Source organism: Panthera uncia, assembly GCF_023721935.1.
Source record: "Panthera uncia isolate 11264 chromosome C1 unlocalized genomic scaffold, Puncia_PCG_1.0 HiC_scaffold_3, whole genome shotgun sequence".
Taxonomy (NCBI): Eukaryota; Metazoa; Chordata; class Mammalia; order Carnivora; family Felidae; genus Panthera; species Panthera uncia.
This window is the reverse complement of record NW_026057584.1, coordinates 102,650,502-102,720,900: the sequence shown is the minus strand read 5'-3', so window position 1 is coordinate 102,720,900 and position 70,399 is coordinate 102,650,502. Positions and strand designations below refer to the sequence as shown.

The following is a 70,399-nucleotide window of genomic DNA, read 5'->3' as shown; positions in this document are numbered from 1 at the left end:
CTCTCTTTGAGGGACCCTGGGAAATGGAGTTGTTAGCCGGGCACAAGTTGCCAAGAGCCAACAAAATCTGGGTTTTGTTAACAAATAAGGAAAGAAAAGATATTTCAGGTGGGCAATCCTAACAAGCTGGGACCAAAAGGAATCTATTTCCTGCAGAATTGTTAGAAGGGATGGAGAAGGAAATGGAGGCAATGCTCTCAGAAGCAATGTGGCTTATTTGGTCCGATCAGTCTCAGAAAATTAACTTTTTCTGTCGCCACCCATTCCAGGAAAATGGATGACCTCTGCCCAGCCTGTCACTCCTTGTCCAACTTTCTTGTCAAGTCCAGATCAGAGCCTTTGATGGGTGTATCTCATGGGTGGGAACTAGGTCACAGTCTGCAAGGGAGGCTGGGAAATGTCGTTTTTTTTGACATCAGGCCTTAACATGGTAGGATTCACCGCTGTGTAAAGCCAGCACATTTCATTGATTCAAGACACATAACTTTTTCATGTTTCCATGTCTCTAAAATTAGGATGCTTCTGGGGGTGCCTGGTTGGCTCAGACGATTGAATGTCACACTTGAGCTCAAGGTTTGGGGGTTTGAACCCCGCGTCTGGCTCTGTGCTGACAGCTCAGAGTCTGAAACCTGCTTCCGATTCTGTCTCCCTCTCTCTCTGCTCCTCCCCTGCTCCCGCTCTGTCTCTCTCTCTGTCTCAAAAATAAATAAACGTCAAAAATTTAAAAAAAAAATTAGGATGCTTCTGACCATCAGTACTGGCTCTTGGCCATCGGCAATTTTGTAACGACATTGGCATTGTTGCATGTTCATGGGACTTCCTTACAAAGTCAAGAAAGCATCTCTATTAGAAGGGTCGGATGGCCTCAACCATCTGCTTTCCAGATCCCAAACCCTTGTGGCAGCCATCTCTTCCCACTCTATTTGTCTTTATGCACTTATGACCTAAAAAAAGAAGTCTTCTCTCCCAGTGTGGAGGGTTTCTGGAAGATACAGTGACAGACACAATGGTAGGTCCATCCTCTCTGGGGCACGGTGGGGATGTATGCGTAGGAGGGAGAGAGCCCCTCAGGCAGAAGACTCTGGGGTGTAAATGCACAGAGGCAGTAGGGACAGCCTGTCTAAGGAGAGCAGGGGGATAAGAAAGTTCTCGGAGCCTGAGTCCTGCTTCTTTCTCTCAAGAGCTAAGGCTCCACAACCTGTCGGACATCTCCAGCCTCCCTGGGGAGCCAACCTGACTCAGGTCCCAGCCGGGCACTCTCCTTCTAGCCCAGTGCTTTCTGTCCAGAAACCCCGGGCCCCATCCTGGCTCCAGCTGTACAAGTTTAAGCAAGTGGCTGAAGCTCTGAGCCTTGGTTTTCTCATCAGTGAAGTGGGTGTGATGCCATCCACCTCCCTAAGACATTGCGAGAGTTCAAGGCCATCATGAGCAGGGATGGGGAGTGGGGTGTCAACACCTCGGCTGTGCCTGTGGGAGGGGCTCTCTGAGTGCCACTCCTTGCTTTCCCCATTTCTCTGGACTAACAGCCCCCTGGCAAAGAGGCACCAGATCCGGCCTCCCTGCAGAGGCTGGCACTAGGAACCGGGGAGGTTTGCAGAAGGGGGCATAGAGCAGATGACAGGACTCTTGTCCGGTCCCTGGACACAAGGCACTGTGCCAAAAGTGTGTACAGCTGACCCTGCCCAGGGCAACTCGCTGAACGGGGAGTAGGGGATTTCTCATCAGAATGAGGAGACTTGATGGCCCAAAGGACTGGTGGGAGAATCTAGATAGAAAGAGGAGAGTCGGTAGAAGGCAGCGGGTCTCTGGAGTGGGAGGGACTGGGGCTCACATCCAAGCTCCTCTGGTTGTTAGCCATGAGCTCCTGTGCAGGTCACCCGATGTCTCAGACCTCTACGGTCTCATCTGTAAAATGGGCATAAGGGTGTTTACAGGACCATTTGTGAGAACCAGGCAAGCTCGGAAGCATTATGTTCCCATCCACCTCTTGGAACACCCTAAGGGCTGAAGTACACTAGTTATGTGTTAGAACATATCCGCCCGTCTGGGCTGTTTGGTGAATGATAAATGTTAGTGGTGGAGACGAGCTTTGCTTTAAGAAAACCAAAACACTCCTGCCCAAATGTATCAATTTGACTATTTCAATTCCGAAGAGGGACTTACTATTTTTTTTTTATTTTGAAAGGTGTATTTTTACTTATTTTGAGAGAGAGAGAGAGAGAGAGAGAGGGAAAAGAGAGAACCCCAAGCAGTCTCTGTGCTCTCAGCGTGGAGCCCGATGTGAGACTCGACCCACGTGCTGTGAGATCACGACCTGAGCTAAAATGAAGAGTCAGACAGATGCTTCACCGACTGAGCCACCCAGGCGCCCCGGAAGAATTTGTTTTTAAGGCTCTTTTTATTGTGGAATAATTTTAGACTTACAGAAAAGTTGCCAGTCTAACACAGAGAATTCCCATATCCTGCTTGCCCAGTTTCCACCGTTAACATCCTAGATTTCTGTGCACATTTGTCAAAGCTAAGAAACTGAGATTGGTACAGCGCTATTAAGTAAGCTCCAGACTTTGTCTGAATCTGAAGGAGCATCTCTGAGAAGTCACTCTCTTCCTTGAGAGAGCGAGTGAGGCTCTTGACAGAGAAACTGGCACTATGGGCACGCGGGTGACAATGTGCACAATCGGCCAATGGGATTCAAAGGACAAAATGAGGGGCACCTGGGTGGCTCAGTGGGCTGAGCGTCCGACTTCAGCTCAGGTCGTGATCTCATGCTTTGTGAGTTCGAGCCCCGTGTCGGGCTCTGGGCTGACGGCTCGGAGCCTAGAGCCTGCTTTGGGTTCTGTGTCTCCCTCTCTCTCTCTCTGCCCCTCCTCTGCTCATGCTCTGTCTCTCTCTCTCTCTCTCCCTCAAAAATAAATAAACATTAAGAAAAAAAAAAGGGACCAAACTGTGATTTTGCCAAGCATGCAAGGTAGCAGGGTGTGAGGAAGAGACAACTTGAAGTCAGGAGGCCTCAGTGCATGCTTTAGTCTGCCATTTAATCTGTATCTGCACAGCTCCCCTTACCCAGGTGCCTCTGTTCCTTCATCTGTAAAATGGGAATAATATTCCTTGCCTGGGGCCCCTGGCAAGGCATGGCAAATACAGGTCTCCCCCTCACACCCATTCTCCCATCTTCCTCAGTAAGAAACTCCTGATTTTAAGCTGGGCACGTGTCCCTCTACCAAGGACTGCATTTCTCAGCTTCCCACACAGCAAGATGAGGCCAGGTGACTAGGTTCCAGTCAATGAGGAGTAAGCAGAAGGGGTATGTACGTCTTCCTTGAAGACAGAAAGTATGCCCTTATTCTGCCCTCCCTCTTTGTGGCTGGGTAGAATGCTGTCATAATGGCTGGAGCTCCGGCAGCCCTTTTGGACCGTGCCACAACCTTGCCAGTGGAAGGCATGAGTGGCAAAGAAGGTGTAAGAAGGCCAGGTTCCTGAAACTGTAGAACTCCATGGGCTAATTACCTCTAGACCAGGGTTTTCTCAGCCTGAGCCCTACTGATATTTTATGCTGGGTAATTCTTTGGGGGGTGGGGGGGCTGTCCTATGCATTGTCGATGTTTAGCAGCTTCCCTGGCCTCCACCCACTAGATGCCAGTAGCACCCCACTTCCTAAGGTGTGACAACTGAAAATGCCTCTAGAGATTGCCATCTGCCAAGGTCACTTTTGGTTAAGAACCACTCTTCTAGGGGCGCCTAGGTGGCTCAGTCAGTAAAGCATCTGACTCTTGACTTCGGCTCATGTCATGATCTCAGGGTCATGACATAGTGCCCGTGTTTGGCTCTGTGCTGACAGCGTGGAGCCTGCTTGGGATTCTCTCTCCCCCCCCCCCCCCTTTCTAAAATAAAAAAAAAAATTAAAAAAAAAAAAAGAGCCTCTGATCTAGAGCAGTTCTATCCAATAGGAATAGTCACAAATGCAAACCACGTATTTAAATTTAAATTTTCTAGTAGTCACATCAGAAAAAGTAAAAATAAACAGGTGAAATCGGTTTTAATAATGTAGTGTATTTGACTCAATATATTAAAAATACTGCCAGGGGCTCCTGGGTGGCTCAGTCGGTTAGGCATCCAACTTCGGCTCAGGTCATGATCTCATGGTTCGTGGGTTCGAGCCCCACGTTAGGCTCTGTGCTAACAGCTCAGAGCCTGGAGGCTGCTTCGGATTCTGTGTCTCCCTCTCTCTGTCCTTCCCCTGCTTGCACTCTGTCTCTCTCTTCCTCTCAAAAGTGAATAAATGTTTAAAAATATTTTTTAAAAATTACTGTCAGGGTGCCTGGATGGCTTAGTCAGTTAAGCATCTAACTCTTGATTTTGGCTCAGGTCATGATCTCAAGGTTTTAGAGTTCAAGCCTGCATTGGGCTCATGCTGACAGCGGAGTCTGCTTGGGATTCTCTCTCTGCCCCTCCCCGGTTCGCTCTTTCTCTCTCTCTCTCTCAAAATAAATATTTATAAACTTGGGGCACCTGGGTGGCTCAGTCGGTTGAGCATCCAACTTCAGCTCAGGTCATGATCTTGCAGTCATGAGTTTGAGCCCCACGTAGGTCTTGCGGCTGTCAGGGCAAAGCCTGCTTCAGATCCTCTGTCTCTTTCTCTCTCTGCCCCTCCCCTCCTTGGGCTCTCTCAAAAATAAATAAACATCCAAAAATGAATAACTAAACTTAAAAAAATTATGGTCTGGGAATGCAAGCTGGTGCAGCTACTCTGGAAAACAGTATGGAGGTTCCTCAAAACACTAAAAGCAGAACTAACCTACGACCCAGCGATTGCACTACGAGGCATTTATCCACAGGATACAGGTGTGCTGTTTCGAAGGGAAGCATGCACCCGCATATTTATAGCAGCCCTATCAACAATAGCCAAAGTACTGAAAGAGCCCAAATGTCCATCAATGGATGAATGGATAAAGAAGATGTGGTATATATATACAATGGCGTATTACTCGGCAATTGAAAAGAATGAAATCTTGCCATTTGCAACGACATGGATGGAACTGGAGGGTATTATGCTAAGTGAAAATAGTCAGCCAGAGAAAGACAAAAATCATATGATTTCACTCATATGAGGACTTTAAGAGACCAAATAGATGAACATAAGGGAAGGGAAGCAAAAGTAATATAAAAACAGGGAGGGGGACAAAACAGAAGAGACTCATAAACATGGAGAACAAACCGAGGGTTAAAGGAGGGGTTGTGGGAGGGGGGATGGGCTAAATGGTTAAGGGAATGCCTCAAGGAATCTACTCCTGAAATCATTGTTGCACTATATGCTAATTTGGATGTAAATTTTAAAAAATAAAAAATAAAATTAAAAGAAAAAAATTATTGTCACTTATTACAGGATTGGTATAAGAATTGTTGACAGGCTAGGGCACCTGGGTGGCTCAGTTGGTTAAGAATTGTTGACAGGCTATATTGTATTCTTTTATTCATACAAAACCTTTAACACCGGGGTGTTACAATAGTAACATTCAAGTAATTAAAAGCGAGATTGGTGATGTGCAGTTGAGACTCAGGTCAGAGGGCATGGTGGGTGCTGTGCCCCGCCGAGGTCCCCTCCCTGCCAAGGCACTCAGGCCCCTGATGACAGTTCATGCCACCTACTGGGTCCCTCTCCAGGACTCCTCTCCAGCTGAGTCACTTTGCTCAAGGGCATGTCCTTTCCCCAGGGGCAACCTGTGTCTGACTGGCACTGGTGAGTGGGGATGTATCCCTTGCCCAAATTCTGGACAATTCTGAGGGCCATCCCAGCCCCAGAGCTCCCACAGGATCCACGAAGACCTCACAGCTTAACTCACTCCTCTGCCCACTCTGACCCTCACTCACTCCCAGACAGCTTGCTGATCCCAAGAGCACTCCTCAGTAAATGTCCATCGTGCAATCGGCAACAGAGAGGTTAAGTGACTTGCCCAAGGTGACACAACCCGTCCACTCCCCAGAAGTCAGAGTTCACCGGGGCTTACTGTCCCTTGGCCCCTTCTTACTCCAGGGGTCTGCCCTATGGCTCCCCGTTGTTGTATCCCTGGAGAATCACACTGTTTCCTCCCTCTGCACCTTTGCACACATTGTTGCTTATGCCTGGGGAATCACTTCTGTTCCTTCACCATAGAAATCCTACCTCCCTTGGGAGGGTGGGGAGTGGGGGGGGGAGCTCAAATTACCCATCCTCTCCTCCCCCAGGAAGCCTGCCTGGGTTAGCCAGCTCTAAAATCTCTAGATGGTTCTAAATCCCTAGTGTGCTTCCTGTAATCTGTGGACACACATGTGCAGTAAGAGCCCATGGGAATTGTTAAGCCTGAGGAGTTGGATGAGGACAGAAGTGGAAGGGGCCAGGAGAATATCCTTTCTGGGCACCACCTTGTGAAATTTGTGTGCATTTCCATGTTACTCCTAGAAGATTAGTTAATTGCGGACTAGACTGTACCAGGGAGTTTCCATTTGAAGCATCCACCACGGTGTTTCATGGCAGCTTATGTCAATCTGGTTAATCTGGCAGCCCATGAGTAGCCTCTCTATGATGTCCCCATGTCAGGTGTAGGACATGGGAGGAATATCCTGCCTGGGAGATTCCAGATGCCGGTCTAGGCTGGGGGTCGAGAGGCTGTGCCAAACAGGACACAGTACCGAGGTCCAGAGTCAGACGGCTTGGGTTCAATCTTGAATCTCAGGCACCTTGCCTTGGGTAAGTCACTGCAGCATTTGGAGCCCGTGTCCCCTCCTGGGGTAATCTCACTGTAACTTGCACGGGTGCGGTGGGGATTGAATGCATTACATCAATACCTATGCAGAGCCAGCGCTCAGCAGGTGGGAGCTTCCTCCGGGTCCCCTGCGCAGGGCGCTGCGCCTCAGCGGGCCTCCAGGGCTGAGGTGCTATAAGGAGAGGCTGGAAGGCCAGAGACCGGGGCTACGAGGGCTCCCTCCTGCCAGTCCGATTCTATTTTCTGTCTGGGCCGTGGGAACAGCAGTGAGGGCTGGCCGGGCCTCACCCTGACGGGGCTGTACACCCTGTGTTTGGGCAACCCCCTGTCCGCCAAGCCTATTGGCGTAACAGTGCCCCTTCTCTCCCCGGAGAGGCTCTCCCCCCAGGAGGAAATCCCTGCCTCTGAGCTCTGCAGAGGCGTCTTACCTAGGCGAACCTGCCAGAGAAATTGCCAAGGGGCAGACCGCGCGTTTTTCTAGTGAGGGGTGGATAGGCAGACACCTGGTCTGCACCTCTTCTTGGCCCTTTGGCCTTTTCCTTCTATCTCGTGGTCTTGCAAACTGTGGCTGCCCCCTTACTCTGTTGAAGCCCCTCCTTCCCCATCTGCCAAAGGGCCCGCAGCCCCTTCTTCCCAGGGCTACTGTGGGAAGTGTCCAGCCCAGAGCAGGTATTCCCAAAATAACAGGGAGGATCTCAGTCCTTCTCCCCTTCAGGGAGTCCAAGTCAGGAAAATCAACAGCTTTTTGGTATCAGACATCACTGAGGTCCACTAGCCCTGTCCTCCCAGTATGTGGACAGCTGGGGTGGGCACCTCCTTTCTACCTACCCCCAAAACGAGCAGTCCCTCCTGTGTGTGTGGGCCCTGAGTGGCTGACATCAGGGCATGGGGCACGGCCTGTGCAAGGAAAGGTCATGGGGTCTGGGCAGATGCGAGCTGCTTGCTACCTGCAAATACCTGGGGGCATCCGTACCTGCCTTTTCCAATTATTTTAGAAGGGGCTCTGTCCTCTCCAGGCAAAGCCTGTGAAACTTGAATTCTGGAGCCGGGCAAACGTGATCCTTTTCTTTTCTCTCCTGTGCCACACAGGCTGCTGAGGCTTCTGGCTTTTACATATACTTAGAAATAAATCTATTTCTAAATGAAATATTTCAGATTGCCAAAATACATAAAGTGTTCTTTTTTTTTTTAATGTTTATTTACTTATTTTGAGACAATGACAGAGAGAGCCTGTGGGAGGGTCAGGGAGAGAGGGAGAAAGAGAATCCCAAGCAGGCTCTGTGCTGCCAGCATAGAGCCCAACGCTGGGCTCGATGTCACTAACTGTGAGATGGTGACCTGAGCCGAAATCAAGTCAGACACTTAATCGACTGAGCCACCCAGGCGCCCCCATAAAGAGTGTTCTAATGGCCATTCATGTTCCCACTATCCAGCCTAAGGGAGAAATGATTCCATAAATAATGGTAATGGCCTTCGGTTAGTTGAAGGCCCCTATGTGAGCCTGCCTTCCCAGAGGTAAGTCCTCCTCTGAGAATGCTGTTTATTACTTCCTGGCCACATAGGTAAAGACTCCTGTGCAGTATCTAGTGTTATTCTGCATGTTTCTAAACCTGAGAAAGCATATTATACAATGTGTAACTTATACTTGGCTTCTCTCTGCCCTGCCCTTAGGTTTCCGGGCTTCATCTACGGAGTTCTAGTTCATTTGCAGGCTTCCGGAGTCCTTCATCACGTGAACAGGCCACAGATGGCATAGCTAGCCTCCCATTAATGGACATTTAGTTTGTCTCCAATTTTTGCTATTACAAACAATACTGGGATACATATAATTATACAGACTTTTCCCTCTGGCTAGCATACCTCCTTTCCCCAACCTTGGTCGCCCAGAAACTCCTATGCATTTGTCAAAACCATCCTCGCAGGCATCAGGACCCGGACTCTTCAGGGTGACCTCCTCCCAGAGCAGCTGGAATCCCGGGTGGAGCTGCCAAGAGGTGTTGCCCCTTGAGGACTCTGTGGGGCCCCGGGCTGCTACTCCTCAGGAACAGACACGCATCTGGGCCCTGGTACACTGGCCAGTCTTGTTCCAAGAAAGGAATGCAGGGCTTTAGGATAGGAATTGATGGTAGCCAAAGAGCACTGGTTCTCGAATCTGCATTTTGGGCAAGGCTCGGTGGCAGGGCTCATGTTCCTTTTGCAGCATCTGCTCGTGGCTGGAATGGTGGGGGGCTGGCTGGGCTTTGATCTCCAATGGGGCGGTTGGACGCTCTACACGGTGGTCCAGGATTCCAGAAAACCAGAGGCAGAAGCTGCCTGGCCTCCTAGGGGCCAGCCTGGAACAGGGCCAGGATTATTTCCACTGCATTTTGCTTTTGCCCATGCTGTGTGCTCAGTTGGAGACACTCCTCCAACCCCCACTTCACGGATTGGCCTAACTTCCATTTACCCATCCATCAGGAGACATCACTTTCCCCGGGGACTCAAAGCCCTCCCTCATATTCCCAGAGCAGCCTGTACTGCCTTGATCACACTGCACTGGAATTGTTGCTTTCCCAAAGGCCTCTCCAGGTAGAATGCAAACTTGCATCCCGCGCCATGCCTGGCACATGGCAGGTGCTCTGGGCATATTTGTCCAGTGAAAGGATCCAGTAAAGGGTATGCTCTTTGCACACTACCCCAGAGAGCCTCCCATTTAGATGCTGCACTTGTCACGGACCCTGAGACAGAGCTTAGCGTTCAGGATGTTTATTAGGAAGTTTCCTTGAGATTAATACCTGTGTAAGGGATGGGAAGGAAGCAGGAGTGGACTGAGGGAGATCCCTTGGGAGGAACCCAGGACAGGTTTGCCTGCCCCTAGGCGTGTCCTGGGGCTAAATTAGCCCATCAGCAGAAGATGGCCAGACTTTCATTCTCCTGTCTCAGTAGTCATTGGGATGTAGACCACCCCTACCTGGGTGTGACCTTGGGGGAGGAGGCTGTCTGCAGTGGAGACTATCCCAGAAGGGGCTGATGGTTGGGGGGCTATCTGCTTACGGCCCTCTCTGTGGCTCACACAGTAAGTCCTTCTTTGGAGGGGGATTGGAATGACACGCTTTTGTTTTCCTCTTGGGATAGAAGAACATCTTGGGGGGGGGCAGGTAGTAGTCCCTGAGAGCTAAGAGGAAGTGCCTTGCCAGCTGTGACTTGTGGCTGGAGGAAGAGTTGCTGTGAGAGCAGAGTACTGACATCCATGCCTGGGGGAGCTGGAGTTTCACTTCCAGGTCTTCATGGGGCTTCATTCCATCAACACTCAGAACGTCCACCTCTTCTGTGCCAGGCACTGTGACTTGTAGTGGGGGGGGGGGGTCTGGGTATCACTTGGGTGTGAATCATGTCTCTATGACCTCCACTCCCTCCTTTCTGACCACTCCCCCATTACCCACTGTCTACACTTCTTCCAGACTGATCTTTCCAAAAAGCAAATCACGTATTCAACTCTCCTCCTTCAACCGTACTTAGAAATCCCAGCTCCGCGCGGGCCAGGGCATGCCAGGCCCTCTGTCATCTGCTCCTTCCAACTCTCTCACCTTATTTCCTTATCCCCTAGGTCACCCGGCCCCAGACATGCTAAAATGGATCTGCCTTGGCAATTACTGCTGCCCTTGCCTTGGGCCACTTTCCCTCCAGATGTTCAGAGAAGTTTCTTCCAAGTCTGTAAGATCCAGGTTCAATGTCACCTCCTCCAGGAAGCCTTCTCTGATTACACACTCGATGCATTTTTTTTTCCATATGTATTCAACAAATATTTATTGAGCACTCACTATGTCCCAAGCACTTTCCAGGCAGAGGGGATATTCGAGGAGTTGGACTCCGGGCCTTGCCCTCTTGCAGCTTATATGCTAGTGGGAAAGACAATCAATCAATCAACAAAGATAAAAGGTGCCACGATTTCAGAGTGTAAAGTGCTATTAAACACACACACACACACACACACACACACACACACACACACAAAACAAGAGCAAGGTAAGGGGGGCGAAGAGTGTCCGGTCGGGGTCCGTCACATCCAAGCAGCCTCCCCCACCAACCACGGTGCAGCTGTGCGGACCCGCCCTGGGCGCGGAGTCAGGAGCGGCGCGCGGAGGAAGCCCGGGAGGTCGTCGGGGCGGCGGCGAGGGTCACCTGGGCCCCACCCTCGGCTCCAGGCCGCCGCCGCGCCGCCGCGCGCTCGCTCCCGGGAAGGGCGCGCCGGAGCGGGTCACCCAGGTGCGCGGCCTCCGGGAGCCACCGCCCCGCCGCGCGGCCTGGGGGGGCGGGTCCGGCCGTGGCCCCGCCCCCGGGCCGTCCATAAATGCGCCGGGCCGGCCGGCACCCGGGGTTCCGAGCGCGGTTTCCAGCAGGCGGCCGGACGTCGGCGCGGCCCGCGGCCGGTTTGCTGCCACGCCTGGGTCGCGGCGGGCGCGGAGCCGCAGCCATGCTGTTCTGGCACACGCAGCCCGAGCACTACAACCAGCACAGCTCCGGCAGCTACCTGCGGTAAGGGCCGCGCCGCCCCGGCTTTACGGGCGCAGCCCGCGGGGCGCGGCCGGGGTCGGCGGGCGAGGCGCCGTCGGACGTCCCGGGGCGGGGCGGGAGCCGCAGGGCCCCGGGTCCCGAGCGCCCTCGCCGCGCCCCGGCCTTCCCGCTGTCCGCCCTTTGGGGACTGGGAGGGACGTCGCCAAGGTCCCGCCTAGGGACGGACGGACCCCGGCGGGGCCCGTCCTCCCTCGACGACCCTGGCGGACGCGGAGCGCACACCTGCTGGCCGCAGCCGCCCAGTCCGGCCGCCTCCCCCGTCTCTCCTCTCCACGCTCGCGCGGGAAGAGAGAGGAAACTTCCTGCCGTCAGTCTGGTGCCCGTCGCGGGGAAGTCTGGTCCCCTGCTCTTTGCCCCTCTCTGCCCGGGTCCTTCTCCGAGCCTCGCGCCCTCTCCAGTCACCTTGGGCCGCGGGGCGAGTGAGCGGCGAGGGCGCGCTTCAGCCTCGCGCGCCGGCGGGCGGGGGCTCCGAGGAACAGGTGGCCCCCTCCTTCCAGGTGGTCTTGCGTTATCGGCCTGGGGCCCGCACGTTTATTACCCTTGATGGAAATCTTTCTTCTTCTGCAGGGACTTGACTAGTGCTCTTCAAAGGGAAAAGTAAGTCGTGCTTGTTTTTTTCAAAGTTCTCTCCCATCCCCTTTGAGGAAGTACGAGCCCCGTTAGCTTCGGTTCCTGGAGGATTGTTTTTCCCTGTTCTGCAGCTGGCTGGGCACTAATGGGCAGTCATTTCATTTTCTGAACTCGCCTGAACCAGCTTTAGCCTGTCTTTATTTCCATCCTAGTCACGGTTTATGAAATGTGCCTAATTTAACCCAAAGGGCATTTGGTATGGGCTCAGAGAAAGTGAGTCGTGAGACCCAGGGAGAGGGAGTCGCTGGCACTGGTAGCCCTGAAGTGAGAGCCATTCTGAGTGCCCCCCTACCTCCCCCCTCGACTTTTTTTGCCCCAAGAAGTTCTCACTCAGATGTAGCAGTCCACGTTATTTGGAAATCCTGGCTTCTGATAAGTATGCGTCCAGTAGTCCTCTCTGAAGCCATCACCCTTCTGGAAGCAAGGAAATGATTGGGTTTAACTGATGTGTCTTCTGTTCCTTATTCCTGGGTCTGAGTAGTAGAAGGTGGCAGAGTGTAGCCTCTTAATTGAGGAATGATGGCTTCCCTGCAGACCCCGGTGATGTCATCCGAGGGAAGCTGCTGGGGGAGGGTGTGGGGGATGTCGGGAGTCCACTGGGGGTTGTTAGACCCTGCAAAATTGTATCCATTCACCTATATGAACCGCCACACTGGAGTCCCTTTTTATGGTACTGTGCCATGTGGTTACAGTTGTGGTGTTTTGGCCAAATTTTAGTTTGTGGCCATTAAATATGTTGCCGTATCTTAAAAACAAGTTTGAAGGTGACCTTGAGTGGAATATGAGTGTATTTAAAACTTCCTGGATACTTAAAATGTCATCCCATTAGGGAATAATGCCCCACTGTGTAGGAGGCTCTTCTACTGAGATGGAAATTTGTCTGTGGAGTTCCTTAGATACCTTTTTAGGATTTTGGTGTTGTATTGGGGGTCAGGTGGTGGGGTGGGAGTTGGGGTGCAAGGTGCCCCAAAGCCATATTGGTTTCTGGGTCATTTTGGGGGCACGGATAAAGAAACATTTGGTCCATGGTATTTATTTTATTTTTTATATTTTTACTTCGCTCTTTGGAAGCTAGGGTTTTCACCCTTATAGAGGCTGACCTCGGTGAAGGCCAAGGTGAGGGTCAGTGACTATTGCCACTGGTTCCCGCAACTCCAGAGTGAGCGTCTTGTCCTTTTCCTTGGTTTTTATATTTTATTTTTGGTCTCCTCATGCTGCACCACTTGTGCAAATCGTCTGACCTTACCAGTAGTGGCCTTTACTCTTTTCTTCCTTTTTCTGTTTGATGTTCTCGTGACTTTTATTCCTTGGCAAATAAGGATGCCAGGCTTGAAACAAGTTACTGTTGAGTGATGGTTCTTACCACCCCTGCCTTTTCTTCTTCCTTTTTTTTTTTAATTTAAAGGCAGCAGGCGCATGGATTATTAACTTAACATGGTCTGGGCAAACATGACCTTATGCAATCCCCAGGTGAGCAGGCCTGCCTGCTTCTCCCATGTTCCTAGATAACCACTTGGGCTGGGAGTGAGCGCCAGTCTGGCAGAAGGAAAGTGTGGTGTTCGGAGGGCCAGGACAGCACTGCGCTCCTGTCTTTGGGCTGCACATGGTGGCCCAGGAGGCCCCCCCTGCTCAGGAGAGTTTCCAGGTGTGCTCTGAGCCAGACTTTAATTCCCGCGAATGGTTTGGCATTGCTCGGGTGTGTGCCGGGTTTGTGTTTTAGAGACTACTGGTTTATTGTGTCGAACGAGGAACAGATTGTACCAGTGACTCTGTGGTTTATATAGTGAAGCGGGGTCAGTGGATCTGATTCATAACCCGGGACACTCAGAGGGAGGAGGGTGATCAAGATAAGGGCCCCAGGGCTTTTTTGGCACTGGTTTCCTAGCTGCTTGTAATTTAGAGGTCTTAAAGCCACTCCTGCTCACAGGTCATTCGCGTTCTCAAGAATTTCTTTTTCCCTTGTGAGGACGCTTCAACAGTACGTCTAGATACAAGTCCTAGGCTGATGTGAGACTGATTTTTTTTTTTTTTTCTTTTGGATAATGTCAGGGGGAGTTGTTCAGAGGTGGAGGAAAAGAATCTGAGCATCTTGATGTTTTCCAGTTGGATAAAGAAAACTGAATTAAAGCCAAGGTCTTTCCTCCTTGTTTTGCATTTAGGAGATACTGTATGACCCTTAAAATTATGAGTCGACTGTCCTTTTTTTTTTTTTTTTTTTTTTTTTTTTTTGAAGAGTGGTGGTGGTAGGGTGTCACCTGAGCGAGTGAAATGCAATTCCTACGTGTTTGCATAGTTTACAGAGCCCTAAGGACAGGGGTGAATTGGCCCGAGAAGCCACCAGTGAATAGAATGGCTGACTTAAAAAGTTACAGGTTTTGTTCAGATTCTTATGCTAAAAGCCAGCCTTCCTAAGGAGCAGTCTCCTGTGGATGGAAACCATGTGGCATTTACAGTTTACCCCACTGCCGCTGGTCCCTGTGACACAGAGAAGACTTCTGTAATTTGTAGATAGTAGATAAGTTTGCATTTTTGCCTCCTTGATTCGATTCTGTAAATCCCTGCAGGGCCACTGGGGACAGGTGTATTCTGTTGGAAACCTGTCTCTCTGAGCGTTGGTGACTCGGGGTTCAGAAAGCTGAGCCAGCACGCTGCCCTGCATTTCGCTGCGCTGCCCTTGGTGCCCCTGGTCAGGATCCGCTTGTCCATCGAGGCTGTGTCTTGGCCCTGGGGCTCCCGGGGGGGGGCCCCATGCCTGACTGCCCCCTCCGTGTGTTGCAGCGATGTGCTCGCCCTGCCCATCTTCAAGCAAGAGGAGCCGCAGCTGTCCCCCGAGAGTGAGACCCGCCTGCCGCCCCTGCAGTATGTGCTGTGTGCTGCCACGTCCCCGGCCGTGAAGCTGCACGAAGAGACCCTGACCTATCTCAACCAAGGTAGTGGCTGGAACGCGGGGGCCGGGGCAGAGCCTGGGGGCCGGCGCGACCTCCCGGGAGGGATGGGGAGTCGACCTGAATGACCCCCTTCCGGCTTCCTTACCTTGTCACAGTGGGGTTAGTCGGGAGGGAGGCTGTCGCGTCAGACACATTGCATTTCCCAGCCCTGGGACCTCCCTGAGCCTCTATGTCTTCATCTGCAGAGTGGACGCAGCAGCTGTGTTGTTATTCAGGCGAGCCGCGGGGTACGCGCGGTTTCTTGTGCACGCCCTCCGTGGGGCAGGTGCTCAGCGATCCGTGGCCACTGGTGTGATTACTGTTGACTGTGACCACGACCGATGTCCTTGCCTGGACGTAGATGGAGCACGTGAGGTATAGCGGACCTGCTGTCCTTTCTGGAGCCGCAGCAGGCCGTGGCGGGAAGACTGGCCCCGTCCTAATGCTCCACGGGGGCTGGACCCCGCACATGCCAGACGGAAGCCCTGTGTGGTGCTGGTGACAGGGCCGTGCACGCGTCCTGGGAGAAGTGGCGTGGGCTTTGCAGTCTGAATCTCAGGTCCGTGACTTTGAGCTGCCTTCTCTGTGCCTCCGCGTTTTCACATGGAAACCGAGAAGTGTAATTTTGGGACATTCGAAAGGAATGAAGTTGTTCTAAGTGTCTGCGATGATAACGGCTGTTGGGCTGCTGATTGCCTTTATCAGGACACGTGGATCAGCGTCCCAACAGATGGCGTTTTTGCGGTTTCTGTGTGAGCCTGTGTGTGTGTTTATTGAACTTCCTTCCTGGGTCACCTCCTAGACACCCCGGCATCAGGTGGGTTCGCTGACCCTGTGTTTCTCCGTGGGGAGAGCAGAGGGGCAGGGAGCACAGCCGTTTCGGTGGGCCTGCACTGTCCTGCAGGGTGCCACGGCACTTTTGTCTTACGTGGGCTGCCTCCTTTCTGGAAAACTTGGGAGTCCTGAATTTGGAGAGCCAGCCAGGTGGGTGGAAATGCAGCCGGATCTTTGGGCTGTCCTCTGCTGGCTGGCCAGCTTCTGGCGGGGGGGGGGGGACCAGCTGAGTGCTAGCAGGTGGCTCTGCGTCTTCTCCGGAAGGAAGCAAGCCCCCTCCCATGGTTGACATGACCCAGTGGAAGGGCATGCCTGTTCCCCTGGGTGACTCCCTGGCCTCAGCTGGTTGCCAAGCCCAAACTCGGTTGCAGTAGGGGGCCTGACTCAGTCTCTGACAGTATGAGGTGGCCATGGTGAAGAATGCCTCTGGGCTGGTCTGTGGAGGGGCTTCCGCCATTTTCCTTTCTCTTTCAGAGAATGTCAAATGCTACAAACTTGTGTACCTTTGCTTTCTTGTCTGGGCCTCTGCTCTTTTGTCTCAAGGTAGCCTGGAGAAATTGGCTCCTGTTTGCTGAGCTTTGAGTCCCGGGGCTGGTGTTGTTCTGGTCTTGTCCTGCGGTGCTGAGGAGTAAGTGGTTGGGGGCCACGAGTCTGGCCCGGGACACTGAGTGTGCACCCGCCTCCCTGCCCCGACTGCAAGGCCTTTGCCTGCCTTGCCTGCCTTCCCTGCACCCCTCCCCCCTTTAATCAGCCAACTTTGGACCATGTTTGGCAGTCCGCATACCGGGCCTTTTTTAAGAGTTTCTCCTTTGTTCAGTGCAGAAAAGTTAAGAGGGGAAAAGAGTTGCCTCATGGTCTTACTATCCTGTGTCAGTTTGGTGTATTTACTTTAGATACATTTTAAGTTGCATTTTCCTGATAATTAAAATAACACGTGCTCATGATAAACAATTTGGATGATTTAGACAAGTATAGGAAGAAAATGGGAAGAGAAAAAATGTGAAATCTCCTAATTACACCTGAGAACCCCTGCTAACCTGATTTCCATGTGTATTTGTGAATGCATCTTTTAGAACTGTGACCCTACTCCAGAAGTATGTCTGCCTTTCATTTTTTTTTTTTTAATGTTTGTTTATTTTTGAAAGAGAGAGAGAGAGAGAAAGCGTGCACGCACGTGGGCGGGGAGGGGGGGGGGGGGCGGAGACAGAATCCGAAGCAGGCTCCAGGCTCTGAACTGTCAGCACAGAGCCCGACGGACGTGGGGCTCGAACCCACAGACTGTGAGATCATGACCTGAGCCAAAGTCGGACGCTTAACCAACCAAGCCACCCACGTGCCCCTGAACTTCTCTCATTTCATTCGAAATGCTTTGAGAACCTAAATTTTTGTAATGGTTGCAAGATATCACATGTTCTAGGTCTGTTGCTTCGAGCAGTGTCATGGATGGACACTCAGCTTTCAGTTGCTATCTTTGTGTGAAATGTTGATTAAAAAAAAATTAATAAATTACCTTCGAAGTAGGATTACTGGATCGAAGCCTTCTCAGCAGAATGTCCCAGCAGGGCACATTTTACTGTCTTTCCCAATATTGGATGTTGTGGCTTTTCATCTGAATAGTGAAACACGGAACTTAACGCAGAATTTCTGTCATTGTGGTTATCGTAAGCTAGTATTCGTCAGTCGGTGTGGTCAAATATTTATTGTAAAATAGGTTTCTGGATCTTTTACATTTCTCCATCAATAATGTTCATGTTCCTTGTCCATTTTTCTATTGGGAGGTTTATGTCTCACTGATTGTAAGAGCACATCATATTTGAAAGGTATCAACTTTTAGTTGCTATATGTTGCAAACATTTTCCCTTGTTGGCTGCCAGCCGTTTATATTTATTGGGTGACAATTATATTTATGCTGTGGGATCTGTGTCATAATTTTTTTTCTGTGTAAAAATTTATTTGAAATGTCTATTGTAAAATCTTTCAGTCTCTTAAAACAGTTTTTCTTCTATGCTAAGAATGCCCACCCACCCGAAAATCACTTAGTAGTTTCCTAAATTTCATTTCATGGTTTCCAAGTTGTAACACTGAAAAGCACTTGCAATATTTTTTGAAACTTAGTAATTAGGCGTTTAATGATATTTTGGATTATTATTACTTAACATATATATATATATTTTTTTTTCAGCCTTACCAGTGAGATTTATACTGTCACATTACATTTGGAATTTATGATGTGATATAAAGGTCTAACTTTGTTTATTTTTCTAGATAGTTAAGCTACTAGTTATTGCCTAGTTTATCCTTTTCTCACTGGCTTAAAATGCCGCTTTGGAAACATTTAAAAAAGCTATATTCTAGGGTATTGGTCCAGAAACAACGCCTCGCCCCTTGTATAGGTATTTGTCCTGTAGCTCAGATATTCATTGATTCTTGCCCCATTTCACACTGACCTGTTTATTGTGGCTTGGAAATTGTTTCCCTATTTGAGTGTAGAAGTCCCTTTAATCATTTTTCTTAGTTCCTCTTGATCATATTCTTACAGATGGATTTTACAACCACCGAATCTCCTTGGTATACCTTTTTTCTTTTTTTCACAGCGATGAGATGATACACTTTATGAAATTGTTTCTTGATTTTATTAAACACTCTTCTTGTAATAACATTTTTTGTCACTAAAGCCTCTTTAACCTCATTTAAAATGTTTGCATATTATTTCACTATTTTTTCTTGTTATTTAGGATAGTATAGTGGCATCACTGCTTGAAGAAAATATACAGTGTAGTGTTTTGCTTTGTTTTTTTTTTTTTTTTTTTTTTTTACCATGTTTCCCATAATAGAGTGGAAACTCTGAGGACAGAGCCACGTTTTATCTTTTTAAGTGCTGTATCCCTGCCATTAAGCTTGGTGCCTGTGATACCGAAGTAGGTGTTCTATCGATATTTAGAAAATTAAACAGTAGGCATGATTTACTTTCCATTCTATTTTTCTCTCCTCTCTTTAAAAAAAAAAAAAATTAAATGTTTATTTATTTTTGAGAGAGAGACAGTGAGAGCCAGGGAAAAGCAGAGAGAGAGAGGGAGACACAATCCGAAACAGGCTCCAGGCTCCGAGTTGTCAGCGCACAGCCCAGTGTGGGTCTCGACCTCACGAACAGGGAGGTCGTGACCAGAGCCGACATCGGACGCTTAACCAACTGAGCCACCCAGGCGCCCCTCTTCTCTCTTTGTTGCTGTTACTAATAATGCTGAACTGATTATCTCTTTCAGTGTCTTTTATTTAAGGTAGTCTATACTTCTATGTCATAGGACACATTGTCACTGATTCAGTTAAAAACAATGGTTTTGATACGTCATTTAAAACCTTTTTGGTTAATTGAAAAGTTAGATATTAATGGTATTTTTTTTTAATTTTTAAAAATTTTTTTATTTTTTTCAGTAATCTCTACACCCAACATGGGGCTCAAACTCACAGTCCTGAGATCAAGAGTCACCTGCTCTTCTGACTGAGCCAACCAGGCGCCCTGCTATTAACAGGATTTAATGTTTATTGCGTTGGCTCTGTGATGTCTGTTGTACTATTTCTGAGGCCACGCCATAACTTCTTCCTTAAAATGGTATTTTTAAAGCTCTGAAAACATGAAGGGATGCTCTGTCTGGAAGACATTTAAACCATCAGATGCTCATTTCTCGGCGTAGTGTCAGGACAGTGTGTTCCATATGGATGTCTTCTCACCAAGCCTAATGGCTGATTTTATATATGGTAGAAATGATTTGTAAACAATGTAGGTCTTCTTCCTCTGACATGGAGTCCTAAGAAGTGGGTGGACAGCTGTTGCATGGAGGTCTGCAAAGTCCCAGATCAACCTTTTTGTCAGTGGCCAGATCTTTCCTGAAGGCTGGAGCCAGAAGGCTGGGGTAGTGGGAGGAGTCAGGGAGAACCGAGGAAAGAGAGCCCCAGGCAATTTGTGTAGGGATTTCTGGCATGGAGATAAGGAACAGCTTTGCAAGACTGACTTGTTTTGGAGAAGACTTTTGGTGTTTCCTTATGAAGAACTCTTGAATCTTAAATATAGTAATAGATTCTTACGGGAGTCATGAATGAACTTCCTGTCCTTCGGAATGAGAGGTGGTTTAGTGCAAAGAAAGAAAAGCCACAAGCAAAGGCAAGAATGAAGTGTGTGTGTGCGTGCAGGGGTGGGGTGGAGGTGCAGTTAAGCACACTGTCTATCTTGAAGAACCCTAAGTGGTTTAGGTTAACTAAGGTTGGGGGAACATGAAGAGTTTGAATGATACGGCTGGAGGGGTAGACCAGATGGCCGAGTTCTCCAGCTGCCTTGTGAAGGCTGAGCCATTGGGCAGCCACCTGGGCAAGTTACTTAACCTCTCAGTGCCTTCAATTCCCCATTTATAAAATGAAGGAAATAAAGTCCCTACAAAGAAAATGCTACTATGTGGACAAAATGGGTTAATACCTGTAGAGCCTTGAAAGGGGTGTCTGGCACATAGTAAGCACACAAAATTGGCCATTATTAATAAATAGAAACCTGTTTACCCTAATTCTCTTTTTGAGAGAGAGAAGGTGCAAGTGAGTGAGGGACAGAGAGAGAGAAAGAGAGACTCCTACAAAGGTAGATAGAGAAGTGGGGCTCACCTGAAGCAGGGCTTGATCTCCCCCGATGTGGGACTCAAACTCACAAACCATGAGATCATGACCTGAGTGGAGGTCAGATGCTTAATGACTGAGCCACCCCAGCGCCCTTTATCCTTTTTGTAATTCAAAGATGAACACAGGTGGGTTCTAGAGCTAAGAATTGCAAGGTGGGAGCTTTGGGACAGATTAAAGGCAGGAAGGCCTGCTGAACTTTTCTTTTCTACATTCACTGTACAACCAGATGATAGACATAACCTGGAGGAGACATTTCCTACACAGGCTGTTAAAATACCGTCTTTAATTTTGTGATTCCAAAAGGTATTGGACCCCTCCCTAGCTGATGTCAGCTGTTGTGTCGACGATTGCTTTGCTTGGATCCTCAACCACGTAAAGCTTTGTGGAGGACCTCCGCCTTTAGTGTGATACTTTGTTCAGCCCTGTAGAATTTACAAACTCTTTCTGATGTTCTCTTTTGAATAATTCTCCCAAAATGTATGATCCCCATATTACAGGTAGGCTGAGAGAGGCTAAATCTGCTTCCCTCTCCTGTGTTAGGCAGTTAGGCAAGTCTGGGGAGTGGTTGAGCAGGGGTGTGATAATGAATGGAGTTCTGGAAGGTGAGAGGTGTTTTTTTGTTTTTTTTTTTTTCCTGGCCTGGAACTTCCTACAAGGCAGGATTCTCTGCTGGGCACTTCCGGGAGCGATACCTGCCACCTGGTACTCCTTATGCAGTTCTCAGGATGAGTGTGTGAAACTTGGAGGGGAGACAACTTGTGGAGGAATGGAAGGGGGTAGAAAATGCCTCCTTGAGCAGAAAGCATAATCAGTTGCTCTTCCCCTCCCCTCCCCCCCTTTCAGGCTCTCCACCCACCCACAGTGACCTGACGGAATGGCCAGGGAGATAAGAACTCTGGGCGGGGAAGTCTTGTCTTCCAGCTCCAAGACCAAGAATGAATGGCTGCAGTCTTTTGACCAGCTTCTGCTCTAGGGGAAGTCACTTAATCTCTAGAAGCCTCAGTTTCCTCACCTGTGGGATGGAGATGGTTTCATTTTTGTGTTGCTCTTGAGAATTAAGTGAGCAACAAGAATCTGGCAAGTGGTAAGCAGAGTTATGTGTCCCCTGTCCCCAGTTTTTTTATTAAAAACATTTTTTTATTAATGTTTATTTTTGAGAGAGAGAGAGGGAGACCCAGAATCTGAAGCAGGCTCCAGGCTCTGAACTGTCAGCAAGGAGCCTGATGCGGGGCGTGAACTCACAAACCGTGAGATCATGATCTGAGCCGAAAACAAGAGTTGGACGCTTCACCGACTGAGCCGCCCAGGCGCCCCTACTTCCGTTTTTTTAAATAATTCTACCCAGCACGTCAGTGAGCCTTCATGTTCACATATCTTTGTGCTTAAGCAGGGGTGAGACTATCTGCAGGATAAATATCCAGAAATGGAATTGCCGGCACAAAATTTCAATAGATATTGCCATACTGCCCTGCAGTGAAGGTGCACTTATTTTTACTTGTGTGAACAATAAGTACTAAATAATTGTTTAGTTCTCCCTGCCGTATCATCTGTCCCTTGATTCGACCACACCTGGAATATAAAGTCCTCAAAGGCAGAGCCCTGGTTCACTGCTGCTCCTAGTTCAGTGCCTGGAATACATGACTTCTTTGAGTGAATGAAGAACCTCCATTCTTCTGTACCTTTGCCAAAACATTTTCACCTCAAAAACCTTAAAGTAGGGGCACCTGGGTGGCTCAGTCAGTTGAGCGTCCGGCTCTTGATTTTGGCTCAGGTCACGATCCCCAGGTCGTGGGATCGAGCCCTGCTTTGGGTTCCATGCTTAGCATGGAGCCTGCTTAAGATTCTCTGTCTCTCTCCCTCTGTCCATCTCCCCTGCTTGTGAGTGCACGTACACATACATACTCTCTCTCCCCCACCCCCCAAACCCACTGAAAAACCCACTTAAAGTAATGGGGAAAGCATAAGGTATTTGTGCTGTAATATTTGTGTCCTTAATGATACTGAATACGTATTTTATTTTTGAATGTTGTTTTTAAGTAATCTCTATACCCAATGTGGGCTCCAACTCGCAATCGTGAGATCAGAAGTCATATGCTCCACTGGCCGAGCCAGTCACATGCCCCTGAATCTGTATATATGTTTTTTGTTATTTGGTTTTTACTATTCTGTTTGCTTTTCATGTGCTATATACCTATTTGTCAAGTGGGCTTTTTATCCTTATTTATTTGTATAGGCTCTTTGCATATTTGGGATAACGCGTTAGAAATATTTTTCCACGTTTTTGTTGATTCATTCTTCATTCATTTGTTTGCTTGTTCTTTCTTTTACATAATATAGGTTTTTACAAATTTTCATGGGATCAGGGGGTGCCTGGGTGGCTCATTTGGTTGAGCATCTGGGCTCAGGTCATGATCTCGCAGTTCTGGGGTTCAAGCCCTGCATCACATTGGGCTCCGCACTAACACGGAGCCTGTCTGTCTCCCTCTCCCTCTGCCCCTCCCCAGCTCATGTGCTCTGTCTCAAAAACAAATCAACATTAAATTTTTTTTTTTTTTTGTGGGACCAGGTTGTTGGATTTTGCCTTGATTCGTTTTGTCCCATTCTTCATATCCCATTTAGGAAATATCTTCTCTACCTCAAGATTTTGATTTATTCACCTGTTTTTAAAAAATGTTTTTCCCAAGTCTTTGACACTGTGGCATTTGTGCAGGTGTGTAAAGAATGAAGTAGGAATCCACCTCCATTACTTCCCAGGTAGACATCACGTTGTCCCTCCGTAACTTATAAATATGGAGCCTTCACGTAGTAGAGCTCTGTGCAACCCTAAAAAGCATTAGGCAGATCCGTGCATTCATCCATGAAAGATAGCCAGCATGTGGTGTCAAGGTTAATAAAGTCTTTCCCTTTCTTGGTAACATCAGTTTGGATGACTCTATTCGTTATCCTTTCTTAGTATCTGGGTGGCAGATGAAAAGCTGGGATGTGCCCGGGTTCTGGTTCTGGCTCTCTATTCTTTCCCAGCTTACTGAACCTATTTTCAGCCTGTGCTTTCTACAAAAAACAGAACACCCCCTTCGGGTGTTGTTTGGAGAATTAAATGAGATATTTGTTGCTGTTTTTTGTTCTTGCCATGCATGGGTACTTTACTTTGGGTACATAAAATTTAGAAACCGCGTAACATAGGTTAAAAAGAAAAAAAAAACCTCACGGAACAAATGCTTTCCCAATAGTCAATTCTCCATGATTAATCAATGAATGGGTATGGTTGTTGTCGATTGGTTCTTTGTTTCTTCATTGTTTTTAAAATCATGGGCGTTTATTGACATGAATACAAGGTTAGTTGGACAGATTGTTCATCTCAGCTCAAAGCATATAGAAATGATTTTTAATGTTTCAGAGGTCTCCTGGTCATGTCAAACTTTAGTGGACCAATTAAGTTAAAATATAACACTGTACAGTCTACTTCCAGAGCGTCCGATGAACTAGGAATGATATAGTCATAAGAATTCTCTTAATACCGTCTATATTCTGGAAACACTATATTAGAAATGAGAACAATTCTACACCAGTTCAGTAACCTGGTAAATGAAACAGGCCTCCATCAGAGTTAATTAATTACTTTTTAAAGTTTATTTATTTTGAGAGAGAGAAAATGAGTGACGGAGGGGCAAAGAGAGGGGGAGAGGAAATCCCAACCCATCTGCACTGCCCGCATGCCGCCCGATGTAGAGCTCACAAACCCAACCGTGGGATCATGGCTTGAGCAGAAACCAAGAGTCAGCTGCTTAACTGAGCCATCCAGGGCCTCTAGAGCTAATTTAAAGAGAGAAGACACCTCAGGTGACCTGCTGTGCTTGTAGATGTTTAGAGATTGGCTTCTGTGAATCTGAATCCAATCTGCCCATCCCCCTGTGTTCCTCCCTCACAGCTAACCCCTCCTGCTCCGATGGGGGCCTGATGACTAAGGGGATGTCCTGATCTATTTAAAATGTAGGTGTTCTTGTTTTTCAAGCGTTGGGAGGCCAACAGATAAGGAGACAATTACCATTGAAAGATAGCTCCTACTCCTCAAGAGAAGGGGGCACACCCCACCATGCAGGGGGGTACCAGAGTCCCTCAGGAGGCAGAGAGATTGAGGGGAAAAATCTGGATGGGAGCCTTTACTGTGGTTTCTAGGAGAAGGAATGGGCGAGGCAGAATAAATATGTGTAGGAGTAGTTCTGGGGCGTAGGGGCTCTCCCAGCTCTGGTACCCAGCTGGAGTGGCCTAGGCAGGAGAATAGTGGCCTGGAGGGAAAGCTCTGGGAGGAGGTGGTTGGGGTGTGGTCTGTGGCTTGCTCGGTTTGCATATGAAAGCCACACACAAAGGCTAGTTATTTATAATCTGAGAACTGTCTAGCCCTAGGAGGGTTTGCGTCAGCAAGGCCCCAGATACCAAAGCATCCGGAAGCATGATTAACTAATTAATTGAGTTTTAAAATGTTTATTTATGTTTTGGGGGGGGAGGGGCAGAGAGAGAGAGAGAGAGAGAGAGAAAGAAAGAAAGAGAGAGAAAGGAAGAGGGAGGGAGAATCCCAGGCAGGCTCTGCGCCCTGGGCAGACCCAGGGCTTAGTCTCCCTACCCTTGACATTAGGACCTGAGCTGAAATCAAGAGTCTGCCGCTTAAATGATTGAGCCACTCAGGGGCCCCAGAAACATGGTAAATTTAATACGTGACCTTGGGCGCTGCCCTGGGCTGCAAGTGGAATGGTGGGCACAAAGGAGCTATGTGAGAAAAGCTACATTTCAGACTTAGAGTCAGCCAGTTTTTTCTTAGTTGTCTGAGCTTCCTCTCAGTCTGCACAACCACCGCAAACTTTCTTGAGCCGTATTCTCACGGGAGCTGGTCTCCCTTTGCTCTCTCGGGGCCTTTGACCGTCTCCCGGTAGGAGCCACAGTCTGGATGTGCAAGCCTGATGTTTCCATGCACCTGGGGAAACCTCCCTGTTTCTCAGCAGTAAGTTTCCTCCTCCATGGTTTTCTGCAGGGTTGCATGTCCTGATCTACATGCACTCGGGCAGTGTAGACTTTGAGCAGCGGCTCTTTGAATCTCCCTTGCTACCTGTGCATTTCCGCACTGGAGAGCTGCCTGCTCTGGTCGCAGACCTTTGATTTGAACCTCAGGCGCTTTGTGCGCTTAATTTTTGTTACGTCACTTATGAAATCCTCTGTTTCTCTCTCTAGACTTTGTAGGGAAACGCGAAGAGCATCTCTGAGTTTCTTCAAAATGACCTCTCATCGTCTTGGTATCTGTCCTGTGACTCTTTGTCTGATGTCAAGGTGCTGTCATTCGGGTAATCTCTAGGCAGAACCGGGAGTGTGTCATCTCAGAGATTTTGGCTGGTTTCCTTTGTCTTCACTGTCCTGTTCCCTTTGTGTGTTGTTCTGCACTTTATTCTTTTTTTAAAATTTATATCCAAGTTAGTTGGCATATAGTGCAACCATGGTTTCAGGAGTAGATTCCTTAGTGCCCCTTACCCATTTAGCCCATGCCCCCTCCACACGCCCTCCAGCAACCCTCTGTTCTCCATATTTAAGAGTCTCTTATGTTTTGTCCCCTCCCTGTTTTTTATATTATTTTTGCTTCCCTCCCCTTATATTCATCTGTTTTATATCAAAGTCCTCATGTGAGCGAAGTCATATGATACCTGTCTTTCTTTAATTTTGCTTAGCATAATACCCTCTAGTTCCATCCACGTCGTTGCAAATGGCAAGATTTCATTCTTTTTGATTGCCAAGTAATACTCCGTTGTATATATATATATATATATATATATATATATATATATATACACACACACACACACACACACACACACACACACCACATCTTCCTTATCCATTGATCCATCGATGGACATTTGGGCTTTTTCCATACTTTGGCTATTGTTGAAAGTGCTGCTAGAAACATTGGGGTGCATGTGCCCCTGCGAAACAGCATACCTGTATCCCTTGGATAAATTACCAAGTAGTGCAATTGCTGGGTCGTTGGGTAGTTCTATTTTAATTTTTTGAGGAACCTCCATACCGTTTTCCAGAGTGGCTGCACCAGTTTGCATTCCCACCAGCAATGCAAAAGAGGTCCTCTTTCTCTGCGTCCTCGCCAACATCTGTTATTGCCCGAGTTGTTACTGTTAGCCATTCTGACAGGTGTGAGTGAGGTGGTATCTCACTGTGGTTTTGATGTGTATTTCCCTGATGACGAGTGATGTTGAGCATTTTTTCATGTGTCGGTTGGCCATCTGGATGTCTTCTTTGGAGAAGCGTCTATTTATGTCTTTTGCCCACTTCTTCACTGGATTATTTGTTTTTTGGGTGTTGAGTTTGATAAGCTCTTTGTAGATTTTGGATATTAACCCTTTACCTGATATGTCGTTTGCAAATATCTTCTCCCATTCTGTCGGTTGCCTTTTAGTTTTGCTGATTGTTTCCTTCTCTGTGCAGAAGCTTTTTATTTTTGATAAGGTCCCAATAGTTCATTTTTGCTTTTGTTTCTCTTGCCTCCAGAGATGTGTTGAGTAAGAAGTTGCTGCGGCCAACATCAAAGAAGTTTTGCCTGCTTTCTCCTAGGGATTTTGATGGCTTCCTGTCTTACATTTGGGTCTTTCATCCCCCCTTTTTTTTTTTTTTTAATTTTTTTTAATGTTTATTTTTTGAGAGAGAGATAGAGCACAAGCAGGGGAGGGGCAGAGAGAGAGGGAGACACAGAATCTGAAGCAGGCTCCAGGCTCTGAGCTGTCAGCACAGAGCCTGACGTGGGGCTCGAACCCACAAACTGTGAGATCATGACCTGAGCCGAAGTCTGGCGCTTAACCACTGAGTCACCCAGGCGCCCCGGTCTTTCATCCGTTTTGAGTTTATTTTTGTGTATGGTGTAAGAAAGTGGTTCGGGTTCATTCTTCTGCATGTCTCTGTCCAGTTTTCCCAGCACCACTTGCTGAAGAGACTGTCTTTATTCCATCGGATATCCTTTCCTGCTTTGTCAAAGATTAGTTGGCCATACGTTTGTGGGTGCAGTCAGTCACTTTATTCTTTTACCTGCCCTCTTGAGCATCTTTGTGGGCAAGAAGCTTTTTAGGCTCTCCCGAAGCTGACCATTTTTTTCAAAACCAATCACTATTTCTGTCAGTATTCAGCATTCTTCTGGGATATTTTTAAGGTGTCTTTGGCCTCAGTCACTTGGGACCAGAAGGGTTTTGATGCCTCTGCCAGCGACCATACCATGTCTGTCCTCGCAGACGAGCCATCGTTACTCCATAGAATGAAATTTTAGGGGACTCGCTTTTCTGTTCTCTCTCGAGGAGGTCTCCCATACCCCCGGTGAAAAGGTGGACTCGTTCGTATCTTTGTTGTGTGCTGCCGAGCACAGAGTTTGCAATGCCAGAGGACTGGCACCCCGTTGCAGGAGGCTCTGGGGGCTTCTGTAATGCATCCAGTCCACTCACTGCCTTGACGTATTCTTTAACTTGGGCAGAAAGTCTTTTGTTTTCCTGCAAAATACCTTGGCTTTTTACTGTAAAAGCAATCAAACCAGCATGTACCCAAATTCCCGGGGAAACCTCAAACAGACTTGATCCTAGTGCCCATAATTCAGACAGCCTCAGCAGAGCACTGTGCAGCTGTCACATGGTCAGCAGCAGTGACATTTATGTGGTCATCAGCAGGCTCTCCCTGGCACCAAAGGGCACTGCTGCCGGCCAGGGCCCTGAATGTCTTACCCCTAAACCATACAAGCAGTAGGCAACCGGGACAGACCATCAGGCTGAGGGGACAGGGTACCCAGAATGAATAAACTCTGGTCACTGCACAGGTGGACAAAAGTTTATAATTTGTATGGTACGTCATACTTAAGTGCTGGGTGTATCACTGGGTCTCAATAAACGTTAATTCCCTTCTGTTAAGTTTGGCTGTTTTCCACAGCTGTTTGGAAGGGAGGAGAGCAGGAAGGGAGGTCAGGGTAGGACCAGCTTAATCTGGTCTCTGGATTGATTGATTGATTGATTTATATTTATATTTTGTTTTTTTAGATGTTTATTTTTGAGACAGAGTGTGTGTGTGTGTGTGTGTGTGTGTGTGTGTGTGTGTGTGGGAGGGGCAGAGAGAGAGAGAGAGAGAGAGAGAGAGAGAGAAGGAGACAGGGACAGAGGATCCGAAGTGGGTTCTGAGCTGTCAGCACAGAGCCTGACGCAGGGCTCAAAATCACGAGCCTTGAGGTTATGCCCTGAGCCAAAGTCAAGACGCTCAACCAGCTAAGCCACCCAGGTGCCCCTGCTCTCTGTTTTTAAATGGTTTTATTGGGATGCAGTTCACATACCATATAATCCACCTACTTAAAGTACACAATCCATGTTTCTTAATATATTCAACTAAATGGATCATACCACCACCACTATTAATCTTAGAATGCTTTTGTCCCTCTTAAACTCTGCACCTGTTAGCAAGCAGACCGTCTCCATTTTCTCCTTCCTCCCCACCTCCAGCCATAGGCAGCCACTATCTACTTTCTATCTAAAAATTTGCCTGTTCTGCATACTTTCTGTTTAAAGCATTATACAAATGGTGGTCTTCTGTGACTGACTTCCTTCTCTTAGCATAATGTTTTGTTTTGTTTTGTTTTGTAAAGATTTTATTTTTGAGTCCTCTCTCCACCCAATGTGGGGCTGCAATTCACAACCCCAAGATCAGGGCTCGCATGTTCATACCAGGCGCCCCTGGTATGTTTTCACGGGCCATCCGTGTTGTAGCATGGATCGGAACTTCATTCTTTTTCATTGCCATGTAACACTGGTGTGTGGGTGGGCCTTATTTTATTTGTCCATTCTTTCGTTAATAGACGTTTGGGTTGTTTCCACTTCTTGGCATATTATGAATATGCTGCTATGAATATTCATGTACAAGTGTTCGCGTGGACCTGTATTTTCATTTCTCTTATGAATGTATCTAGGGGCAGAATATCTGGGTCATATGGGGACTCCATTTAAATATTTGAGGAACTGCTAGACTGTTTTCCAAAGCAGCTGCCCCATGTGCTAGCAGCATACAGGAGGATTCTAGTTTCTTCACCTCCAGCACTGGTTATTGTCCGTCTCTGTGATGGTGTAAGGATAGGATGGCTCTTCTGGTGGCCACGGTGGCTGTCTGCTGCCATGTCCCCTGGCATGGAGCAGGGGACCTCAAGGCATGGCCACAGCCTGGCCGCAGAAGCAAACTGAAGCCAGAGGCTCGAACGCCATGAGAATTCTCCGCCTTTCTTGTCTGTTCCTCTCTGGGGATCTGCTTTATACTCTTTCTGCCTACCAGCTTCCCGGCTTCTGTGGCCAGAGGGCAGACAGTAAGGCCCACCAAAAGCTCCTGAGAACATAGGCCCTCAGCCCAGCCACCCAGAGGGGCTGGTGTTCTCATTCCCTGCCTGTGGTTTGGCATTCCCAGGGCAGGAACCATTGGCCAGGCCAGGTCGCATGCTCACCTGCCAGGATGTGGCCAAGAGCCGGGCCCTCTGTAAGCATGGCTGCTCCCACCCTCTCCCTTTCTCCACCCTCAAGCAGTTCCTTGACATGGTCCCTAGGTGCTTGCTCTTCTGGAAGGCCTGACGGTGAGGGGAAAGCACAGACGGGGACTACAAAGTCCTTCAGCTTGCCAGAGGCTGAGAGAGAAAGTGGGGCTGCCCCAGGGCCAGAATGTTGGGGGTTGGGATAGGAGTGACCAGGAACTCTGGCTCCTACCTCCAAAATCTTGGCCAGTAAAGGGCATGTGGACACGTCAGCCCAGGATATGGTGCAGGGCAGGTCTCGGAGGGGAGGGGACCGAGTGAGTCACAGCTCTGACCTGATCTTTGAGATTTGGTTTTCTACTCTTTACTGTTCTTTGTCCTAGTAGTTTACCATTCGTACCCCTGCCACCTGAGCAGGAGGGGACCTATCTCTCCACACCCATATCTGGACTCTATGTTTTCAGCCTTTTAAGCCTTTCTAAAATGCATATAGAAAATAAGCTCCTTATTTTAATTGGCATTCACCTAATTTCTCATAACTGTTACGAGTGTAATTGAACATCTTTTTATATGCTTACGTTTCTTTTACAAAAGACTGGCGGTTTATATCCCTTGCTCATTTTTCTGTTGCCATTTTGCTTGTTGCTCTGCAAGAACCGTCGTGTTAAGTTGAACCATAAGCAGTTACCACTTACTTTAGCTTACCATTAAATTCACCAGTTAAATTGAAATGGGTTGACAATCTGTAGTTACTTATTGTTCATTTTAATAAAGATTCAGTGTAGCACTGTGGCTGGACGCTAGTTCAACATACAAAAATCAGTGAATTTCCTATGAACCAGCAATAAACACACAGGAGACAAAATAGGAAGAAGATAGGCCAATTCCTAGCTTATGAGCATGACCATTCCTGGGTCCCCTCGAGGTCTGCTGTCCACAGTTGTAGGTGGAACTTGGGAATCCAGAGCATTTTGGGAGGGAGAAGAGAATAATTTTAGATTTAAGGAAAAGCGTCCGAGGGGATGAAGAGATACAAAGTGTCAAAAATTGTACCGATATTCTATACAGCTTCCCATAATGTTAACATCACATGTACACATGGTACAGTGGGGCACCTAGCTGGCTCAGTCAGTGAAGCATGCGACTTTTGCTCTCGGGGTCGTGAGTTTGAGCCCCACAGCGGGTGTAGAAATTATAAATAAATAAACTTTAAAAAAATAAAGAACTTCATAAGCTTTCTATAGTTTTCAGTGGAAAAAAAAAAATAAAGAACCACGGCACAGTGATTGAAACCAGGTACTTCCTTTGGTGCGATGCTCTACATCTCTACTCATCTTGCATTTTACCACTGCCTCTGTTGCTGACCTTTTCTGCTCCAGGATCCAATCCAGGATCCCACATGGCATTTTGTTGTCTGGTTTTCTTAGTCCCCTGCAACTGGTGATAGTCCCTCAGTCTTCTCTTGTCTTCCATGACCTTCAGACTTAAAGAGTGCTTACTGGTTAGTTATTTGGTAGAATGCGCTCAATTTTGGTTTGTCTGATGTTTTTATTTTTTTTATTTTTTTTTTAATGTTTATTTTTGAGAGAGAGAGTGTGAGTAGGGGAGAGTGAAGGCAGAGAGGCAGAGTGGGGGGGGTGGGAGTGGGGCACAGAATCTGAAGCAGGTTCCAGGCTCTGAGCTGTCAGCACAGAGCCCGATGTGGGCCTTGAACCCACGAACTGCGAGATCATGACCTGAGCCGAAGTCAGATGCTTAACTGACTGAGCCCCCCAGGCGCCCCTTGTTTGATGTTTTTAAATAATGAGATTGAGGTTTTGTTTTTTGGCAAGAATGCCACAGAAGTGACATTGTGCCCAGGCTAGCGTATCCTGTTAGGGGTTCATGATGCTGATTTGTCTCATTGCTGGTAGTGCTGGCCTTGATAAGTTAGTACGTCGGCCAGGTTCCTCAGCTGTGAAGTTGGTATTTTCCCCTTTGTAATTAATAGATACCTTGGGGTGGAGGAGATGGTTGGAGACTATGCTGATACCTTGATTGTCCTCAAACTTACGCCCACTCTTAGTTGATCCTTTGGTTGATCGTTTTTGCACCAATTTCTACTGCAGCATTTGCTTCGTGGTGATTTTCTTTATTTCTGTTTCTACATTTAGTAATTGGAATGCTACTGTCAGAAGGAGCTTTTTCTTCTCGACCGTTAATTTATGCACTCACTGATCTATTGCATGAGTACGGACCTGTGGATGTTTATTTTACTCTCTGGGTTAAAATTCAGCATTATTGTTTCTGAGCTCTTGCCCAATTTGTGCCGGTTGTGGCTAGTGGGGGCTCCTTCCGATGGGCCTCCGTGACACTTGGACACGCCTCTCTCCTTTTTCTGAGCCTGCTCTCACTTTTGGTGCTACAAGATGAGCCTCTTGCATTTTGCCTGCTCTGGCCCTGGAAACAGCCCCTTCTCTAAAGAGTTTCTAGGACACGGACACCTTTACTCTGTACGTACGCACACATACTTCCTGTGTGTGTGTTCGGGATCCATTGTGTGCCGGGCATGATGCCTAGTCCCTGACACGAGTGGCTGTGAGGAGGTTAAGTGCCCTGTCCAAGGTCACACAGGTGACAGGCCATCACGATCAGGACCTGGGTGTGTTGATGGCAAAGCCTTTTCGCAGAAGCCTGCCTCGTGTCGACACATTGGCATGGTAGTGCCCACGTGCAGGTGACGAGACAAACTCCTGTGCGGGACACGGTGTGTGCGGTGTTAATGCTTCCTCCACCTGCTCTTGCTACCCGACGGCTGGCGGTCAGCCCTCCCTTCTCAGAGGTAATGACGGCCTCCATTATGTTTTATATGCTATTAATTACCCAAAGCAGTAACTGTTGGAAAGTAAACAACCTTTAAATCTTGGCCGGCCTGGGCAATTGCCTCCTGTTCTTGGGAACACTGTGATCTGGGCAGGAGGCCCTGCACCGGGTTCCGCTCACTGGGCACAGCCGCTCCTGAGGGAGCGCCTGGTGGGCACGGCCTGGGGGAGGCCAGCAGGGCTGGGTCTGCTCTGGGCAGCAGGGGTGTCCCCCACCGGCCCCCCCCCCCCCGACGGTGGCAGAGACACTCAGGTAGCCCTGGTGGGGTCGCCCCAGGGCGTGTCCCAGTGTGGCTGCCTCCTGGCTGTGTGACCTTGGGTGGCCGGGTCACGCGGTGCGCAGAGCTCTTGTGAGGGCTGCAGGAGTCCGTCTGTGCAGCACTGAGTGCAGTGGTCAGTGCATGAGTCGGGCTCAGTACCTGAGCGCATTTCACGCCCTTTCGCAAATGCTAATCGTGACTGGTACTGGTTGAACACTTACTGCATGCCAGGCTGCAAGTACGTTATCTCATTCAGTCTCCCAACCACTCTGCAAAGGACATTTTGCAGATGAGGAGGGGAAGATTCAGAGAAAGTCATGAACTTGCCAGGATATGGGAAGGTCTAGGCTCAACGCCAGTGCATCTGACCTGACCCCGGCTGCCCTCCCCGTTCTTGTCTTGGGCCAGGCCACAGGCTGCTGAGACTTTGCCATTCACTTGCAACGTCACCTTGGGTACATCAGTATCTCTCTGGGCCTTGGTATCCTCCCCTCTAAAATGGGCACAGTCATAATGCACTGTGGGTTGTCAGGGTGGGCTCTCAGAGAGACGCTGGGCACTCCCTGTGTCTGCCCTTGTGTGCACGTGTTTGGTGTTCTGTTTATTGGATGAAGTCTGTTTTCCCCAAATGCCCATCTGTCTGGTTGGGTTTTGGGTACTGGCCTGGCACTGGGAAAAAGAATACCAATCATTGTTGGGCATCTGTTACATGCCTGGGACAGTATGAGACACTCCCTACTGTTTGTTTCATGTTTTTCAAATTCACATGTAATATATTTCTAGTTTTCAACAGCGTTAATGCTGAAGATGTATATAATTTAAGAGGGAAAGGTCCTTTTCTGTCAACTGTTAGATACGTATATTAGACTCAGAAATATAAGGGGGCATGTATAACAGTTAAAAATAAAAGTGCAGTTACATCGTGAACATGTTATTCAGCAACTTTTTTGATGGGGTATTTGCATCATAGACTGTGTATCCACAGTATTGATGGGTATTGTCAAAATACCCAATAGGCTGTGATATTATCTGTCCCACCTCTAGTGTGTTTGAGAGTCCACGCCCATATTTTGTCCTTTGGGGATGCTAGCAGTCGGTTAAATTTTTGCCAGTCTGATAGATGAAACTCGCATTGCATCATTGCCATTTGGCATTTCTTTGACCATCAGGGAGGCTGGGCATCTGTTCATGTTCTTCTTGGTGTGACTGACTAGTTCCAGCTCTGTTAATTGCTTTAAGGAATTAAAAAAAAAATTTTTTTTTAATCTTTATTTTTGAGAGAGAGAGAGACAGAGACAGAGTGTGAGCAGGGGAGGGGCAGAGAGAGAGGGAGGCACAGAATACGAAGCAGGCTCCAGGCTCTGAGCTGTCAGCACAGAGCCCGATGTGGGGCTCGAACTCAGACACCATGAGATCATGACCTGAGCCAAAGTCATAGGCTTAGCCGAATGAGCCACCCAGGCACCCCTGCTTTAGTAAGGGAACTTAATATCAAATTCTGCCACCATTAATTCTGAGCCTGTCACATGCCACTACTGTACAAGAGGGTGGAATGTGAATGTGTGTGTGTGTGTGCGCGTGCACGCGCAACTCTGGTTCAGGTAAACCAGTAGCTGGCCTGTCCTCAAGAGCTTCCGGTCTAGCTGAGGACCTCCAACTTAGGCATTGTGCAAGAAAGCCACGGGGCAAAGCTGCGAAGCATCAAAAGAAGTTGGGAGGGAGGGAGAGGGAGAGGTCAGCAGAAAGAGTGAACATTATATAAAAACTCGAATGTCAATGTCTATAAATAAAGTTTTATTGGACCACAGCCACACCCATTCACTCATGTGTTGTGTATGGCTGCTTCCTTGTTCCAGTGGCAGAGTCGAGTAGTTGTGACAGATAACCTTATGGGCCACAAGGCTGAACATAGTTACTATCTGGCCCTTTAGGGAGAAAGTTGGCTGATGCCTGGGCTAGAAGGTGTTAGATATTACGGGCTGTGAGGGACGAGGGAATGAAGGTCTGTTGAGCACTTGTCTGGAGTGGGTGCAGTGTAAAGTGCCCGATGTATATTTTCCTTGGAAGAGAGGTTGCTTTTGTATCCCATGTAGTCCTTGCCCTCCTTCTTCCATTTCTGGTAGTGCTCCTGCAGGGTGGAGGTGAGCAAGGGCAAAGGGGCAGGGCGGAGGGTGGACATAGTCTTAAGGGTGGGGGATAAGGAGGGTTCTACACCCCTTGGAATGGCGTCTGGGCCCACTGGGCAGGGTCCTAACCATTCTTGGGGAGGGTGGCCCAGTTCCCTACTGAGCCTCAGCTGGGGGCCCCCCCGCTGCTTCCTGGGAGCTAAAGCTGGAGTGCCAAGGTGCTAGGGGTCACCAGGGCTCTGCTGGTTAAGGTGGGGAGGTGGATGTGAAGACTGTGACCGCCCCTCCTCCAGCTCAGGCCATTCCTGGCCTGGTGGCCACCTGCTGACGGCTAGTTTACATCACCAAGTGCCAACCCTGGGGCTCCTTCCCTTTTAGCCTTTAAAAGACCTTTAACTGCTCCAAAGTAGAGGGTGGGGGCTGGGGATGGTAGAGGGTATTGCCCTGAAGACTTTGGGGGAGGAAGGACCACCATCCCCTGGTAGGGCCCTGATACATCTGCCTGTGTTCTCACTACAGGGGGGGCGGGGGGTTGAGATCCAGCCAGAGACCTATGTGCCGCTCTCCATTAGGGGCGCCTTCAATCCGCCAACAGCCTTCTGCCCCTTAAATACCGGTGTCGTCCACATTTTCGAGACCTGGAAACTGAGACTCACAAACGGAGTGATTTACCCATTAGTGAGTGGTGGGTCCGCCTATGACCCCAGGCTCCAGACACGTTCCCAAAGTAGTTTTGGGAGCTTGCAGAAGAACACTGGCAGATGCTTATCTCTGTAATTTTTCAGTTACTGTTTGTTTCCGGTATGTGATTATGATTGTTCTGTATGCAGCTCTGACACACTTTTCGAAACTAAGTTTAAAAAGTGAGTTGATTAAATAAATAGCATCCTCACTTACAGGCAGTTTATTTCAGTGGCAGAATTGTGGGGTAAATGAGGGTGGTGAATGCTGTCCCCGCTAGCATCTTGGTACGCCCTGCATCCAGCGTGTCACTGGGCACGGAGCGGGTGGCCGTGGGGGATGCAAGGGTGACTGCTGAGTAACGGAGCCCAAGGGACCCTCCCTGTGAGGTGGGGGTGGGGAGTCAGAACACACATGACCAAAATGCAGTGCAGATGACAGCTGGCTCCCAAGTGTCCTGCCTCCACCCCGTTGTTGTGTGTGTGTTTTAATTTCAGATCGATTGAGGACTACAGAGAAGAAGAGAACACATACTCGTGTGCCCAACACAGTTTGCAACCTTGCCAAATTTGCTCCTGATTGTCCCTCTTTCTAATGCTGTTGCCTTTCTTCCCTCCTCAGAAGCAAAACCACTTGTGAAATTGGCGTTGGTTTGAAATGTTGGTGTTGGTTTGAATGTCCACGCAGATTCTTAATTTTTTTACTGCCTTGCGTAGTTAGCTATCAAATTAATGGCATCATTTTTTGTGTCTTTTTTTTGTTAAAATTTTTTTTTAATGTTTATTTTTGAGAGGGAGGGAGACAGAACATGAACATGAACAGAGAACATGAACATGAGAGGGGCAGAGAGAGGGGGAGACACAGAATCCAAAGCAGGCTCCAGCCTCTGAGCTGTCAGCACAGAGCCTGACGCAGGGCTCGAACTTACAAACTGGGAGATCAGACCTGAGCTGAAGTCGGACCCCTAAGCAACTGAGCCACCCAGGTGCCCCATCACTTTCTGTGTCTTTAAACTTAATATTAAGTAGTTTCTTGTGTGTCACCAGATACCTTTTTTAAAAAACTTGTTTATTTTTAAGTAATCTCTACACCCAACGTGGGGCTTGAATTTACAACCCCGAGAGTAAGAGTTGCATGCTCTACCCGCTAAACCAGCCAGGTGCCCTTACCATATACCTTTTTTGCTTACTATTATGACTCTGAGATTTCTCCATGTTGGTGTGTGTCACTAGAGTGCTCATTTTAAGTGCTGTGTGCACTTCCGTTCTAAGTCAAATAATAGAATCAACGTATCTCTTTTCGTGGTGCTGGATAGATAGGTTGTTGACAGTTTCTCCCCGTAATGAGCGATGCCACAGTGAGCAAGTTTTGTCTGCCTCCTGATGTACATGAAGAGCTTCCTTAGGATATGCTTTTAGAATTGGATTTGCCTGACTGAAGGGTTTGTACATCTTTCATGAAACCTTGTTGCCAGACCCTTCTCCAAAATGGTTGTATCAGTGTAATGCTTCCATCAGCAATGCCCAAGAGTACCCATTCTCTACCTTGTAATCGGCACTTGATATCATCCGACTGTAATTTTTGCCCCTCCGATGGATGGAAGATGGTATCTTACCTTACTTTGCGTCACCCTGCACACTTGTAGAGACCAGCATCTTTTCATGTGCATGTTGATCATTTTCTCTTGCCGGAGAGTGATCATTATGACCCAGTTTTCCAGGTCAATCCCCACTTGTAGAGACCGTGTAATTATTAACAGCACCCTTGGCGTTTTCAAAAGTGTCTGGGTATAAATGTTATCATGGTTTTCCTATATAATATAAAGGGCATCTTTTTTCCTTTGTGTATTTGTGTCTACTTTAAAAAAGATCCTTTCCTACCTCATGGTCATAAAATAATCTCATATGTTTTTCTAGAAACGTTAGGTTTTGCTCTTATTTTGGTTTTCATTAACTTAGAATTATTATATACGGTATGAGGTAGCCATGTATTTTTTCCATATGCATAACCACACTCTTAAAAAGTCTGTGTCTTTTCTCACTGTCATAGATCACGTTTCCAAGTGTCTACAAGTCTATTTCTGGCTTTTTTATTCTTTTAGTCTGTTTGTTTCCATGCCAAATTACATGATTTTAGTGATTATAACCTTATATCTTCAGAGTATTTTATTTTATTATTATTTTTTATTTTATTTTTTAAATTTTATTTATTAATTTTTTTAACGTTTATTCATTTTTGACAGACAGCGTGAGCAGGGGAGGGACAGAGAGAGAGACACAGAATCCGAAGCAGGCTCCAGGCTCTGAGCTGTCAGCACAGAGCCCGATGCGGGGCTCAAATCCACAAACCGTGAGATCATGACCTGAGCCAAAGTTGGATGCCCAACTGACTGAGCCACCCAGGCACCCCCCCTTTTTTTTTTTTTTTTTTTTTTTTTAGAGAGAGAGAGAGAGAGCAAGCACGAGTGGGGGAGAGGGGCAGAGGGAGAGAGAGAGGATCTTAAGCATGCTCTGCACTCAGAGCAGAGTCTGACACGGGGCTCAATCCCACGACCCTGGGATCATGACCTGAGCTGAAATGGAGTTGGGTGCTCAATCGACTGAGCCACTCAGGTGCCCCCGGAGTTATTTTAAATGGAGCGGTATTTTAAATGGAGTGTTTCAGGGAGACTAGTTTGTCATGAGGAAACAAATATCAGACCTCATGCAACAGTGTGGTCACATGTCCATTAGACTTTGAAGGTGCATCTTGGTTTAGCAGGTGTATAGGATATTAGGGATTTAAGCCTTAAAGGAAGAGGAGGGTTTAGGTGTGTGGGAGAAGGTCATACAATAAGATGAATATAAAGACATTCAGGAGGAAACATAAAGTGGACTCCTTGAATATTAGAACCAGAAGGGACCTTTGAAGCCACTAGAGACTGTATGCGGTAGTTTGGCTAAGTGATCAGTCTTTGGAGTCTGATAAGCCCAGGTTTGATCTTCACCAAGATTCTTAACGTCTCTGGATCTTAATTTTAATTTCCTCATCTATAAAATGGGAGCAGTGATGGGTTTTCCTCATAAGACCGTTGGGGGGACCAAATCCAATAATGCACGTGACAGGCTTGGCCATGTCCTGGCATGTAGCCGTACAGAAACTGAATGATAGTTACTTATTATCCTATTTCCTTGATTCTAGGGCCAACTTCTCTTTCTTTTGCCACATTTTACAATTTTGGAATTAGAACAGGCTTTTACCTTCATTTCCTGTAGTGCTTGTTTTTCTTCCCAGGTTGTTTAGAATGTGGGAAACAGAATATTTTATAGACCAGGAATTGGGGCCAACATGCTGTATGCAGAATCCACCCTCCAAGTTGATTTGGTCATCCTAGGAATCCTCTCTCTTGTTGATCCTAGAGAGAAGAAGGAAGGGGAAAAAAACCCCATCTTAACTTGGGATGGGGATATATACCGTGACATGCTGTAGCAAACTGGTACCTCCCAGGAAAGAGAGAATCATGTAGAACTATAGATGTCCCCCGCCCAGTGAATGACACCCACCGGGTAGGATGCGGTAGGATCTGGAAACATTTAGTGTCTGCTCCTGGCTGTGCCAATTGTGCCCAAGTCAGGGAACCTATGCCCCCTCCTCTCAGTGGGGCCCACGACCCCAAGCTGCCCGAGTCACAGGCTGTCTGACCTGTGCTGAGATTCAGGTGAGTGAACACCTGAGCAGATGCTGCCACCACGGGAGCACCCAGTGACTGGGAGCTGCCAGTTACTGTCCCCCGAGGCACGCCTCTCCCCTCCTGCCAGCTTGCCTCAGTTTTGCTTGGGATCGCTTTCTCATTCATTCATCCCCTCCGCTCTAGAAATCCTGTGCGCTCTTCAAAGTCCATCTTGAATGTCATCTCCTAGTCCAAACCTTTTGTCACCCTTCCCCACCCCCCCCCCCCCGTCACACCCTCATTCTCTGTGAGTATTGCTCAACTTTGGATCTCTGTTGTCTCTTAAGGAGATTTTCCAAATTCTGCCTTATATGACTACTTTTCCTACGTGGTGTGATGTAGCCTGGAAGACTGCTAACCTTCGAGGGCAAGAGTGTGTCTTAGTTTTGCAAACCCTGTGTGTAGTTCTGGCACAGAACAGCATCGCAAAGAGTATGAAATGACATTTAAGCACACACTTGCGGAATATCTACTGTGTGTCAAACAATATAGTAACCAGCGGAACAGATGTACTCTGTGCCCTCATGGAGCCTGCTTCCTTCCCTTGGCTCTCACTCATGCCCTGAAATGATGCTGGCCAAGCAGAGAGGTGCCCCTGTGCTCAGGTCAGTTCAGCTTTCATGACCTCGCTGATTGGTGTGTGAGACCATGGACAGTGGCCTTCTGATGGCGCTGTGTGAGAGCTGGGCTTGGGGAGGTCGGTCTGGCCCCAGCGTTGGCGTCTAGGCAGGCATGGGAGAGAGGTGCCCCGGAGTGTGTGTATATGCAGGAGGAAGGGATAAGGACGGGAGATTGGAGAGGCGGTTGGGGAAGCACGTGGGTCAGACCTCGCAGCAGGTGGAAGAGGCTGTAGCCCCAGACCCAGGGCCCCACTTACTAGCTCTGAGCCCAGATTTCACTGCCCCTTCTGTTCAGGCTCAAAACGGCCCTGCATGGGGCAGGAGGGGAGCCTCGGTTTGCTTGAGCTGGGGCTGTCCTGCAGAGCCTGGGGTCAGTGCTAATTGGGCCCTGGGGCACCTGTAAACCCATAGTGATGACCGCTTGGGCCTCAGGCCTCATGCCAGAGCTGGCTATGTTTTCCGCTTTCCCTCGGAGAAGGTGGAGGACGCTGGAAAAACCAGTTAGGGTGTGTGAGGCTCCATTTTATGTTGCTGTTAAGGGAGTGTTGGCTCCAGAGCCCGGAAACGTATATTAAAAATCTGGCTCTTTCAGAAAGCTAGAAGCATTGGGTACGTCAGCAAGTGGCATCTCCCGGACTGGTAAGTGGGCAGGACAAGAGTTTGGGGCTTGCGCCTCCCCCCTCTGATGCGAAGGGCACATCGTCCTGAGTGGTAACTGGGGCTTAGTGCATCACTGTGCCCCTTGGTCCCGTCCCAGAGGCTGGTAAAATACCAAGTGGGCATTTCTGTGCTTGGCCGGCCTCGTTTCCAGGCCTGGTGGGAGCCGTGGGAAGGAGCTCCGTGGCACACAGCCCTGTGTCCGTCCTGCTCACTTCCGAGTCCCTGCGATTCACGTGGTGTCGGGCAGTACTTGTTGTAGGCGAATATTTGGAAGCAATGATTTAATCTCATGTTCTTCGCCCATTCTGTTGTTCATTGCAGGGAGGATGAACAACTTTGTGGCTGCTTTAACAAATTACTACAAACATGTTGGCTTAAAACAAAACAACAGAAGTTTATTCTCCCAGAGTTCTGGTGGCTGGAGGTGGGAAATCTGATGGGGCTGTGCTCCTTCCGGGGGCCTTAGGGGACCAGCCAGTCTTTGCACCTTCCGGCTGCTGGGGGCTCCAGGTGTTCCTAGATCTCCAGTCTCTGTGCCTCTGCTGTCACATTGTCTCCTCTCTGTCTCCCGCGTGTGTCTCTTATAAGGACACTTGTAATTAGATTTAGGGACCTCTGGATAATCTAGGAGTATCTCCTCATCTCAGTATCCTTAATTTAATTGCATCTGCAAAGACTCTTTTTCCAAATACAACATAACATTCACAGGTTGTGGAGATGAGGGTATGGACAGGCCTTTTCTGGGAGGTGGCAGCGTTCAACCCACCCCCAGGGCTCTTAGGGTTTTTCAAATCATGGCCGTTGTAGCTGTTTTAAAGCTGCTAGCCGCTGGGTTTGTGCTGTTTGCAGTCAAGTTTTGTGTGTGTGTGTGTGTGCGCGCGTGTGTGTGTGTATAAAGAGAGGGAGAGGTGGGTTTTAATATAGGTAGATTTCCATTTTCCCCAGTTTTAGTTTCCGAAAGTCCTTCCCTATTGAGTGTTAGCTAAGTATGATTTATGTTCACATAAAACCTTAAGAAACTGGGGGCTCCTGGGTGGCTCCGTCAGTTGAGTGAGCGCCTAACTCTTGATTTCGGCCCAGGTCATGATCTTGCAGTTGGGGGATTGAGCCTCTCTGTTCTGAGCGTGGAGCCTGCTTAAGATTCTCTCCCTCTCTCCCCATTCGTACTCTCTCTAAAAAAAGTAAAATAAAAACCAACCTTAAGAAATTTACTGTTTAGTCCAGTGGTAACTTCTTTTGATATTTGCTGTGAGGTGAATACCTATAAAACCCAGAGAAATCCGAGTCAGGTCTGTAGTTTGGTGAATTGCATGTGCCGTGGTCAGTTTCCTGCTTTTGCTAATGAACCGTATTTACCTGGATGCCACCACTGGGGAAAATGGGGGACAGGCACTCAGGATCCTTCTGTTCTACATTTGTAACTTCTTGTGGGTCTATCCTTATCTTAAAAAAAAGAATCAAACCGCCAATCGGATTTACCAATTCCAATCATCGAATCATTTATTCTCTGTTAATTTGTAAAACATCCTTTATTAGTTGTGAAATATATTAGGGTGTTTTAGAGTTGTGGTTATGCTTATTTACTTTGGGAAAAATTGACATCATTTGATATATGGTCTTCCTGTCAACGAATATGGCACGTCCTATTTATTCAGACTGTATATTATTTCCTAATAAAACGTGTATAGTTTCCTTCAGGTTATTCATAGATGCGATTCATAGATTCAAGTTCTCTCTGTTACTGTGGATGAGTCTTTTCTCCACGTATGTTCTTTAACCAGCTTGTGCTGGTTGGAATCCCCACACCCTTTAAATACATGAAATTCTTTTAACTTGGGAAAATGCTTTTCATTCTGCAATTAAAGACAATGTTTAACAGGCTTTTACTCGTTCCTTTAACCTGCTCTCGGGAATGGTATGGTCAGTTATTTACTGTAATGTGGATTTGGGTGAGTGGCTATGTTCTCCAGCCAAGTGAATTGGGGGGGGGGGGGGGTCCTTTATGAAGAAATGTTAAGTTACGTTCCGTAAATTTAATGTTAACTCCATTTTGTTGAATTCTGTTTCTTTGAAAATTGTGGAAGTGCTGTGTCTTGGGGTACACATGGTGTGCTACTTGGGGTGCCCTAGGTGCAACCAGGCTGAGTGGACAAGCTGGGGTGTGCAGTCCAGAGAGTCCATCTAAGTTGGCCACGGACTGACGCCTCTGCTTTGTTGCCTGGGGCCATAAGGCCTGGGTGGCCACTCAGGAGGTCAAGAAGGCCTCTGTCTGGGTGAACCCCAGATTTGAAAGCACTCAGAAATGGAAAATGTATTGTTAACCCCCCTCTAGGTCAGTCTTATGAAATCAGGCTGCTGGAGAATCGGAAGCTGGGAGACTTTCAAGATCTGAACACGAAATATGTCAAGGCAAGGCTGTGGGGCCGCCGTCCCTCCCCAGGGGTTGGTTGGGGTCTGGGAACCTGGGCTTGCCGAGGATGGGGCTCAGGAGTGGCTGGGAGGTTTGGGGAAAGCTCCAGAGTGGGAATGGGTTCCTGTTCCATGGAGCGTGTTGTCTCAGGGGCCAGGGGCAAGCCGGTGGCACTGAGGACCAGAGGGGCCTGGGCTGATCGAACGGGCTCTGGGTTGGGCAGACTCAGGTTGGAGCCAGGCTTTGCCACTTACTGAACTTCCCTGAGCTGTCGTTAGCTCATCTGCACAAAAAGGTATATATGCACGTGAAGCACTTAGTAATCCTGGAAAAAAGGGTCGCCATCATTTTCACTGTGTTATTGGGGTTCTGAGCGGGGAGAAGCACGCAGAGCTTGTGAGCAGGGAAGGGAGGCTCCAGCAGGAGGGGCCTTGGTCTTGAAGGGTAGGAGGTTTGCCCTGGTAGGTGCTTCCTCTTGGGTCCTTGTTGGCCTCACACCTGGCTGTCCCCTCCCGGCCTCCCCTCCTCCAGAGCATTATCCGAGTGGTTTTCCACGACCGCCGGCTGCAGTACACGGAGCACCAGCAGCTGGAAGGATGGCGGTGGAGCAGGCCCGGGGACCGGATCCTGGACATCGGTGAGTCCCTTGGGCTAGGAGGGGCCCAAGGCACTCCAGGCACATTGGGGTTCTTCCTGGATGCTATCGGACTCATGCCTGTGGGGGACACTTCAGTGCGCTATTGCCTTGGGCAGAATGCTGTGGGAGCTGGCACAGGTGACCGTGTCCTCAGGCCTACCCTCGGGGACTTCCTCTTTCAGTGGCATGAGAAGGCCACTCCGGGGATTGCCCGGAGGCTTTGCAGAGGGTCCTGCCTTAAAGGATTGTGATCTGTGATGGAGGGAAGCTTGGGTATCACAGAGACGGGCAGCAGAAACTGAATTTTGGAGTCTTAGGCACGGATCCCGGGGTCTTTTATCTATAACCCTGGCAGCCATTTGGGTTTTGGAATTTAGAACTTAGAATGACACCAGGGTGCGTAGACCCCCAAGCTGCACGGAATGCCTCCAACAGGCAATCAAGCACACTGATACTTCTGCAGCAGAATAGAATGACTGGTCACACGAAATGGGACAAAGACTAAATAGCTTCGTGGCACTTCAAGTCGGGCTTTCTGCCAAATGGGTCACGCAAAACGTACTTTTCAGAACTTTTGGCATTTCAAATGGTGGTTAAGGCATTTGGACCTGTAATGAGAGTCCTTCCCTAAATACTTGGGAGTGGCTGACACTTGCACTTTTGTGTATGTGTATGTGTGTGCAGATATTCCACTGTCTGTTGGTATCTTGGACCCCAGGGCCAGCCCGACCCAGCTGAACGCTGTCGAGTTTCTGTGGGAGCCTTCGAAGAGAGCCTCTGCATTCATTCAGGTAGGCGGGGGAGTGGTTGTCCTCTGGGGAAGCCAGGAGTCTCGGGGCCCACGTGTAGTTCCTCAGAACAGTCCACCTGCAGGGCCCTGCTGGGCTCCTGTTCTCTTTTGCAGGGACATACCCCGAAGGGGAGGGGGTGCAGGAGTGTTGCCCATGCACAGAGCTAGCTGGTCCCTGGGGCTGGAAAAGGACTTGGCATGTTGTAGAATCCTGGGTGGAGTTTGCTTATCAATATATAAGCTTGCTACAAAATAAGCATGTCTTGGCGTACAGAATATGAAATAAGATTTTTTTCCATGATAGTTTCTAAGATTAAATTATTTAGTGGTCAGGCACCTGGTATGCATTCAGGGGCATGGCAGGGCCGCTGTGCTTCTGGGCTGGCACAGGCTGTCTCACTCACTATATGTCCCTTTCTGAGCCTCTTTGTTTTTCCACCTGTCTTACAAATCGGACAATGAGCATAAAGTCATTACTGTAGTACCTGGTCCATAGTAATTGCTCAGTAAAAGTTATGACTTTTGTTTTAAAACATAATTACAGTATTCTTACTTTATTTAATTTATTTTTTTAAAGTTTATTTATTTGGAGAGAGAGAGAGAGTGTGCATGCATGCAGCAGAGGGGCAGAGAGAGGGAGAGAGGGGGCTCAATCTCATGAACCATGAGATCATGACCTGAGCCGAAACCCAGTTGGTTGCTCAACTGACTGAGCCACCCAGGCACCCCTCTTACTATATTTTAAAGTCACTATTATAATAGTGTTGTATTGCCACAGTAATACATTATTATAGTATTATAGTGTTAAAATAATAAATATACATTGAGTGTGGTAGGTACTTAGCAGAAACACAGAGATGGTTCCAGCCCCCTGGTCATGCTTCTGACCTGGCCCCAGGAACCTGGACACCAGGGCCACTGGGGGCTTAGCTATGGTCCCACCTGCTCTGCAGTCTGTGGGGTCTGCCTGGGGAGAGAAATGAGGGTGGGGCTACTGGGGTCCGTGGGCCTGAGCAATGGCAAGGACTTCGCTGGTCAGGCAGGGCCCCCAAGGTCAAGGGACAAAGGTGGGAGGGCGTGTCCTTTATAAAGCGGGACGGAGGGCCATTGGCCTGGGGAGAGCGGGGAGGCTGACACAGATCTGCACCTGACTAGGCAGGATGGAAACCTTCATTTGGCCAGGGGCACTTGCGGAGCCCAGGGCCGGTCCCTCTTCTTGCTTCTTGCCCATGTTTCCCCTTCCAGGTACACTGTATCAGCACAGAATTCACCCCGAGGAAGCACGGGGGTGAGAAGGGGGTGCCTTTCCGAGTACAGATTGACACATTTAAGCAGAACGACAATGGGGAATACACAGAGCACTTGCACTCCGCCAGCTGCCAGATCAAGGTGTTCAAGGTAGGACATCCTTGCCACGTTCCGCCCGGGGTCACACGTGCCCACGGGTCCCTGCCTGCGCTGGACAGTGACGCCAGCACGTTGACCTGTGCAGTCGCCCTGGAGGCCCAGCAGGGGGCTTGGCGTCCCTGTAGCCCGGGGCTCCCGCCTGGATTCCTGAAGAGCCCGAGCAGTATGTCTTGGGGTGATGGGCCTGGCCACTGTGGGCGTCCTTCTGCGTGTGGCACCTTCCGTCTCCCATCACCACAGATGGCCGTGCCCAGCTCTACTTTGTACAATGTCTGGACTTGAACGTTTTTAGGTTTTTGTTTTCCTCCCATGCACTTTGTAGCTGGCCACAGATTCCGTAGTTCGATTCTCCTTAAACTCAAGCCAGGAGGCCCCTTGCAGGAATCCTGGCCACAGATGTTCTTACCGAGGGCCCGAGGCCATGTCGCTGTCTGCAGTGGCCTCCTGTCAGAGAAAGAAATGTTTTTGGAGGTACCTCCTCCCTTGTCCTTCCTTGCTCACGCCCTGCAGTTGCCCGTTACTACTTTTCATCTCGGTCTGGACCGATACTTCCCAACGATGATTCGTGGCCGGTGACGCAGCTGAAGGTCCTGCGTGGCCTGGGGAGATGCAGGGTCACGACGGAGCCTGTGGCACCCCCAGGGGCGAGGGCGGGCGGGCTGTATGGATTGGGACACCTTGGTCAGTTAGCATTGCCGTGGTAGCACCCTTCGCAACCCTGCTTCAGGATCGGGACTCCTTGAAATCAAACCCACTCTATCGGTTGCCTATTGCTGCTCTAACAAATTACCATACGTTTAGGGGCTTAAAGCCACACACATTCACGATCTCCCAGTGCTGGAGGCCCGAAGTCTGAAAGGGTCTCCTGGGCTCAATTCCTTTCCGGAGGCTCCAAGGGAGGAGAATCCCTTTCCGTACCTTTTCCAGCTTCTAGAGGCCTCTGCCTTCCTCGGCCTGTGACTTGTCCACCTGTCTTCAGAGCGAGCGAGAGTGGCCGGGCCCTTCTCGCCACACCTCTCCAACCTCCTCTCCTCCCTTCCTTGCCCACTTCGCGGCCCTGTGGTTATATCGGACCCCCCGGGATGATGCAGGATAACCTTCCTGTTTGCATCTCACACTGCTAGCTCTGTTAACTCCACATGCAGCCTTACCCCTTTTGCCGCATAAGGTGGTAGCCTGTCGGCTCCTGGGGATCAGGACGTGGCCATCTCTGGAGAACACGCTTCTGCTGACCTTGTCCACTGGTGCACTGGGTGCCGCGGCCTCTGGTCTTATTGCCTGCTCTAGGATCTCACAGTTCTGGGTCCGGTGGACAGCTCCACAGCTGTGTTGCTGGAGGTCTTTGCCTGTCCCCAGTCAGCCCTCCGTCCTTGTCATATACAGACCACATTTGTGGTCCTTCTAGCCGTACTTGTCCTCAGGTCCTGTGGCATCCAGTGGAGTTCCTAGGGATCAGAGGCTGTGCTGGGCAGCAGGAGAGAAGGGACAGTGTCTGCCCCCCTGGAGCGCCTAGGCCTCCCCACGCCCCCTACCAGCTCCCCTTTCTACACCTTGAGGCAGAAGCTCAGTAGCGAGGGCTCTGTCCACCACACTCCTGGACCATACACCGGCTATTATTGAGGAATTGGTCTGGAAGCTTCTTTGAATGACTCAAGAAAGGTCTTGGCATCTCCTGCAGGGGTGTAGGGGCCCCTGTCCCCTGAAACTGGCTTCTCGGAATGCCTGAGGAGGTGTGGCCACCCCATGCATCCAGCCCCATCACAGAAGCAGTTCAAGCAGGTGTGCACAAGCACCGGGCGGAGCCTTGCCAACCTGTCCGTCATTCTTCCACCCCTACTCACCCCCATCACTGGGAAGCCTCCTGCTTGTTGGAGCCATGCCCTGAGGCTCTGGGTACATCAGGGCCTCTGAAGAGACAGGCAGGACCCCTCTCTGACCAGCTACCTCCCCCAGGCCTCGCTGGGCCGAGTGCTAGCCCCACACGCAGGCTCGCCCCATGTCTACTGAGTGGAGAATCCCTCCTGTTAGGGACAGGGAGGCAGACGAAGCGGGGTATGGGTCCCGCAGACCTGGCTCTTTCTCTGAACACCGGATCTGTCGTTCCTGTCCCCAGGTGATCGACTCCCTGCAAACCCATTTCCATCTAACATGGGTATCACATCCCCCCCTGAGGGCTGTTTCCTAAAATGCCCTTGAGCTGGGAGCCAAAAGCTGTAGCCTGAGGAAGGTGCATAGAGAGTCTGTGAAGGTGCCATTGAGCTTGGGAGCCGGCGGATTTCACTTCACGCCAGGCACAGTCCACTGTGTATGCAGTGAGACTGCTCTGTTCTGGGGCTGCTTGGAGTCTTGATGTCTGAAGCCACCAAGCAGGCTGTGAATGTCCAGAGCACCCCCGCGGGCAGGGCCGCTATGGCCGGCCTGGTGGTGGTACACACCCGGGCGTGCTCTCTTGGATTCTTCACCTGGTCGACACTAAGTTCTGCTTCAGTTTTTTTTTTTTTTTTTTTTTTAAGACCCCGAACAGCCAAACAGGTTCCTCTTCATTTTAGACAAGTGACTTGAACCTCAGTTTCCTTACCTGTAAATGAAAGAACTGATGGAGCTTGTGAGGCCTGGGCCCCTCTGTAAGTCGCTCACGGGTGCTTGGCGCCCAGGCGAGGCTCTGTCAGGATGGGGGTGTCACCCTGTGTGGGTGGGGCGTGGGAGTGGGAAGCTGCAGCATAGTCCCAGGAGCTGGGGGTCAGGAGGCCTTCACGAGTGTCCAGGGGCTCCTAGCCTGCAGGTGCGGACCACACTTCCCGCACTGGTAACCCAGGGAGTGCAGTGGGATCTGTCGTGGCTCCCAAGGGTTTGTCCACGGGCCAGTGGCATTGACCTTCCCCGTGAGCAGCCAAGTGGCAGAACCCTGGCAGGCTGTGAGTTCCCTTGGGTGGGGAAGTGCAAGGGCTCCAGGAAGAGGACTGCGTGCTTGCTGCCTGGGAGGCGAGGGAGACGCTCTCCTGTGCAGAGATCCTGCCTGGGCTTCTGGGCCCCGGGTGAGGTGGGGCGTGTGCAGGCCTTGGGGACTGTCGCTCAGCCCTGGGTCTTTCTCTGACAGCTCCCCCTGCCCATTTTGGGCTAATTGGACCTCTGTGCTCTGCACTTGCAGCCAAAGGGAGCTGACCGGAAACAGAAGACCGACCGGGAAAAGATGGAGAAGAGAACTGCCCAAGAGAAGGAGAAGTATCAGCCGTCCTACGAGACCACCATTCTCACAGAGGTGAGCTGGCCGGGTGCCCGGTGCGGGGCCCAGGCCTTTCTGCTGGGAGTAGGACGATGGCACTGTTGGTCTAGATTCTCGGGAAATCGCCCACCTTGAGGGAATGCTTCTTTTGAAAGTGCCCATTAGATTGTGGTAGGTTCCCGGGTCCAGAGCTGTGTTAATGTGATAAGGCCGGGTGGCCAGAAATAGCTTCCAGCTCTGGGCTGCCATTTGTACTTTCCAGAATCGGGTTATTATTATTTTTTTGATCAGTAAAGGCCCTAAATCCAAAAGGTAGAAGAGAGTGTATGTACCTCAGAAAATACCTCTCCCAAAGGTGCCCTAGCCTCGAGCTTTCCCCAAGGGCAGCTGGTGTCTCTGGGTCCACCTGTGTCTGGCCCAGCTTTCTCTGCAAAGGAAGCCAGCTCAAACACATTTGCTCCACACCTGCTTGTTTTGCACCAACAGCACACACAGACATGCTGTTCTGTAACTGTATTTAATAGCCTATGGGAGTCTGTTCCCCATCTGTTCACAAAGAGCATTCTAGTACTTTATCCAGTGGCGTGGCCTCTGTTGTGTAGCTGGATGGCCTACTGGAGGACATCGGGTTCTTTCCAGGCTCTGGCTATTTGAGACAGGGAGCATTGGATGACCCTGTGCACGTGAGGTTCTGCATGTGGTAGAAAGACCCGCGGGCTTCCTTTCTCAGCGGGCTTGCTGCTTGGTGGTTTGGTCAGCTGTTGGAATGGGTTTCCTCCTAACCCTGACACCAACAGCAATCTGCTGCAGCCATTCTCTGTCCAGGGTACGTCTGAGACCCTTGCCGTCACAGGCTCTCCTTCCTCCTGTCACAGGTCACTGCTGGTGCCACCTCTTCCTGGGTGGGCTCTGTTGTTTGTTTAAACAGCTGTTCCCCACTGTGTTCTGTAATCAGTACAGCCAGTGGGTGTCTGTTCACTGAATAACTTGAAAGGCCCTCCACACACGCATGAGGCCCAGTGCCGGCCATGGTGGGGTTAAGGCGATGTCAAGGGTGAGGACTGGCTACGGACCATCTAAGAGAACAGTGGCCGGTCCTGGTCCTGGTCCTGGCTGATGGGGTGTGTGTGTGAGCAAGTGTATTCAGCCATAGGCAGAAGGCTGTCTGCAACAAGGTAGTCTGGAAGCTAATTTTGCGGCACAGGTCAATACGTACTGGTGTTTCATCCAACTTGGGATATAGTGGCCAGTGAGCCCTGGGACAGGAAGAGCCTGCCTTACTCTCGGCAGCAAAGCAGTGCAAGGCCCTGCATTTAGGAATTAGGGCTCAGACCGGTGGGTTCTCCCCAGGCCTCGATCCCTTCCCCTGTGGGTGATGCCATCCGGGGTTGGCCTCCATGCTCCCACTGCCCTGCATCTACAGACACCTCTTCCTTCCTGGCTGAGCCTCAACCTCTCTGTTCCAGGCTATCTCCTGACTTCCCCAGGGGAGGAGAGGTCCGGGGGTGCTTCAGAAACCCCCCCAAGCCCTTGTCAGAGCGGTGTGGTTGGTCAAAACCCCCACCTGGCCTGTGACCTTGTGAGGTGACAGTTTGTCGGCTTTCCTCCTTGGCTCCCGGATTTAGCACCAACAAATTCCAACCCACGCTCACCACAGAGTTAAATATTTGCCAACCTGTGGTTCGGCGGCTGATAGTAAATCTTCAGGAACGCTTCAAATTGGCCCTCTCCAAAGAGGTGTCCTCACCGGGAAGGGAAAAAGTGAATACTGGGTCTGCTGGCTGCCCCAACAGGCAAAACCTGTATGTCTGTGCTTTCTCTGGGAGATTCTCACATACGTTCATTTTTGGCTTCTGCACAAGAAGTTCCTTGGAGGCCAAGGATCACATCTTCCGTGTGGCTTGTCTCCCTGAGCTCCTAGCAGGACACCTGACCCACACTAAGCACGCACAGAATGATGGTGAAGGGGGGCTGCCCCTGGAGATTGAGCAAGTGCCTCCTGCTTTCCAGGGCCCGTCGGCTGATTCTGGTTTCAAATAGTGCAGGTTTTAGTTCTGAGCTTTACTGATGATTTTTGTTTGGGAGTTACCTGGGTCCAGTTCTCCCTGTTGCGTGCATTCACCCACATTTGTCTGTGCCTGGGAAACCTGCCTCTGGGCAGCTGGCTCTCTCCTTGTGGACCCAGGTGATGGATGATGTTTCTTGCCCTCGCTGGTGTGGCTGCTGGGAAGCTCAGAGAGACACATACCACACCTTGCTTGTTCTAGGTATGACTGAATGGCAGGTGTCTTCTCTGCCGTACTTGGTTTCTTCTGTGTGGCCCAAGTAACCCATGCTTTGCTGGCTCACGTGGGCCCCGGGAGAATGTGGGCCAGGTGTTGAGGGCTCGGTGGTTGCATGCACCGGCCTCGATGGCTGCTGCTGCCCGAGTTCCTCCTGAGTACGATGGCCCTCGAGTCACCGCTGCCCTGTGCTCTTTCTGCAGTGCTCCCCGTGGCCCGACATGGCCTATCAGGTGAACAGCGCCCCGTCTCCCAGCTACAATGGCTCTCCAAACAGCTTTGGCCTCGGCGAAGGGTACGTCTGCTGTTTTCTCCCTCTAAGAGTCCATGGAGTGATCGTGGGTATAGGCTCCTTTCGGGATCTTCTTCTCTGCGTTTTCCCTCCTTTAGTACCTTGGCATTGATTTGGGTTTCGGGGAGGTGTTTGTAATATTTGCACAGCTTTCTGTGCGTGGACATGTGTCTGTAAACACCCATCTGTGGGGCAACAGCCCACAACCCGCCTGCCCGCACCTTCCCCCGGTAAAAGCAGGTTGGTCTGCAGGGGCCCTCCAGGGCAGAATGGCCCCCTAGACAGATGGGGCCTTGGGAGGCAGCTGTTTGCGTGGCTGCAGTGGCCGCGAGGGGCCTTCTTGGTTCTCTCTGTGATCCTTGTGCACGTTATTTGGGTAGCAGGGTCAGCCCAGGGTGATCCTGGCCCCGGGTTTCAGGGCTTGTAGCCCAGAAGTGGCCTCGTTACTGGTCACTCAGCTCTGCAAATGCACAGGCCACACTGACTCTAAGGTGACGGTAGTGCAGGGGCCGGTGGGCGTTGGTCCGGCCTTTCCCGGGGTTTGTGGCACAGGAAGGGCCCACGGCGCCCTGTGATGGCTGTGCACATCTTGATCCTGTTCCTGGGGGCAGGGGGAGATGTGGGCGTGGAACCTGGGATGTCTCAAAGCTTGTGCTTGTCACACAAGAGTGTCTATGAACTTGATTTCACAAGGTGAGGGGGGTTGGGGGGGCATAGGAAAGATGTCATGTTCAGAATCAGGCGGACCGAGTGTTAAATCCCACCTTTTGGGGGGTCAGTTCCTTAACCTCCCTCAGCCTTGCTCTCCCCACTACCAAGGGAGTCAGGATTCCATGCAGGGTCAGGGGAACGTGTGTAAGGTGCCCCGGGCCTCAAAGACACGTGACAAAGCGTAGCTGTTTTTACCGATGACTGGTCTGAGGGTCATCCCTACAAGGGCCTTTTCTTCATTGTTACTGTGATAAGGTACACACAAATTGAAACTTATCATTTTATGATTAAAAATTTTTTTAATGCTTATTTTTGAGAGAGAGAGAGAGAGAGAGAGCGAGCGTGTGCCTGCAAATGGGGGAGGGGCAGAGAGAGAGGGAGACACAGAATTCGAAGCAGGCTCTAGGGTCTAAGCTGTTAGTACAGAGCCCGACGCGGGGCTTGAACTTGCGAACCACAAGATCATAACCTGAGTCTAAGATGGATGCTTAACCAACTGAGCCACCCAGGCACCCCTGGGAGGGTCATTTTAAAATGTATTTCTCTTTTGGGGTGCCTGGGTGGCTCAGTCACTTAAGGGTCAGACTCTTGGTTTTGACTCAGGTCGTGATCTCATGGTTTGTGAGATCGAGTCCTGTGTCGGGCTCCACGCTGATGGTGTGGAGCCTGCTTGGGGTTCTCTCTCTCTCTCTCTCTCTCTCTCTCTCTCTCTCTCTCCCTCCCTCCCTCCCTTTCTCTCCCTTTCTCTCCCTTTCTCTCCCTTTCTCTCTCTGCTCCTCCCCTGCTTGTGCTCTCTCTCAAAATAAATAAACTTAAAAAAAATAAAGTGTATCTTTCTCTCAACTTAAAAATCCAGATATTTAGGGGTGCCTGGGTGGCTCAGTCAGTTAAGTGTCCGGCTTTGGCTCAGGTCATAATCTTGTGGTCTGTGAGTTAGAGCCCCTCGTTGGGCTCTGTGCTGACAGCTCAGAGCCTGGAGCCTGTTTCAGATTCTGTGTCTCCCTCTGTCTCTGGCCCTCCCCTGTTCATGCTCTATCTTCCTCTGTCTCAAAAATAAATAAACATTGAAAAAAAATTAAAAAAAAAATCCAGATATTTAGGTCTGTGCCTTCTGTGTAGCAAGCCCTTGAAGGGAGGTCGGTGTGCCTCCAATGATGAGACTGTTTTTCTCGTGGACGGACGTCCCGGGGTGGCTGTTGTTCACTGTAGGACGCCTCCCTGGGAAGCCCCCAGCCCTCTCCTGTCTCCGCAGAGAGAAGTGTTTAGCTGCCGCTGTCCAGGCACCAAGTCACTGTGCAGAGTCGTGTCTGGGGCTTTTAGGGCAGGTGCCCTTCCCTGTGGCTGAGGCTGGGGTGGAAATGGTGTGGGAGAGAATCGGATGCAAACAGACCCTGAGCTTGGGGTGGAGGGGTTATCGCTGGCCCGGCTGTGTTGCCAGCCAGAACATCGTGTCTACCCTGAACGGTTGGTCAGGGATTTTGAGGGGCTGTGCAGGTGGTTACTGCCTACACTCTCTGACCTGGGAAATTCTGGACGCCCTGCTGCATTTGCAGCCAACACCATACCTGAGGGGAGGTGAGAACCCTGGCCCGGGGACCTTCCTGTGTCCCAGAAGGCATCCTCATGCCTTATGACCTGTTCTCTTCCTTTGTAGGAACAGCTCTCCGACCCACCCAGTGGAGACCCTGCCCTTGGGCAATGACGTAAGTATCTGCAGCCAGGCTCTCTGGCCGCGTGTCCCTGGGTACACCCTGCCTGGTCATTTCAAGGCCCCTTCTCTCTGCCTGCAGCACCTGCTTCCATCGGCCTCGATCCAGGATGCCCAGCAGTGGCTGCACCGAAACAGATTCTCACAGTTTTGCCGGCTCTTTGCCAGCTTCTCGGGTGAGGGCATCTCTGTGTTTCATTCATTCATTCATTCATTTATTTATTTATTTATTTATTTATTTATTTATTTTTGGGACAGAGAGAGACAGAGCATGAACGGGGGAGGGGCAGAGAGAGAGGGAGACACAGAATCGGAAACAGGCTCCAGGCTCTGAGCCATCAGCCCAGAGCCTGACGCGGGGCTCGAACTCACAGACCGCGAGATCGTGACCTGGCTGAAGTCGGACGCTTAACCGACTGCGCCACCCAGGCGCCCCCATTTATTTATTTTTAATTTTTTTTTTTTTTGGCCCTTAATGTTTATTCATTTTTGAAAGAGAGAGCATGAGCGGGAAAGGGGCAGAGAGAGGGAGACACAGAATCCGAAGCAGGCTCCAGGCTCCGAGCTGTCAGCGCAGAGCCCAACGTGGGGCTTGAACTCATGAACTGCGAGATCATGACCTGCGCCGAAGTCGGATGCTCAACCGATTGAGCCACCCAGGCGCCGCTATTTATTTTTTATTTTTTTTAATTTATTTATTAAAAAAAATTTTTTTTAAACGTTTGTTTATTTTTGAGAGAGGGAGAGACAGAGCGCGAGCAGGGTAGGGGCAGAGAGAGAGAAGGAGGCACAGAATCTGAAGCAGGCTCCAGGCTCTGAGCTGTCAGCACAGAGCCCGACGTGGGGCTCGAACCCATGAACCATGAGATCGTGACCTGAGCCGAAGTCAGATGCTTAACCGAGCCATCTAGGTGCCCCTGTGTTGTTTTTTAAGACCCACGTCTTAGGTCTTAGAAACACTTAACAAAGCTAGTTACCTTCCAGGACTCTCCCGCTGTGCCTGCAGGGCTGTGGTTTTGTCCAGCATAGCATTGGTCACTCACTTACATTTGGTGACCCTGGGCCAAGTGCTAAATTAGGACATCCTGCCCCTAGAAGTTTCCAGTCGAGGGTGGCTGTTATAGCGGACCATGTGAGTCCCATGGGGCAGGCTCTAGTCTACCTGGGAAGGGCCCCCTTGGCCAGGCAAACGAGGCCGCTGCATACTCAGCAAGCCTTCCTGGTAATGCTGCCTGTCGGTCACACGGTCTCCAGAGCCACGGCCTGTGAGATGGTGGTGAAGCCACAGGTGAGAAGGGGAATCTGGTCCTTCCTTCTCTAAATGGTTATTGAAGCCCTTGCTGACAGGGCTGTTAGAGACCCAGAGCCAGAGCTGTGGGGTATAAGGGTAGACTGAGCAGTGAACATTGCCACCAAGCTGAGTCAGTCCAGAGTGACGGGGAGGAGAGTTTTGGCCAGAACTAGAGGAGCGACCCCCAAGGGCATCTGTGGCAGTGGAAGGAGCACCGCACGTGGTCATCTTTCAGCCCAGCTTCTGTTAAGACCTTCCTCTGTGCTGGGGGGCAGGTATGAGGACGGTGGGACAGGGACGTTATCCTCAGGGGTCCTTGCAGCTTCGAGTCAGTGCAGCTGTGTGAACCAGGCGTCTCAGCGCAGTGTGACCCTTCTGTGATGGGCAGGCTGTGAGGAGGGACGTGGCCCCGGCCGGGGAGGAGCGAAGAGGGCTGCCGTCTTAAGGTGGGGTGCTCTGCACAGGTCTTCCTGAGAAGTGCCCTTGAGCAGAGGCTGGGCCAAGGGAGGGAAGTGAGCCAAGTGGGGAGGGGGACAGTGAAATTTCCAAGTGGGGCGAAAGTGCAGAGGCCACAAGGTGGATGCCTGACTGGTGTGACCACAGAGCAGAGCACCCAGGTGACTGGGGCCAAGGGAACCGGGGAAGGAGGTGAGGTCAGAGAGGTACTGAGGGGCCTGGTAGAAGAGTGGAGGGAGTTTGGCTTTTACTCCATGTCAGGGAGCCATTGTGCCTACAGAAATACACCTGAAACTGTATCTTAACTGTGGCAGGAAAAGGGGAATATGGATATTGTCACTCCTGGCCATGTGGCTGTTGGCCGGTTTTCAGCAGAAGGCTTGTAGCATACTTGTTCCTCGGAGAGTCCACATGGGCACAAGCCTGTAGAGGACTCCTTGAGCTTTGAGGAAGAGACTGTGTCTGCAGACGAGGATGTTCATAGACCTTATTCATAATCGCTCCCAACTGGGAGCACGCCCAGTGCCTATCGGCAGAAGGGACACGTGAGTGTGGTGTATGCACCCAACCAATAATGTCTAAGAAAGTGCATGAATGATGTATAACCACAAACAGCATGAACGAGCCCTTAAATAGAGCTTGGAGGGAGGAGCAGACATAGGAAAACACAGCCGATTCAGTTCTACTTATGTAAGTTTCGAAGACGCACGCAGAACTCCTGCCTGTGAGAAATCAGGACAGCAGTTCCCCATTGGCAGGGAGGGGGGCTGGCTGGCACGAGGGGCCTGTGGGGGGTGGGAGCATTCTGCCTCTTGATCTGTGTGCCGGGAGCCTGGGTGCCTTCAGAGCGGCCGCCTCTGGCGAGCCATGTACTTTTGTATTCAGGCAAGTGCATGTGCGACCGGCGTCCCGTGCTGGGTGCCATGCCCATATGTTACGTGCCGGTGAACGGTGTGGAGGGAGCGGCAGGCAGGCACAGGCTGTGAGGACCTCTCAGCTCTCATAGATGCCCGATTGTTCTGCCGAGTTTTGAGAACACTACTCCTCTCTTGTGCGGTGGTTTTCTGATGTTTATCTTTTTGCTGTTTCTTTCTCCCTGGAATGTCTGATGCTCCCTGAGGATGAGGCAGACTCTTCCCTGTCTCCCCGCCCACGGTGCAGCATCTGTAGGTGCCCAGGGAGGGGACCTTTTCTGTGTGTCCCACTAATGAGCGGCCTCATTTACCTACCTAGGTGCTGACTTGCTTAAGATGTCTCGAGACGATTTGGTCCAGATCTGTGGCCCTGCCGATGGGATCCGGCTCTTTAATGCCATCAAAGGCCGGTGGGTGTCAGTGTCCAGCTGGATACAGGGGGTGGCAGGAGGCCCCATCCCGGTGGGCTGGCTGGTAGGGACAGGGCTCCTCAGGGGGCAGGTGCAGAAGGAGGCCCTTTGAGGGGGGATCAGGGTCATGGGGGGGGTGGGGCGGGGCTGGGCCGGCCGTCCGCTGCTCATCTTGCCCGGAGGCCCCTCCCCTTTCTCTCTCTCTCGCTCGCTCTCTCTCTTTTGGCACGAGCCTTGGCTCTGGATGTCAGCCCCTCAGCCTCTCCCTGGGTGCCCAGCGGCTTGCATGGTCCTGGGTTTCCAGCTGCCTCCTCCCAGAGGGAGGCCTGGATTGGCTACTCAGCCTCATGCCACAGCGCCCGGTTCTCTGGGCAGACTGGAGGGCGGGGCTGGGCCTGAGGGAGCCACCTGCTGCGGCGGAAGTGTTCTGGGCCTCGCCGCTCAGTATGGCAGCCCCGGCCTCGTGTGGCCGTGGAGTGCCTGGTTTCAGGCTAATGCGACTGAGCATGTGACTTTTAAATTTCATTTAACTTTCACACGTGAACAGCCCAGTTTTAGAGGGAGGGAGAGAGCCGCGGTGTGAATCTCAGATCTGATCTGCCTCTTACGGGTTTTACAACGGGGTTAAAGCCTTCATCCCTGTGAGTCTCAGTTTCCTCCTCTGTAAAATGAGGTTCCAGTTCGCTGGGTGTGTGAGGATGGAAGGCAGTGGGCATGTTGAGTTCTGGAAAGCCGGAGAAGGTGTTTGCGCTTGTTACCACCCTGAAAAACGCCTTGTGTCTTGAGCCTCGTGTTCTGGGCAGAGTGCCCTCATGGCCTGTTGTGGGACCTCCTGCCTGCAGGCGAGCCTGCGTGTAGCCGTAGAGGCCCAGCACAAGTATGGGCCCCTGCATGCTGGACCGTTCCGGAACAACAGAGCCTGGTCCTCCTCCCCCTCTCCCATCCCCTCTCCCCCCTCCCTCCTCCCCCCTCCCCCATCCCTGCTATTTCCTCTGCTCCTGCCAGGAACGTGAGGCCGAAGATGACCATTTACGTCTGTCAGGAGCTGGAGCAGAACCGAGCGCCCCTGCAGCAGAAGCGGGATGGTGGTGGGGACAGCAGTCTGTGTGGTGAGTTGTGGGCACCCCTCCCCAACCCAGGGCCGATTATAGGGGTTGGCAGAGTAACAGGAAGATGTAGCAGCAGCCTGAGTCCTCTTGCAGAGAACGTTGCCACTAAACCCATCTCACTCCGGCTTCGTGCAAGACGAGTTTTTGTTAAACTTCCTCCTGGGATCGAAATGTTTTAAGGTGGAGGTCATCCCACAGAACGTGTGGTCCAGCTTACTTCCTTCCTACCTGGGGAACAGGCCCAGGGAGGGGGTGTGTTCCCCCAGAGCCACTTAGCCACTTGCGGTATTGGGAGTGGGGCCTTCTGGCTCCCAGGCTGGTGACAGGTGACACTCAGTGGCCATATTCCCGCAGTGTGGCCTCCTGTGGTTTCCCCCAGCTGGATAAGTCTTTCCTGTGTGGTTTGGTGGCCGCACGAGGGCTGAGGAGCACCTCAGGGGCACGTGGCTCTTTCCGGTCGGCAGTCTAGTCTGGAGGCAGTTTGGTGAGAGGACACGGCTGAGGTCAGGCCCAGTGCCGGCCGTGTGGCCTGTTGGCCGTGTGGCCTCGGGCAGGGTACCAGGGCCTGTGCCGCAGCTTCCACATGTGTGAAATAGAGACAGCAACCCAACCCCCAAGGCGTGCGGTTTCGGCGAGACGATGCAGGGAAGGGGAAGCGCTTTGCTTCTGGGCGCTTGCCAGTGTCAGTAGAGTCTGTGCTCTGTGTGTGTCTGCAGGGAGCGAGGGAGCACCCCGTGTGCCTCTGCGGGTCCCTCCAGATCACTCTGGCCCTGTCCAAAGGGCTTCATGTGCTCACTTATTTGCTTCTAGTAGGAACTGTTGGGAACGTTGTCTCACTGTGGGGGACCCTGAGGCACAGAGTGGATAACTGCCCCAAAACGACAGCGTCGTACAAGGCAGAGCCAGAACCCAAACAGTTGGACCCCAGGAACTGGCTTCTGAGCCCTGGGTCTGGCGCCTGTACGCTTCTGGAGGATGTCTGGGTCCTCCCCCTGCTTTGCAACTGTCAGCCTGTGAAGGACGGATTTCAGCTCGTGGAGCTGACCCTGCACGTGCCCCGAGGCTCTGGGATGTGTAGAGATCGTTCGCGGCCTTGCTTCTCGTGTGGCCGAGTTGGGATTTGAACCTGGGATTGCCTACTCTAGAGCCTCGTGCTTCCCCAGGTTGCCCCTACCAGACCCCGGATGAGAGGTGGCTTGGGAGGCGTTCAGGGGAGTGTCCCACTGACCCTGTCAGCCGCTCCAAGCACTCCTGGTGGGCACCACACTCAGCTGGGGGCAGGCAAGGCCAGTGACAAAAGGTTACAGCACAGGGTGCTGGCCTGCGAGCCGTCTGGGTGTTTGTGGCCAGCCTGATTTGTTGGCAGAGTGAACTCAGAAAAAGTGGAGCAGGCTAACCTAAACACAGGTAGGTTAGAAGTGTTATAAAAAGGACTCCCATGAGAGAGGCTGGCATTTGGAGCTGGTGTCTGCACGGGAAGGGGCAGCACACAGCGGCCACCTCTGCAGAGTTGGACGGCCGGTCAGCCTGTCTGACATCCTGGGACGGCGAATCTGTTGCCCGGCTGGCACCCCTTCAGGGGGAGCCGATGTGTGTGCGTTTGCACGTGCACGCACACACGCTTTTGAAAGAATGGGGTCTCTGTTCGTCGGTTGAGGTAAGAGTTTGGGAATCTCTAATTCAATCTGGTTGTGCACCCCTTCCCCCACCCCTGAGCGTGTATGTCCACCGCCGGGAGCCCAGAGTTGGCTCCCGCCTGGCTGGTTTGGGTTTCGAATAAGGAAGCGTTTCCAGCCTCGGGGTCACTGCTGTCTTCCAGCGGGCTGGTGACACTCCCAGCGCCCCCCTTCCCTTTGTGGTCGCAGTGCTGGAGCCGAGTAGTATTTGTGCTGCGGGGAAGGGCAAGGACGAGACTCGCCTGCTGTCAAGTGGCAGTTATCCTTAAATCCCGCTCTTTGCTCCCCCAAAGCCATCCAATGGCCCCTCTGTGCAACGGAAAGGAAGGAAAGGGGACACAGGATTTGTCCTCTCTCCTGCGAGGGTGCACGTCTGGCCGCATGTCAGAATCACTGGAAGCTTGTTAAAATACAGCGTTGTGCCAGCTGTTCTCGCTCTAGCTCCCAACCCTAAATGGGTGTCACTGGGTGTGGGGCGGACGCAGGAATTCTACATTCTGTGGAAGATCCCCCCAGGAGAGACGGGTACGGGAATGAGGACCCATAGCCTCGCTGCGGTTCCCGTGTCACTGGGCCATGCAGGGGCTTTGTGCCTGTTCCAGCCAGGTCCTGGCGAATCAGTCTGGGCATGGGCATCCTTACAACCCAGTGACTGATGGGGGGTGGGCACAGGGGTGGGCTCCTTAGAGAGCAGGCGTGTGTTCTACAGAAGGCCCTGTCCCTCACCCTGCAGTGTACCACGCCATCTTCCTGGAGGAGCTGACCACCTTGGAGCTGGTTGAGAAGATTGCCAACCTGTACAGCATCTCCCCCCAGCACATCCACCGAGTCTATCGGCAGGGCCCCACCGGCATCCACGTGGTGGTCAGCAACGAGGTGAGCGCTGCCCAGCCCCGACTTGCGGCCCGGGTCTTGGGGCTACGGGGAGGCACCCCCTGGGGCTTGGGGATGACTTCCATCCAGAGATGGCTGCTAAGTCTCATCCGCGTGCCACATGCCCTTGACTGTACCCGGAGCGCAGGGGGAGAGAGTTCTGTGGCTCTAAATAGTTCTCTAGTATCCACTCCAGGCCCCATCCTCAGCCAGGCGCCATGCAGGAGCCACGGCACATACTGCACCCCTGCCCTCAGGGTGCTTACGGTCGGGGCTGGAAGAAGTTGGGAGGAGGGTGGGCGGCGGGTCCCAGGGGGCTGGGTGATGGAGAGGATGCAGGTCGTGTGAGAGAACAGAGCCCTCCTGTGTGAATGGTGGAGGCGCCGCAGCCTTCCCGGGTCTGTCCTTGGCCCCACAGACCTGTACACGGCCCAAGCGGCCGCTGGCAGAGGGCACACAGTGATCTGATCGCACTCACGGCTAAGGAGGGGGTTATTAATTAAACTGGTTTGCCAGGATGTTTAGGCATTCCTGCACACGGCAGAACAGAGCTTTCAGGCCTGTTCTATCCCGGTCCCTCCTCTTGATAATAACAGTAAGGAGTGTCGGTATTTATCCGCTGCTTACTGTTCTAAGTGCCCGAGTAGTGATTTGTTTAATCCCAACAGCTTCCTGTGAAGTGGGTAAAATGATCCCATTTCATAAATGGGAAACTGGAGGCACAGAGAGGCTGAGTAATTGCCCCAGGTCTCATAGCTGGTAAGGGGATGGGAACCCTGGTGTCTGGCTGTAGAGCCCAGCTCGTAGACAGCAGGCTGTGCCACCTCCCCTGAAATGAGGCCTTTATAAACACAGTTGGGCTAATGGGGGCAGGGGCAGCCCCCTGAGCCCCCTGTGAGAACTCTGAAAGCATCTGGAGAGGACTGTAGGTGACATGGCACCCGAATGGTGGCTGGGAGTGCAGAGCAGATGTGGGCTTTGGGATTGGATGCGTGTCCCTACCTGGACCTTGCTCCCAGGAGTGGAGTGACCTGGGGCAAATTTACGTAACCTCTGTGGGCCTCAGTTTACACATCTGTAAAATGGGGATAAGTATACCCACCAAGGAGGTTGGAGTAAGGATAAAATGAGAAAATAGCATCAGGCACCAGGAGACCCCAGATAGGGGTGGTGAGAGCCCCCCATTTCATGGCAGTTTGGTCCTGGAGGTTGGCAAGGGGGCAGCGATTGCCTTCCTTTTGAACTCAAAAGGAATTCACAATTAGTATAAGTCAGGAAGTGTAAATCGGGGCGCCTGGGTGGCTCAGTCGGTTAAGCGTCTGACTTTGGCTTAGGTCATGATCTCACGGTTTGTGGGTTCGAGCCCGGCATCAGGCTCTATGCTGATGGCTCAGAGCCTGGAGCCTGCTTCGGATTCTGTGTCTCCCTCTCTCTCTGTCGCTCCCCCACTCTCCCCCCACCTCAAATATAAACAAACATTAAAAAAAATTTAAAAAGTGTAAACCAGCTGAAGGCAAATGTGAAGGGTCCTTATCTTCCCCACTCTTTTCCTAGAAGAGTTTATGTTAGCTTTGAAGGGATTCTGCCAGACGACGTTTTGTGCGAGCGTCCGTCATGTGCCCGAGCGTTGTGTAGGTTGTGTAGGTGTGGGTTTTAAAAACACATGACAAAGATGGACGCCTGGCTGGCTCAGTGGAGCACGCAGCTCTTCATCTCGGGGTTGTGAGTTCAAGTCCCATGTTGGGTGTGGAGATTTCTTAAAAATAAAATCTTTAACACACACACACACACACACACACACACACACACGCACACCCCAAAGGTCCAGCTGTACATTTTCTGCAACTTGCTGTCTTTGTCACCGGTTCAGAACTCCGTCCATGTCATTACGTTCAAATCCAGTGCAGCTATTTTTGCACCCCCATTTCACAGATAAGATGAAGCCCAGAGTTCCCGACTTGAGCACTAACTTCAGAGTAGCCAGGAAGGTTGAGACACCCTGAGCAATGGACTGCTGTAGTGGCACGGAAAATGTGTCACTTTGCATTTCACAATGACTTTCTTTGGTGAAGACAAAAGCCAAGAATGTGCGGAACCCTTGCAATTTCACGGGTCCCTGCAGGAAGTTCCTTCCCCAGCTTGCCCTGTGCCCTCCAGAGTGAGCAGTTAAGCAAGTGAAGCAGAGAACAGAACTCAAAAGCTACCTCAGCTAAGTAGGCGATTCTTATTCCCCTGAAGTCTCCTTGCCTCTTAACCCTGAATCAATTGGAAACCTTTGGTTCTTAATTGCCAGAGTGCTGGAGGCAGCCTGGCCAGCCGCGGAGCCAGCCCCTGAGGTGCAAGGGCACTTAATTAAACAAGGGAGTTACTGATTAAGCCCAAGTGGGCTCTGCTTAGGGCTTTGCATGCCCAAGTGGCTGGGCCGCCAAGAGTCCTAGAGGGCACAGGCCAGTAGTATAGAATAAATGTACTTCATGCATCATTAGGCCCTGCAGGGAGGGGCAGGGGTCGACAGGTGGATGGATTTGCAGGATTTGGGGGGGCAATAAAATGTAGCTTGAATTTTTTAATTTGGAAAGGGGTTTTGCCATCGTGTTGGCTAGTCTATGTGTGTGGGGGGTATGTTTAAGTGTATTTTTAATATTCTTTCCATGGATATTGTGAAATATGGCAGATGTTTGCTTAAGTGCCCGATACCTGCACTCAGGTTAGTGCCATATTGTGTTAGCCCCTTTGTGGGCTCATTTCCTTTTCCACTCCATCCCTCCACCTGCTGGTCTGAATTTTGTGTTAATCGCTCTTTGTTTCTCCTCAACATATTTAATTTTGCCTATTTTAAAACTTGATATAGGTGGAATAATAGCATATTTTTCTGTGACTTTCTTTCATTTCCCTGTATATTTAAAAAAAATTTTTTTTGAATTTTTATTTATTTTTGAGAACGAGAGAGACAGAGTGCAAGCAGGGGAGGGGCAGAGAGAGAGGGAGGCACAGAATCCGAAGCAGGCTCCAGGCTCTGAGCTGTCAGCACAGAGCCCGACGCGGGGCTTGAACTCATGAACCGCGAGATCATGACCGGAGCCGGAGTCGGATGCTTAACCGACTGAGCCATCCAGGCGCCCCGATTCCCTGTATATTTTTGAGATTTCACACAGGTCAGATGCTGCTGGAGGCCAGTGGTGCACTGAATGGCGTAGCATGATTAGGCCACAGTTTGTTCGTGCTTCCGCTGACTGACACAGGCACGGTCTCCAGTTAGCAGTTTCTTTTAAGTTTTTGTTTAAGCAATCTCCACACCCAACGTGGGGCACGAACTCATGACCCTGAGATCAAGAGTCCCATGCTCCTCCCACGGAGCCAGCCAGGAGCCCCCTCTAGTTAACAGACAGCGCTGCTCTGAACATTCTCAGGTGCACTTTGTGTGTCCACGTGCCGGAGTTTATCTAGAACCCCAGCTTGTAGGAGGAATGTCCTAGATCCTGCGGGCAAATTTCATACAGCGGTCATATGGCTGAACACTCCACCGGCAGTGGGTGCCAGTTTCCCTTGTTCTACACCCTGGTTCTCTTCTTCTGTTATGGAAACGGCCCCATTTTACATATAGGGCATGGAGACCAGCAGGAAAAAGGTTGACTTGCCCAAGGTCACTTGGTAGTTAATCAGAATGAGAACTGGAGAGACTTGGCTGAGTAATGCTTCCATTCCTGCCACTTTGTACACATAGGGGGTGGCGCTGTGTTTGTATTGGTCCTCCTGGGACTCTGATATGCTACCAATCACCAAGGTATTCTTTTTTTTTTTAAGCACTTGAATTTTTTGGTCGTTGTTGCTATTATACACACACACGCTTCTGTAATGTGGCCACTGTAGGGACTGGAGGACCAAGTAACTAGGAGAACGCAAAACGAAAGCAAACAAACATGTAGTTCTGTATTAAATGTGCACATTTTGCTTCCCTGCCAGCCTCCTTTCTGTCCTTTCTGTTCAGTTTTTGTTACTTAAAATGGTAATCGTTTTGTACATTTATCTTGTTTCATGTTTCCTTAGTAAGTGTTAGTGGAACCGTTCTCCTGCATTCGTGCAAACACAGTGACCGTCATTTCCACCAGCTCTGGTGGCTTAGCTCCGTGTCACTGAGGCTTTTCATATTAGGAAGTCCTTGTTGAAGGGACATGGTCTCTCTTTTGCCTTTCAGATGGTGCAGAATTTCCAGGATGAGTCTTGTTTTATCCTCAGTACCTTGAAAGGTAAAGCCCCCTCACCCTTTCTCCTGGCTGCGCCCCCTGCCTCCTCTCTGGGTAATAGGGTGAGTGGGGCCTGCCTGCGCAGTGGGTCCCTGGAGACAGCGTTATCTGGGGACATCACCTGGGGAAAAGGAACGCAGACTTCCTGTGAAGCCTTGCCCTGGAAATGCGAGAACTATTGAGATTGGCCCCCATAGTCTGTTCTGAAGGGGAAATCCTTGCCAGGAGGTGTGTTCTCCATGAACTCCCTCACTCAGCCTGTAGGCCTGGTGGATCAGGGATCTGGGGCTGGGGTGGGACATGAAGGTTCCACTTGGGGAAGGTGTCTGAGAAGGAACTCGTGTGCCAGGAGACAGAAAGACTAGCTGTGACCCTCCTTAGGCCCGGGGCAGGTGAATGTATAGAGTATATCAGAATGAATGCCCTATGACCGGGTCACAGACTCTGGACTCCGACAGGGCCATTCCTTTCCCCCCTGTTCTCTGGATCTAGCCAGCAGCTGCCTTCAGAGAGCTGGGGGCCATAACACCCCAAGAACCACAGTTTGTTCAAAGCCTTCTTGGACATAGAGCCTTCAGTCCTTGGGCCCAGGGCTGTAGTAGAAAGGCGCATTGCCAAGAAGCATGTGTTAAAATGCCTGGTTTTGTTAGCACCCTTTGCTCTATGCATCTGTTTGGAGCCAATATCCGTGGCGGGACTCCTGCCGGTACACCCGTACCATGCCCTCCCTCCTTCCCCAAGGTCATGGTGTCTTGCCCTTCTTCCTGTGAAATGTCCAGCGTTTCTCTTTGCAGCTGAGAGCAATGATGGCTACCACGTCATCCTGAAATGTGGCCTCTGAGCGAAAGTCCAGCGTGTGAAGTACGGCCCCCACCCCGCAGCCCCATGGATTCCCTCGGATGTAGAAACCGCTCCACTCTATGCCGCGGCCTCCCCTGGCGGGCTGTGGCTGGGAGGGACTTGGCCCAGTCCAGGAAGACCACGGCCCATGAACCAGCAGAACCCTGCGGATGCAGTCTCTGGTGTATGGAAAGCCAGCGGCTCCTCTCTCCCTTCCTCTTGGCCTCCAGCTTTTGAATGTTCCTCATTCTTTTCCCAGCCCTGCTATCTTAAAGAGGCAAATGGCAGGGCCATCTTCTCTGAAACCCCTTGCTCCCTAGTTGGAGGCCAGTTCACTGAGTGTCTCGGTGCCTTCTGACCATTCCCCTGCCTCCCGGGAAGGCTGTGCCTCCCCCCAACCTTCACCTTTTCTGGGAACCGGCTCCATGACCAGGACTGATGACTGGATGTAGGTGGCTTGCCAGTGTTCTGTCTTCGTGTTGGTTCCCCTTCTCAGCGACCCTGGTGGGCATCTGTCTTTCTGCTTCTTGGATGGCTCGGTGGGAAGGGGACTTATTCTGTGCCTTCTGCTGCTTTCACCTTGACTCCGTTTCTAAGGACCTGCTTTTGCAGTGCCCAGCGATGGGCTCCTGTCTCTGCATTGGTAATGTAGACACCACGATGCTTGTGTAGGACTGGCCACATAGACCTAGGTCTGTGCCCTTGGAAGGAAGAAGGAGAGGAATAGAACAACTATTTTTCAGGTATGTTCTCACGAGTATGAAAGGGATGAGAACAGAATGATATTTTGCTTGAGCCCCTTTTATGTAATTTTATGCCCTAAGCAATCATGGGTAAGGAAGATTAGGAAATGAGTATTCGGCTGTATGATCAGATGACCTTGATGGTCATGATAGCAGGCCCTGTTGGATGGACTTAACCAGGTCCCATTTAAAGAAGACCTTGGCTGACGACTGCCAAACTTGCCAAGTTTCCTGGGGTTCATCTTTCCTGTGTGGCCCCAACTTAAAATGTTTATCTTTTTTCACGCATGGAGGGAGTGTTTAGGGCATTTTGCCTGCATTGGAGTGGTTGGATCACCTTTCTTCATGGCTTAATTCTTGGGGAACTCTGATTATCAGTAACCAGTAAACTCAGCAATTAGGCTTTGTCTTGCGTCTGTTTCCCGGCACGCAGTGATCTATACTCTTCAATAACTTAGGTTTAACTTTCAGAGCATTGAGAAGCCCTGTGATCAATGGAGCAGGATTTTACAACTTCTAAAGCAGAGCTTTAGGGGATTATAGCGCTGGGGTCAAAGATGATCCGAACTGGGTAGACCTTGCTTTCCAGTTGGGGAAAATGAAACCTAGAGAGGCAGAGCCATCCGCCTGATATCACACAGTGATAGGGCGATGATAGAAACTCATTATATAAATCAAGACACTTCTCAGGGTGAAAGGGGCTCTCTAAGAGTTATGTTGGGACCACAGGTGGTATGGTGTTCCTACAGAGTAAAACAGGCTCCGGATTCCTTTCCTGTTTTGGGGGAGGGGGCGGGAGCAGGTAACAGCTTTATTGAGATATAATTCACATACAATACAGTGTACCCATTCAGAGCATACCGCTCTATGGTTCTTAGTAAATTCACAGAATCAGCACATTCAATTTTAGGACATTTTTCTCACCCCCAAAAGAAACCCTGTTTCTTTTAGTGATCGCCCTCCCACTTTCCCCCCAGCTCCCCTTGTCTTAGGCAACCACAAGTCTCCTTTCCATGTAGATTTACTTATTCTGGACATTTCATGGATATGGAATTACAGTGAGTGGCCTTTTGTTACTGGCTTTTTTTTTTTTTTTTCTCTCACGTAATGTTTTCTAGGGCATCTGTGTTGAACATGTATTCATACTTCAGTCCTTTTTATAGTTGAGTAGTATTTCATTCTCTGGATAGATGTGTCACAGTTTGTTTATCCACTCATTAGCCGATTGATACGCGAGTTTCTACTTTTCGGCTGTTTCGAATGATGCTGCTATGAACATATTTGTACAGGTTTTTGCATACATAATGTTTTCATTTCGTTTGGGTATATACCTAGGATGTATACCCTACATACATCTTTCGCCAGGGCATATACCCTGGCGTTGCTGGGTCCTACGGAACTCTATGTTTAACTTTTTGAGAAACTTCTGGATGGTTTTCCAAAGCAGTGGCACCATTTTAGCCTCCCACCAGCAGCGTAGGAGGGCTCGTTTTTCAACATCCTCACCAACACTTGCTGCTTTTTGATTAGAACATTCTCTAATGGGTGTCCAGTGGTATCTCACCGTGGTTTTGATTTGCATTTCCCCAGTGACTACTGATGTTGACCATCTTTTCATGTGCTTATTGGCCATTTCTATGTCTTCTTTGGAGAAATACCTGTTCAGATCCTTTGCCCATTTCTGTTTGGGTCATTGGTCTTTTTTTATTGCTGAGTTGCATCAGTTCTTTGTATATTCTAGATACAGGTCCTTTGTCAGCTCTGTGATCTGTAAAACTTTCCTCCCATTCTGTGGATTGTCTTCACCTTCTTATGATGTCCTTCACAGCACAAAAGTTTTTAATTTCGATGATGTCCAAGATCCCCTACTTTCCTTGCTTGTGCTTTTTGTGCCCTATCTGAAAAATCATGGTGTAATCCAAGTTCAAGAAAATTTGTGCCTATGTTTCTTTTTAAGAATTTTCATCGTTTGAGCTCAGTAGTGGCCTTTGATTCATTTGAAGTTAATTTCTGTACATGGTGTGAGTAGAGGTCCAGCATCACTCTTTTGCCTGTGGGTACCCCGTTGTTCCAGCACGAGTGGTTGACCTCCTCTCCCGTCCCCAGCCCATGTCTGGCTCCACCATTTTTATAACGGGCTTTCTGTTCTCCTCTGAGTGTCTCACCCTTACTCCCCCTTAACCTCAACAGGATGGGGTCATATTGTGCTCTGATACTCGGTGGCCTTTCTTGGTGCATGTTCTAACTCCACACATTAGTCCTAGGGGAAAGTCAGGATCAGTCATTTCCTTTTTTTGAGGACAGTGAGCCACAAGGAAGTGGAATAATTTGCCCAAGGTCACAAGAGTCAGGACTAGACCTTTGGTCTTCTGACTTCCAGCCTTTCAAGGGGTCTGTCAGTCACTAGACCTAAGTGATGCCACTTCCTAGGCCAAGCGATGACAGCCTCGATTTTAATTATTTAATTGTGGCAGACTCCTTTTTATTTAATTCCAAATGGGGGTCTGATAAAGATCTGTTACCTTAAGTTTGCTGTTAGTGGAATCTTCCATTTTCTGGAACCCCCCACTGCTGTCTGTGTTTGTTTGTTTTTAACCTTCTCCTTTTTTTAAAGATTTTATTTTTAAGTAATCTCTACACCCAACGTGGGGCTCGAACTCATGACCCCGAGACCAAGGCCCCACCGCCTGAGCCATCCAGATGCCCCTTTCACCTTCTCCCTGTGGTTCTAGTGGAGTCTTGTAGCTTGCAAAGAAGTAGGAAATGAATATGCTTCTTAATTTGGCACTGAAATGTTTCAGCTGCTTGGTTTCGACAGCTTGTCCTCCTTCCTGACAGAACTCAGATGAGCTAACTGTCCCTTTTATTTTTTCATTTCAAAGCCGAGAAGCCATAGCTTCCCACTCCTGTCCACTCTCTTTCCCAAGGGCTCTGAGGCCAGGACCTGGGCCTGGGGGGTGGGGCAGCCCCTCCCGGAACTGTACCCACTGGCCCCCCCACCCATGATTCTAGGCTGTGGCTTCTCCACGGCAGCAGCAGTTTTTAAAGGTGCCCCCCCCGAAGAGAGAGAGGATCTCCTCAAGTGCTCAGTCCACCATCTTGAATCAGAAACTTCGAGTTGAGGTCCTTATTCTCAGGCCATCGCATTTCTTTTTCCGTTTGCAGGGTTGTGATCAACCTTTTCCTGTTTACCAGGTTGCACCTTTACCTTGATGACACAGAGGGAGAACAATAGGATTCTCAGGGGAAAAGGGATGGATGGAAAGAGCAGGATAGGGGAGGGAGCTTGAAGCCTGGGGCTTCGGGTCCTAAGCAAAGGCCAGACAGCGTCCCTGCAGACCTCCTGCCCGGGCAGCTTGTGGCCCCTTGGGAAGAGCTGTGAACCTAGAGGGGGGTTCACTGGGAGCACACTGGGGCCGGCCGAGCAGTGTGTCACAAGTTTCCAAGTCCAGCGTGGCCCCGGGGCCTGGCCTGAGTGACCTAAGCTCTGAAAATCATTAACGAGTTGATGAGGAAAATGGAAAACCTGTGCTGTTGTTGGTGGAGCAGAGGGAGTGAGCCCGGAGGCTCTAGGAAGGTGGAAGAGCAGA

General features: G+C 50.2%; 1 protein-coding gene across 1 annotated transcript; it reads left to right on the top strand.

Moving 5' to 3' along the window:
- The first annotated feature begins 11,099 nt into the window (after positions 1 to 11,099).
- On the top strand, positions 11,100 to 66,067 carry TFCP2L1 (transcription factor CP2 like 1). Its single transcript, XM_049615300.1, has 15 exons — positions 11,100 to 11,255; positions 14,703 to 14,854; positions 43,126 to 43,202; positions 43,735 to 43,840; positions 44,525 to 44,631; positions 45,876 to 46,028; positions 49,186 to 49,296; positions 51,746 to 51,837; positions 54,200 to 54,248; positions 54,336 to 54,429; positions 57,234 to 57,324; positions 58,330 to 58,433; positions 60,843 to 61,165; positions 65,178 to 65,229; positions 66,021 to 66,067. The coding sequence occupies exons 1-15, from the start codon at positions 11,194 to 11,196 to the stop codon at positions 66,065 to 66,067; spliced, it is 1,620 nt and encodes a 539-aa protein (XP_049471257.1). The 5' UTR covers positions 11,100 to 11,193.
- The last annotated feature ends 4,332 nt before the right edge of the window (positions 66,068 to 70,399 follow it).

Bases quoted from the DNA above. Each gene is read 5' to 3' on its own strand.
- TFCP2L1 (XM_049615300.1), top strand. From the start codon at position 11,194: ATGCTGTTCTGGCACACGCAGCCCGAGCACTACAACCAGCACAGCTCC. The intron at 57,325-58,329 runs GTGGGTGTCAGT...TGCTCCTGCCAG, and splicing joins TTTAATGCCATCAAAGGCCG to GAACGTGAGGCCGAAGATGA. The intron at 58,434-60,842 runs GTGAGTTGTGGG...CTCACCCTGCAG, and splicing joins TGGGGACAGCAGTCTGTGTG to TGTACCACGCCATCTTCCTG.